This window comes from Myotis yumanensis, unplaced genomic scaffold (genome assembly GCF_028538775.1).
Source record: "Myotis yumanensis isolate MYYU_CA2020_CCGP unplaced genomic scaffold, mMyoYum1.0.hap1 SCAF_7, whole genome shotgun sequence".
In the NCBI taxonomy this organism is placed as follows: Eukaryota; Metazoa; Chordata; class Mammalia; order Chiroptera; family Vespertilionidae; genus Myotis; species Myotis yumanensis.
Genome location: NW_027223758.1, coordinates 13,420,517 through 13,492,156, shown reverse-complemented (window position 1 = coordinate 13,492,156; position 71,640 = coordinate 13,420,517). Strand labels below are relative to the sequence as shown.

At 46.6% G+C, this 71,640-nt stretch overlaps 2 protein-coding genes and 1 non-coding gene across 3 annotated transcripts; 2 read left to right on the top strand and 1 right to left on the bottom strand.

Moving 5' to 3' along the window:
- The first annotated feature begins 12,260 nt into the window (after positions 1-12,260).
- CST7 (cystatin F) lies at positions 12,261-21,593 on the top strand. Its single transcript, XM_070421408.1, has 4 exons — positions 12,261-12,344; positions 18,057-18,229; positions 20,203-20,319; positions 20,902-21,593. Exons 1-4 carry the CDS (start codon positions 12,275-12,277, stop codon positions 20,977-20,979), a joined length of 438 nt encoding a protein of 145 aa, XP_070277509.1. The 5' UTR covers positions 12,261-12,274; the 3' UTR covers positions 20,980-21,593.
- Positions 21,594-26,126: 4,533 nt separating this feature from the next.
- On the bottom strand, positions 26,127-63,201 carry APMAP (adipocyte plasma membrane associated protein). The gene is made up of 9 exons (XM_070419805.1): positions 63,040-63,201; positions 50,766-50,882; positions 45,469-45,584; positions 37,507-37,599; positions 35,706-35,822; positions 33,943-34,117; positions 33,216-33,350; positions 32,573-32,765; positions 26,127-27,250 (listed from the first exon to the last, which is right to left on the bottom strand). The coding sequence occupies exons 1-9, from the start codon at positions 63,129-63,131 to the stop codon at positions 27,041-27,043; spliced, it is 1,248 nt and encodes a 415-aa protein (XP_070275906.1). The 5' UTR covers positions 63,132-63,201; the 3' UTR covers positions 26,127-27,040.
- Positions 38,035-38,137, top strand: LOC139014729 (U6 spliceosomal RNA). The gene has a single exon (XR_011472288.1). It is a non-coding gene; the product is annotated as a U6 spliceosomal RNA (small nuclear RNA).
- Positions 63,202-71,640: the final 8,439 nt, after the last annotated feature.

Below are 71,640 nucleotides of genomic sequence, written 5' to 3'. Positions count from 1 at the left end.
CCAATGCCCTCACACTGCCCCTGCCTTCCAGTTCAGACATGGCGATCTCTCTCTAGCTCTCCACACCCTAAAATGTCTTCTCAAAGACATTCAGATCTGCATCATTCTCACTGGGATGTAAATGACTGCCAGGCTCCACTCCTTAAGGAGACCACTCTGACCCCCCACTGTGAATCTTCTTTATGCTTGAGAATTATTTCCTCAATTATGCTTCCAAATGTTAACACATTCAAATTCCAGAATTTAAACACAACCACATTAGGCATTTCCATGAAAAACAGAGCTTTTAGTAGGATTCATGATGGCTATTTGACATTTCCCTCTTGCTGAAGACCTAGGGAATGGCTATATAACCTGTAAGCAATATATCTGCAAGAGTAAAGCAATATGGTGTAAACAGCTCAAAACCAAAAACCAAAAAATAAAGGGAATAAACCTGTTACCGAAAAAAGAATTAGAAGCAGGCCATCAGCAAGCTGGCACAAGTTTTCAATTTCTGGCAGACAGAAAACAGATGGAAATACGTTGGTGGATGAAACAGAGGGTAGGGATCTGCATCCCAAAATACAAGCAGACAGGGATGAGTATGCCTGGATGGATCCAGAGAGGCCTCTGCTCAGAAACACGGATGGGGGTAAATCTGAGAGTCATCTAGAAAGATTATCACAGACACGCCCAATAGGTGAGGACCTGGCTTCTGCCCCTTAACCAGAAAAATCCACAGTAACAGCTCCCATCAGGCAAACAGGCCATGACAGGATGTATTCTCTCCCCCTAAGACAAGCTCCTGGGCTGTGCAGCACCTGGGATAACAGAGCAGAATGAAGCTTTTCCAAGCCAAGGCAACCACTCTCACCTTCCACGCCTAGCTCTCCCTTCCTTGTGAGCACTGACCAGCAAAATGAGTTACACTAAAATGAACGCAGCACGGATACCCAGAAACAGCCCCACCTAACCAGGATCATAGGGCTGAGCCTCTAAGGGCTGGCAGATAGGGCTGCAGCCATCAGAAGGCCCAGGAAAGATGAGCCAACCCAGCCCAACCACCTCCTCGGGCCAACGTGCCCAGGACATGAGAGATGTCTTGGGAGACAGAGCATCCACCAAAACGGGTCTTAGTACTGCAGTGTGACATGGACAAATAAAGCCACTGACAACAGGGTACTTTACAGGGACCAGAAGCTTCTAGCCCTTCAGCTCCTCCTTCCCTCATTCCCACATAATCCCTTGGGGTCTGGAGATGCCTGTGATAATAGCCATCTCTGACATGGAACTCTCTACACACCAACCCATCCCCCAAGCTTTGTGTGGCTGAACTCAGTCAATGCTCATTCCAAACCCTATACATGACCCTTCTTTTACAGAAAAAAAAATCTGAAATATGCAGTCCTTGCCAAGATCTCAGGCTGGAAAGTGGGGGGAGCCTAGACTTGAAACCAGGTGGTTTGCCTCCAGAGGGCGCTCTCACTCAAAGTTCTGTTGCCTCAAAACAGCACATGGTTCACTTACTGATTTCTGTTTTAAATTAACATATAGTAAGAGTCATTTTTTGAGTTACAATTCTGTGAGTTTTGACAACTGTATACAGTCATGTAACCAGCACCACAATCAAGATTCAGAGCAGTCTCACTGTCCCCAAAACTCCTCATTTTGCCCCTTTGGAGTCATCCCCACCTCTAGCCTCAGCACCAGCCTCTGGCAACCACTGACTTCTCTCCTGCATTCCTTCCTCAACAACACATTTTTAAGGGGAAGTGTATTGTGCCCAGGGCTTCACCCTACCTCACAGCCATGGGCCCTGGAGCCTGGGGTAACATGAATTGAGACAGAAAACATGAGTGACAAAACCTTGGAGTAGTTTTTGACATGTGACTCCACGTAACTGGAAGCAAATAAGGTGCTGGACAAGCTCAGCTTGAATAGGGAAGCCTCACAAAGATTCACTGAGTCCAGAGCATACACTGCCACATCTTCTCTCTCCTGTCTGCCAAAGTAACAGTGATCACCACTTGACACAGTATCACATGCAAGAGAATACTAGTAATGTGGGACCCCTACCTCACACCATCTACAAAAATTAATTCACAATGGATCCATGACCTCACTGTAAGACCTGAAACAGTAAAACTCTTAGAAGAAAATATGACATTGAAGATTTCTTAGATATGACACCAGAAGCACGGGAAACAATAACAACAACAAAAATAGCTAAATTATACTTCATTAAAAGTAAAACCTTTTGTGCACCAAAGAACACTATCAACCAAGTAAAAACAAACAATTCACAGACTGAATAAAATATTTCTAAATCACATCAATAATAATAATAATTGGGTAATATGCTAATTAGATTGACGTCCTTCTGGACATCATTCCAGACATCCTTCCAAATGAAGCTGGGGCTGGGAGGAAGCCCAGGTCCCATCTGCCTGCAGGCAGCCAGAGGGAAGCAAGCCCCTGTCCTGGGTTCTAGAGGGAAGCCAATGCTGGCAGCTGGGGGAAGGAAGGCCTACTCTTGAATGAATTTCATGCATTGGGCCTCTAGTAGCTGATAAGGGAGTATCAAGCACATGTAAAGAACTCTTACAACTCGGAGGATCCCAAGATGGCTGCAGAGTAGATAGAAGCTACACTCACCTGCTCCCAGCCCCAAACTGGATTTATAGCTAAATTATAGAGCAAACAACCTGCATAACCAACTTAAGGCTAGCAGAACTGAAATATTATAACCAATGATTTACAGAAGAAGCCACATAGAGACTGGTGAGAATAGAAAAAACTTGGAAATGGGTGCACCCCTCCCCCGCATGTGGTAGCTGAGAAGCCAGGGGGATATCTTGGCTGAAAAATTCCCCTGCTCCAGAGCAACAGAGATGGTAAGATGCCACCTTCCCAGTGTTGAGCACTCCTGTTGTTCCAGCACCAGTCTGGGGAGTGCACTGACTTGTGCCCTGACTATAACCGAACCAAGGTTCAACTGCCTGCCAGCACGAAACCCAAACTCATGAGACAGATGCTGGTGGAAAAGGAAAGGGGTTTATTCAAGTGCTTAGCATCTCAGTGCAGGCAGGGTTTTTTATAGGGAGGGAGAGGGAAAACAGAACAAAGATCAGAAGGAGGGACATGCAGGCAGTGTCAGAATTCCAGAACTGGTCAATGCCAGCCAAATTCCTGCAGTTGGGCGATCTGTGTCAACTGAAGTCAGGGTCTAGGCTGATTCTTTTTTTTTTTTTCTTAGAAGAAGGTTACGGTTGGATTCCCGTTCAGGGCGCATGCCTGGATTTCGGGCTCAATCCCCAGTAGGGGGTTGTGCAGGAGGCAGCCAATCAATGATTCTCTCTCATCATTGATGTTTCTATCTCTCTCTCCTTCTCCCTTCCTTTCTGAAATCAATAAAAAATATTTTTAAATGACATAGAAACCATAAAAAAGAAACAGTCAGAAATGAAGAATACAATATCTGAAATGAGAAATATACTAGAAGTAATCTAAATCAGGTTAGATGAAGCAGAGGATAAAATCAGTGACTTGGAGGACAAGATCAAAGTAAGCACCCAAGCAGAACATCAAAAAGAAAAGAAATTTTTTAAAAATGAGGAAAGTCTAAGGGACCTCTAGGACAATATCAAGCATAAAAACATCACTTCATAAGGAGAAGAGAGTGAGCAAGGTATAGAGAGCCTGTTTGAAGAGATAATGGCTGAAATTTTCCCTAACCTGGTGAAGGAAAATGTCACACAAGTTCAGGAAGCACAGAGAGCCCCAGTTGAGATGAATCCAAAGAGACCCACACCAAGACACATCACAATTTGGGGTTTGTACCACTTGGGTATTAGTTGGCAGGATATAAGATGCTAGGACTTGCCTGTGAGCATCTGTTTGGAATAATGGAATTATGGATTCAAGTTTTGTCTATATGTTCCCATTTTGCCTGGGGTATTGCTGTAGTTATGGCTTTGGATTTGTACTTTCATGACATCAGGCGTTATTATGTTTCCACTCCTAAAGGGAGTCCACTTGGCCAAATTTTAGCAGATTGGTCCATGTTCAGCCATAGGAATTGGTTTTCTATTACAATATTGCTTGGCCTATGTATACTTTAGAGTGACTATGAGGGAAAATGGCCCTTGAATGGTTCCTCAAATTACTACACTGTTCAAATTACTAAACTGGAATTGTTTTTCCAGGGAAATGGGACAAAAATCCCTTATGTCTAGACATTTATGTCTTTACATAATAAGGATTTGGCAAGAGGGGGGGGGGAATAAATTAATGATGCAAACAAGCAAACTTGCTTCAAAACCTCTTCCTGATAATAAGACACAGGAAGAAAAGGAAAACTAGGAGATGAGTTGCTTTAATGCCCTGAAACAGGGAAACCAGAATTAGCAGCAGGAAAAATTCCCTTGCCAACACCCCTGGTGCTAGGTACCCCTGAAGTAGGGCCTAGAGGGGGACAGCCCCACCCCGGTATGAGGAAGGAATGGTCTCCCCATTGAAGACTCTACAGGGCACCCAATTTGGTCAGGGAGCATCCCTACCCAGAGTAGGGCAAATCCCTTGGAGGCGATGGCCTACAGGTGAATAAACCTGGAAGGCCAGCCTGCTGGCTACTATCGGGCCCATATTCCATTTTCCACTTCAGATTTACTGAATTGAAATAATTCCAACCCCTCATATAGGGAGGATTTCCAGAGAAGGGCAGATCTTATCACCTCCATTTTGCCACTCACCATTGGACTGGACAGGTGGAGACCTGGGCTTCCTGGAGCATTGCAGAGGGTGCGTATCGGAGGGGCTTGGGTGCCTAAGGAAAGGAGCCCAAATGTGGTACAAGCCATTCAGCAGAAACCAAATGCAGATCCTTCTGAACTCTTAGAAAGGATCTATTGGGCCTATTGAAGGCATACTGATGCTGACCCACAGGCACGAGAAAATGTCCAGATGGTAAACCTGACTTTCCCTGGGCAGAGCACCCCAGATATCAGAGGGAAGCTTCAGCATTTGGACAGAGCATTGGCAATGAGTCCCTCACAGCTGATGGATATAGTCTTTAATGTTTATCATGCCCAGGAAGCAAGGAAATCAAAGCAGGCCACCATTTTCTTAAAAAGTGTGGGGAGGCCAGAAGGAGAGGTGGGAGCTGCAAAGAAGGGGAAGACTCACTAGGCATCAATCAATGCACCTGTTGCAAGGAGGAAGGCCACTGGAGGAAGGACTGCCTGGAACTCAAAAAAACAAGAAAAAGAAAAAGGATAGACACCGAGAAATGTTAGAAAGAAATGGCAAATCTGATGATGAGTGAAGAGGCTCACGGATCTCCCTAGACACCTCCCACAGGTTACTAGCTCCCCACAGGAACCCTGGGTACAAAATGACAGCGGGAAACAGGCTGACTGGCTTCCTTGTAGAGCAGCCCTCCGTTATCCTCTCTGATGGAGAGGAACCCGCTCCATGTGGGCACCGAGCCCCTGCCTTCATCACAGCCGAGAGCCTCTGAATAAATGAGTCAGGAGGAAGGCTGCGGGCTTCGAAAGGCAATAAAACACACCGACACTGGCAAACGTTAATTAAAGCTTGTACACGAGTTTACTCGGAGGGCCTTTGCGTTCAAGCCAAACCACAAAAGCTTGGGGAAATTCATGAAATTCACACTTGTCCCAGCTTGGCCCTCCTCAGAGATACTAATAAGCCATCAACAATTAATGCAAATTTACTCTTTCTTTAATGACTTAATTTGCAAAAGCAGAACATTTCCCAGCCTGCAGAAAGAGGCCAAAGACTGCTGAAATCCCACTGCTGTTATGGAGGAGGCCTGAAGCTGGAGCAGGTTCAAGAACAGGGCGTGTGTGTGGGTGTGTGGGGGGGGGGGGGGGGGGGCGGGGGGCGCTATGGCTGGCACCTAAGGAGGAAGTCCCAGAGTCCTAAGGAACAAGTTGGGAGACATCAGTTCTCAGGCAAGGCGATGCTCATTTCTTAGATCACAGCGCCACCAAGTAGACAGTATTCTCCTCACACGTGCTACTGCTCTGGAGAAATGTGCGGACTTTATTCTTCACAGAGAAATATAAAGACAAAAAAAGGTCTTCTAGCCTCACCACTCAGATAACTACCGTTGACTTTAAAAAATAAAATACAGACAAACCATAAAGGTCTCAGAAGCTTGTCAGATAATCCTCTCCTGGACCACGGGTTTTGCTTCTTCTACACATCGCTTTAAGTCCCTGCGACTCCTTCTGAAGCTCAGCCGTGCAAAGCTTTGTGACTTTTGCTCTCGGTCGTTCCGGGTGGTATGTCAGTGCCACTACCTCTGCTTCTCCCAGCAGCTCAGGCCACCAGCAGGGACCCCCCATTGCCATCCTGGCATCTGCAGGTTGTCCAGAGCTCATGAGTCCCTCTCACCCGATCCCAGTCTGGCCAGGAGCCCTCTAATGGAATGCCTCCTCGCTGAACTCAAAACCCCAGGGCAGGCTGCAGCAGGTCACTCCTCAGCGCCCTGCAGGGTCTTGCCCTTCACTCCTCAGCCCTGCCGTTCCCTCACTAGAACCCTCAATCCCGAGCCCCATAAGGAGGTCAGAGACCCTCTGGGCAGAGGTGGCTCCATGTTGCCATTGGGCATTTGCACACTAGACCTGCTTTCTAAAGGCTCTGAGAAGTCCTACATACCTTGTGCATATCTGTGCAAGGAAATTTGTTGGTGCACTGGCACCTGGTGTCTGAGAGTTTGGGAAGCACGACTCCAGCTATGAGCATGTCATTGGGCAATCAGGGTCATAACTCTGTTCTCCACATCACCTAAACTGCAAAAGACATCTAAGAGGTAAGCACCTCTCTTTTTCTTTCCTTCTTTTTTTTCTTGTTTTGTAACAGACAAGGACACTGAATCTGGAGAAGCCCAATGACCCACCCAGTGTCCACAGCTGGACCAGGAAATCCATGCTACGGCTTTTCAGGAACATGATGTTCTGCAGGTGAGGGAGGGCTGCAGCTCCCACTACACAGAAGCGTCTTGCCACTGGCTCTCCTTCCTGGGCTTTGTGGGGTAGGAAGGGCACTTTCTGCAGCAGGGTTGTGAAGCAGGGACCAGTAGCTGGGAGAAGGGCCCCACCATTGGCACGGCCCTCAGAGGATGGGGAGGAAGTATCATCATCACTATAATCATTGTATCACTATAAACTCACCATGTATGACTAGTTGGTGTGTTTCAACCTCCTGTTGTATTCTTACTGGTGCTAAGTTGTCCCTTTGGACCAGTGGGAGCCTCTTCAAGTTGACTTTCATGTTCTTTTACCCTCTAGGTCAGTGATGGCGAACCTATGACACGCGTGTCAGAGGTGACACACGAACTCATTTTTTTGGTTGGTTTTTCTTTGTTAAATTTTTCTTTGTTAAATATATAAAATAAATATCAAAAATATAAATCTTTGTTTTACTATGGTTTCAAATATCAAAAAATTTCTATATGTGACACAGCACCAGAGTTAAGTTAGGGTTTTTCAAAATACTGACATGCCGAGCTCAAAAGGTTCGACATCACTGCTCTAGGTCCATCCATGCTGTCACAGATGGTAAGATTTCACTCTTTTTATTGCCGAGTAACATTTCATTGTATATATGGACCACAGTTTTCTTTATCCACTTGTCTATTGACGGGCACTTGGGTTGCTTCCATATCTTGACTACTGTAAATAATGCCGCAATGGCACTTTTTCATTTTTTATTTCAAGGGTTGGGTTTGTTTTTTGTTTTTGTTTTATGGTTGGTTGGTTTAAGGTTAGTGATTCTCTGCTGCTATTTCCTTGTATATGGTAAGTTTTCAACTACAATTTTGAGATGATTGAGATGTACTTGAGGTGCATGTGTTTTTTTGAATTAGTGTTTTGGGTTCTTCGGATACATACCCAGAAGTGAATTTGCTGGGTCATTTTTAATTTTTTTAGGGTTGTCCATAATGTTTTCCATAATGACTGCACCAATCTGCATTCTCACCAACAGTGCATGAGGGTTACCTTTTCTCCACATCTTCAGGAACACTTGTTGTTTGTTGAGAGTTCTTTTGACATGACCTTGATGATCTTCAATGGCTTCGCTGATCTCTGGGTAGACCAGGTATTCCAGGCTCACCTTGTACATTTCCTGCCCTGGCCTGGAACCACTGTTTCTCCAAGTCGCCTTGGCTCCTTCTAGCGAGAAGGTGCATCTAAAGGTGCTCACTGCCACCTCATGGGTTATTTTTTGCAGGCATCTTCAGTGGAGAGAGTTAATGTGTATTTGTATTAGTGTTGGTTACCCTTATAATGCCTGCCCCTTTATATGCAGGCCTATGGCACTGTCCTTTTGCTGGCTTTAAGGACGCACATGATCATACTGGTGGCTTTCAACAGACACTTGAACGTGAAAAGGGATCATTTCCCAGTTTATCCCTCAAATGCACCTGGATTGCAGTGTGGTGAGGCCTGAAGCAAAGAACCCAGCTCAGCTGTGCCCAGATCCTGACCAACAGTTATTGTGAGCTAATAGATGTGTGCTGTTTAAGCTGCTAAATTTGTGGTCGTTTGTTATGCAGCAATTGATAACTCATCCAATAACTATACACGTCATTGGGTTTTCCTTTCAAATTGCAAAAGAGATCCATGATGGAAGCAACAAGACAAGTACCCTGAGAGCAGGGCCTGCCTGGAAGTTCACACAGCAGCGTGTCTATGCCGAGATGTGCCCTCTGAAGTGAAATTTAACTTGTTGAATCAACTGTGTGGCCTCCAGCTATATCCCATGAGTTAAAAAAAAAAAAAATGAGATGGCAGGAAGGAGAAGCGTCCGAGGAGACTCAAAGAGAGGAGGTGCCCAGGATCCCTGCCACCTAAACTGCACCTGCCTCCTTTTCACCCCCAGAGGAGACAAGGAAGAGCTCCCAGGCGACCCAGCCTGGGGAAGAGGGGACCCAAACCCCCTCTCACCACCAAGGTCTATAATTCTGTTAACAGCTCAAATTAGACAGATAGCACTTCCTGCTCACCCAGCCAGAGACAAGAGGCTCCCAGCTGCGTGGGTCGGTCCTTAGAAGTCCTGGCTCTGGAAGTTCTGGCAAAAACACAGTCTATGGTTTCCCAACCAGCAAAGGGATGGGTCTGGGATGTGCTCACATCCACTGGGGAAGAAGAGCATGCCCACTCCTTGACTTCACTCAGCCACAGGCTTCCCTCACCCACCTTGTGTCCCTTCCGCATCCATTCACACCCCTGGGGACTAGGAATCTCCTGTAGGAGCCCTGCTGTATGACCAGTTAGTGGGCAAAGCCATGTTCTTCACATGGTAGGATGACAACTGGCCAAAGCCAGCAGTGGGCACAGCATGGAGGTCAGGGGGACATTATGCATATCCACAAGAAAGGAGGACAGCAGGGTCAATAACATGGGTTCAATCAGTGCCTCCTAAACCTTAGAGGCCAAAAATTCTCCTGGAGAGCTTGTGAACAGATTCCTGGGCCCCACTCACAGAGAGTCTGATTCATAAGATGTGGTGAGGCCTGAGAATCTGCATTTTCATCAAGTTCCCAAGAAATGCTGGCTCCACTGGTCCAGGGACCACACTTCCAGTAGGAAGGGGTTAAAGGATAGATGAGGAATGAATGAATGAGACTCAGTACTGAGCCCATCACTTCCGCAGCACTTCAGGCATGTCTTGGATAGAATAGAAATAGTGCATATAGCATACATACACACAATCACACACCTGCACATGTGTGCACACACATGCTCACATGCAGAGGCACAAATGTAATGCTTTTCAACCAGATTCACAGGAATACACAGACACATGAACGTACAACATGCAAGCAAAGAGACACAGATACACAAACAATATATACTTACATACGTAGACATCCATATAGGCAGAGATACATGTGCACAAATGTATCAGTCAGGATTCTCAGAGAAACAGAACCAATTGGGTATGTGTGGGTGTGTGAAGAGATTTACTGTAAGGAACTGCCTCCCACAACTGTAGAGGCTAAACGGTCTGACCAGGAAAGCCAATAGCATAGCTCCAGCTTGAGTCCCAAGGCCTGAGAAGTGGAGCCCATTCCAATCTGGTGTCAGTTCCAATCTGAGTCTGAGTCTGAAAGCAGAAAACGGATGTCCTGGCTTAAAGACATCAGACAGAGAATTCTTTCTTGTGTGGCCTTTAATTCTACTCAGCTGATTGGGTGAATCCCACCCACAATGGGAGGGCAATCGCTTTGCTCAGCGCACAGATTCCAATGTCAGTCTCCTCCAGGAACATGCTCGCAGGCACACCCAGAATCACGTTTAACCAAACACCTGAGCACCTCGTGGCCCAGTCAAGCTGACATACAGAATTAACCATTACAACATGCTTACACAACTACACACTCATGCACATAAGCACATACACGCTCATTTTTACACACTCAGGAAAACACACACATTCACTTTCAAACCATATCAAGACTGAAACAAAGATAGTCTCCTGGACACACAGACATACATACACACAGACACACACATCTACATATATGACACTCTACACACACACACACACACACACGCACGCACACTTTCCCTGGAGGACCCTCTAACCATGCCGGTGTGACATCAGCTCCTTCCTGCCACGCATTCTGTGACGGAATGAGGGCCTCCCTGTACCGTTGTTTCCCCACAAGCTTGAGAGGGGCAGGGCTGGAGACGTGGAGAACTGTTCCCCACACGCACAGACCAAAGGGCCAAAGCCGGGAAGACAGTGGCTCAGTGGCCGAGGAAAGTCCCAAACCACCCTGAGCCTTGCCCAATGCTTCTGAAAGCAGAAACAGCCCACAGCACCAACAGCGAGCACTCAGGCCAAACTGCCACCCACGTTGGGCAAACACCGAGTTGTGTTGCACTTTCCTCCAGCCCAGTCCCCGGCCGGGAACGAATCCCAGACATGGCACATGTGATCAGGGCACAGAGCTTGGCAAGGAGACACCACCCTGGAGTCCTCACAGCTGCTGACAGCCAGAGGGTGAGAGGTCAGCACTGGCAGAGCCGGCCCAGCAGAGCACACCGGCTGCCTCAGCCCCCACGGTTTACCAAATGTCACCGCACACCACGTACTGTGCTAATCACGCTTTGCTGATAACAGTCCTTGGGGCAGCCAGGAACCTGGGGACTCCAACAAGTTAGATGGCTTGCCCGAGTCACACAAACCCAGAATCCATCTGGACCCATCTAGACCCATCAGGCGCAGAGCTTCCCCTGGATGGTGTTAACATGCAAGCTCTGGTTCAGAGAGTCTGCCCGTCCAACCACCCGTCCCCTGGGGATGTGTTACACGCACTGTCCAAGTGGCACTGGGAGCACGGAGGCTCGGGCATCTCCTGCATTGCCCATGAACCGCTCATACAGCTGGCTCCATCCAGGCCTAAGCATTAGCATTGAGAAAGTCCTAAATCCTCACCACAACCCTCTCAGAGGGAACTGAAGCATAGAGCTGCCCCACACCTAAGGTCACCTGGGTTTAACATTCAGAGCTGGATTTAAACAAACTGGGGCCAGTTGGCTCCAGAGCCTCAGTCCTAGTTGCCGAGCTGGCAGGTAAACGGGCACTCTGCCGGGGCTAGAACCTGTGGGCCACACTGTTCTTTCTCCTCCTTCACCAGCTCTGAGCCAAAGCCAGGCCGCGATCCATCCGTCAGCACACACTGCTCCTCTCCCGCTTCCAGGGCAGAAATCACCAGAGGCAGCCTGTGCCCGACCACATCCATCCTCTGAGACTGCACTCAGCAGCTGCTTCCCGCACGCAGGCCTGCCCACTTCCGGGCAGGGGGTGTCCACTCAGCCAGCAGGCGGGCAGTCTGCAGGGGCCACTCAGGCCTCAGAAAGGGGACCTGAGAAGTTGGTTTGCAGAAGGAAATCCACGTGATTCTGCTTCTGAAAATCCCTGCTAATTTTTTTTTAATGCAATGTCTCTTCTGAGTGTTTCTAGGGTAGAAGACAGAGGTGGTTTGTTCACAGGTCTTATTCTCTTCCCCCTCCCCTTGCAGAAAAAAAAGAATCATCACGCTTTGGAAACTTGAATAAAGGAAGTGGTTGACAGTGTAGCCGATAGAAGTGGAGATGAACAGCTTCTGGTCAAATGATTTAGCAAGAAACTACCACCCCTGCCAGTAACAAAGCAGGCAGCCCCCTCTGGGCGGGGCAGTTAGCAGGGTCCCCCAATATGTGCCCCAGCACCTCCCCCAGGGCTCACAGCCAGCACTGCCTTCCCCGAAGCTATGCGGCCGGCCTGCGCGCTGCTTGCCTTGGGCAGCCTGGTCTTAACCACCACGGGGGACCTGTCCCCAGGTAAGTGGAGGGTGTCCCCTGGGTTCTGCCTCCCTCGGACACAATGCCCAGACTGCTGTAGGAGCCAGGTGCCATGAGCTCCTCCTCCCATGCCCAGGCCCCGAAGCACAGTCCTGTTTGGGCAGCCCTAGCAGGTATGGCTGTGAGGCCGGGGCCCCAAGGCTGGCAGCAGCTGCCTTCCAGAGGTCCCAGGGGTTCCTGCCTTCCAGGGGTCCCAGGGGTTTGGGAATAGGGTTTGAGTGCCACCTGGAGATAAGGGAAGACTTCTGTTCTCGGCTGCTCCCTGATCCAGGGGAGGCTCCGCACGCCCCTCCATGGGGACACAGGAATGGGTGTGGGCAGGCAGTTTCTACCTGATGGCCAGCCGTTCCTGCCTGCTGGCTGCTGCCCTGTGACTTGGCTCTAGGGACCTGATGATCAGACACTGTCACCCTTCCTGCCTGGCCAGTGCTGGGGAGAGGGGAGGAAGAGAGGGGTAGCCTTTGCTCCTGGAAACTGAGGCACAGCTAGGGTTGGCAACTTGCCCCCAGTTCAAATGGCCATGGAGCCCCTGCCTACACACACACACACACACACACACACACAGAGTTGGAGATGCCTTCCCAGCACCAGAAGCATAGGCCATAGGTCAGCGGTTCTCAACCTGTGGGTCGCGACCCCTTTGGAGGTCGAACAACCCTTTCACAGGGGTCGCCTAAGACCATCGGAAAACACATGTATAATTACATATTGTTTTTGTGATTAATCACTATGCTTTATGTTCAATTTGTAACAATGAAAATACATCCTGCATATCAGATACTTATATTATGATTCATAACAGTAGTAAAATTACAGTTATGAAGTAGCAACGAAAACAATTTTATGATTGGGGGTCACCACAACATGAGGAGCTGTATTAAAGGGTCGCGGCATTGGGAAGGTTGAGAACCACTGCCATAGATGATGGCGAAGACCTAGAGGGCTCCTGTCTCACCTCCTTTAACCACCGAGGAAGCTGGTGCTGGAGGCCGAGATGACCTGCTCCAGTCATAGCCGTGGCTTGGGGAGCAGGGGCAATGCCCAGGCGGAGGCTGGTTCCTGCCCTCCGTGTTCTTCAGGGGGGGCTGGAGCGTGGCCAAGGACACCAAGTGGAGGGTGTTCAGGCAGGACCAGTACAAGGGGCCAGCCCCAGCGCCTCTCAATCTGTGGAGGGGTCACCCCCCTCCTGGTGACCCTGTCTCAGGGGCTATGGGAACAGGTTCCCCTGCCTCCTCCCTCGCTCCCAGAGCTTCATTCTTAGCTCACACAGTGAAGCCCTGCCCCCCCCCCCTCCGCCCCTCCCCTGGTTTCCAGCCTGTCCTGATTGGGTGCCACTGTCTTCCTGTGCCCGCCTAGTGCCATAGGAGGGGACAAGCCAGGGGGAGGAAGGGGGTGCTCAGACCAGAGAAGCACACTCCTCAAACCTTAGTGAGGGAGCCTGTGGAGGGATGTGGTACCTGCCTTTCAGCTGTACTGGATGCAGTTATTCAGACTACATGTAAGTTCCTTCTGCTTGCCTCAGCTTCGTCCCCTAACAGAGCAGGGACAGGTCCAGGATGCATGAAGAATCCTTAGCCTACTCTTAGCGCCCTATCATCAGAGTTGCCCCCTCTGCTGGTGTTTCCTACTAAACAGAGCCCTCTCCATACACTCCCCTCCCCACCCCGGCTGTGCCTACACCTCCCTGCTGAAGCCCTGCTCAGCCAGCCCGGCCAGCCCCTTAGACCTGCTCTCTGCCACCAAGCCCCAGGCAGAGTGTTTAGAGTCCACACTCACATGCAGGCCTTGGGACACGCAGACTCCCTGAGCCTGGTAGCTGTGGAGCCTGGAGCCTCCCTAAGTGTCAGTCTCTTGACCCATGAAATGGGTCAATAACCCAGCCCCTTGGGCCCTAGTGAGGCTTGACTGGCATGGACACGGAAGGCACACTCACTGAGCCTGGGGTGCTTGCAGCCGCCCACACCAGCGCTGCTCCTGAGTCTCTCCGGTCCTGGCAGCCCCAGGCTGTCCCACCCCACTCACCCTACCCCAGCTTCGATCCTCTCAAGTACATCCTTCATTTGACAGATGAGGGCCTCGGAACCAGGGGCTTGAAGGCCGCTCTGTCTGGTGGTGGAACAGAGATGGGAACTCAATCCCAGACCTGGTTCTCTCGCCCCCTCACCCCCACCCTGTATCCAAGGCCCCTACAGCCTCCCCTCAACTTCTGAGAACAAATCCCAGGGTCTTCCCGTGGGAAGGGGGAGTGACAGTTACCCTAACCCTAACCCTAACCCCCCTAGGGTGGAGGCACCATCTGGTCAGCTGGCTTCTCCCTAAGCCTAAGCACTAAGCTGCGCTCACCTAAATGCAGAGCCCCCAGCAGCTCACACCACCACCCCTCCCCTTGCCCCCCCCCCCCCCCCCCCCGCCCTGCCCCGCCCCAGCCCTGCAGAATTTAGGGAAAATGAACCTGTTAGCGCTCCTGGAAAGCTGCACTCGGCCACCATGTCACACTCTGCTCTCCCCTCCTCATCTAGGTCATCTCCTACTGGTCTCCCCACCCCTAGCTCCCTCGCTCAGCGTTCTCCTTCACGGCAGGTTACAGTCACCTTCCTGGATGGGCCCAGCCTGGGGCCTGCATCCTGCCTTCCTTCTTGTATTGTGGACTCCCTAGTCTCAGAGTCACCTCGGCATTGCCCATAGCAGCTGCCAAATTATACTTCTTGAGTGAGGAAAGGGAGAGCATGGTCTCTAGAACTAAGTGTGCCCTGCACTCCTCTGAGGCCTCAGTTTCCTCGCCTGTAGAATGGGCACCCAAGCTGCTGCAGAGCAGGCTTCCCTGCTCCCCACGCCCCCCCTCCCCGCAGCACAGAGGACAGCAGGCAGGCAGGTGGGGCTGACTCCAGGTTGGGGTCCAGGGACCTGTTTGTTTTCTTCCCTGAAGGGGAGTTGCCTCTTTGGGGTCTTTTCATGATCAGCCCTTCCCCGTTCATTTCTCTTGAGTCATCCTAAAACTGGTGTGACTTTTCAACTTTTTGTAAAATTAAAAAAGGAGCTTTTATTGTTCGTTTGGACCCCTATGATGACTTGAAACTGACATTTTAGGAAACATGTAGCTAACTAAAAATAAAGCAACTTCAATATTTTTCATAACTTTTTTGTAACTTTACCAAAATCACTTAGAAACTAACATTACATATTCATCTGAGGGTTCAGCCTCACCTGATTTCACTTCATTGCTTTAATTCTGCTAAATTCAAGCAAAATTAATTGTAATACATTTTCTTTTTTTTTTAAAAAAAACACACAGTTAAAGTGGTTACCTTGGAGAGTTTGAGATATATTTTTGTTAAACTGTTCTGTATTTTTCAAATTTCCTACCCAAAATAGGTAAGCTTATAATCAGAAAAAGCAATGGCTGCATAAGTCCACAGTGGGGGGCTGGGGGCCATGTAGTAACTGGAAACTGCTGTGTAGACTTCAGTGACGAGCAGAAACCAAGCTCCTTCCCCAAACAGTTCTTGTTAAAACCGTGAGTCAGTAAGCACAGCCCCCAGGAGCAGCCTCCCCACCTTGTTAGCATCGGCGTGCCTGGGCGTGGGAGCCACGTGGGGAGCCACATGGGGAGCCGGGAAATGAAGGCTCCGGGCCTGACGCAGCCTGAGCGACCCAGCTCCTGGAGCCCAAGGGACAGAAACAGTTTTCATGCTTCAGTCTTCAGCCCCTCAAGTGAGGGCTTCGGCTTCTGTGAGGATGTCATTCGAAGGCTGGGCTATTGCAAGGCAGAATCTCAGGGACGCTGTGTGGAACGAGTGGGGGAGCTCACGGCAGCAGAATCTCTAAGCCGGGAGCTTGTGGGGTTGGTGCTGCTGCTGCCCTCACACCCCCTCTCCACTTCCTGTTGCTTGGGCACCCCTGCCACACGCTAAACCTACCTACCTCGGCAGGACCCAAGGCCCTGCAGGCCCAGATGGCAGTCACCAGCACGTGTAGCTACAGAGCACCTGACACCAGCTGGGCCACCGAAAAGCTGAACTTGACACCATTTAATTTAGCGAATGAAATAAAATGTATGCCTGGGCCATTGCCAGCCTGTGGTGTGGCATGCTAATTTTTCAGGAACATCTGGGGAAAGTCTTAGTAAAGAGAAGCAGTTCACAGACCTAAAAAGCTCCTTCCCACACTCCCTCCCTCCTGGTTTAGTTAGATTTTCCCCTAAAACTTTTAACTTTTTAATATACAAGCAGCACATGACCACTGTAGTGAAACTGACAAATTCACCAGGAGCCAGCAACCAGAAAAGGCCATGTTCACGTTGCAATTCACACAGCCTGTGGGTTTTTTACATTCCCATGTTCTTTATAATAAAAGCTAATGTTCATAACCTGGATTAGCACCCCCCCCACCGGGCCAGCCTGGCCTCTGAGCATTTCTCCCCACGCCCTCCTCGCTTTGGAGCGAGCCCTGGAACACCTCCGCCCCGTGGCCCACGCTCAGGCCCTCCATCCAGATCCGTGTAAATGGCTCAGCCCGACCTGCTCTCTGCGGACAAATCCCTGCACAGCTCCTGCCTCTCCTCACTCGCTGCTCTGATGTTTTTCTTGCCTGTTTATTTGCGGAACATGAGCTCCAGCGAACATAAGCTTCTGCACCCCCTGCACATGTGGGATGAAGAGGGCTCAGCCCGTGGGGACTGAACCAAGGAGTGAAATTAGGTTCTTCTTCAGGGAGGAGCCTCGGGTCCGCCTGGGCCTGCTGCTGTGGGGGCTGGGAGAGGAGGATGTGGGGAGCCGAGGAGGGTGCCGGGGTCCCTGGTTCTGCCTGGCTGTCAGAGGCTGCGGTGTGGTGGTAGGGGAAGCCCCTCAGGTTGCTCTCCCCACCTTTTATCCAAACATGGGCCTCCTCGGGACAGGAAGTCCAGGCCTCCCCCCGTCCCTCCACCACTGCCAGCTCCATAAAGGAGCCATGGGCGATGAAGTCACCCAGGCCTGGCCCTGTCCTCAGACTTGTATGCGAAACAGTGCAGAAAGAGGCAGCACAGGTGAGGAGCACCAGGTGCTATGGTGCTGCCTGGGGAACAGGGCCTCTAGGAGAGAGGCCTGGAAGCTGGGGAGATGCTAACAAGAGCCCCGAGGTGAAGGAAAGCAGCAGCCTCCTTGTCAGTGAGAAGGCGGGACCAGCCTTGGGCACTTCCCAGTGGTCCACTTGCTGGAGACAAGCTGAGGGGTCGGGGCCAGATGTTGGCCTTGAAGCACAGCTGGAGCGACTTCTCCTGACACACTGAGGCTACATCCTGTCCCGAGGCTCTGCCACCTCCAGACATGTTCAGGGTTTCTTTAAGACGCATTGGAAATAACCCTGGGTTCTGAAGGGGCCTGTGTGGGCAGGACAGGAACTGTATCTAACCCATCATTGTAACACCCACCTCGCCTGGTCCTCAGGGCAACCATGGGGATTCACAAGAATTGCACTGGCGGGGGGGGGGGGTGGGGGGGGTGGGCTGGATGGGCCAGGGAGGGTGGACAGGAGAGCAAAGGGTAGGTGGTGAGGGGAGGATGGATCGGTGAGGGGAGGGCAGATAAGTGACGAGCTAGACAGGCTGGGGACCACACTGGGAGCAGAGAGAACTGAGCACCAAGGTGTGAAGACCCTGGACCAAGGGCCCCACTAACAACAATGTTCTTGCCTGGTTCTGTGTTTCTCTTTCAGATGTTTGTTCCCAGACCTTTAACTCAGGTGTGAAGCCAGGATTTCCCAAAACAATCAAGACCAACAACCCAGGAGTCCTCAAAGCAGCCAGATACAGCGTTGAAAGGTTCAACAACTGCACGAATGACATCTTCTTGTTCAAGGAGTCCCATGTCAGCAGAGCCCTGGTCCAGGTGAGGGTCTAAGCGCTGGTGGCCAGCATCTCTGGGGCCAGGCTGCAGAGGCTCCTACCCCACAGGGGCCCACCGTCCAGCACCCTGGTCATCTAGAACACAAAACAGGCCAGGAGGCTGGCAGTGGCAGCCACAGAGAGCCTACAACCAGGCCACCAGTGTCACCAGACTTGAACAAAAAGTCCGGGACCGTCTCTTATGGAAACCAACTTCTTCAGGGTGGAGCCACTGGGAGTAGCACAGAGGTGGGCTGGGGTGGAACAGGGACTAGACGTGAGCCTGCTGAAGGCTTTGGGTGGGGAGAAACCAGAAGCTGGGCATCAGGAACCAAACTGATGAAGATGCTGCCCCTTGGAGGGGCCTACTGCACCACCTGCCACAGTTGCCCCGGCCTAGGGCCCCACCCCTGCCTCACCCCCATAGGACCTTTTGACGTTCTCCACTCCACCTGGGACTTATTTCACATAAGAGCTTTGCCCAAAATGCACCCCCTCCCCTCCCACACAAACCCGTCCTCCACCAGCCTTGCCTCAATGTCACACCCTGTGAAGTTGTCACAGGATGGCTCAGCCACCTCCCACCTAGAGGGGACTCTACAGGACAGAGCCAGGTCTTGCTCATCTGTGTCCTGAGGACACAGGGTCAGCTTGGGATAAGGGATGCAGAATAGTGATGAGCCACAATGACGACGTGGCTGCCCATGTCTCTGCCTTTCCGGAAACCAGGGATACTGTACAGCCACTCAAAAGGAAGTTCCCGGTTGTGGGAAGCTGGCTTTTGGACAAAACCCACACATTCCCATGGGTGTGGTGGTGCGTGAAGGAGGAAAGATGCTTCCAGTTTGTACATAACTATTAATGGTTGGTTACCTTTGGGTCACATAATTATAGGTGATTTTTACAACCGTGTTTATTCTTTTGGACAATTGCAAACTTTTTAAGAGCAGTGTATTTTTTTTTAAGATTTTAAAAATTGATTTTCAGAGAGAGAAGAAGGGAGAGGAAGAAAGGGAAAAACATCAATGCAAGAGTGAAACCAATCAGCTGCCTCCTGTACACCCCCTACCAGGCGTGTGCTCTGACCGGGAATGGAACCGGCAACCTTTGCCTGGGATCACGCCCAACCAACTGAGCCACGCTGGCCAGGGCGAGCAGTGCCTTTTTATACTTAGAAAAGTATTTTCTAGAAGGCAGTCTGGTGTGGGAAGGGTTTTTAATAACGTTTCCATGGAAATAGTCCGAGTGTCATCACTCCAAGGACACAGCTCGGGAGACGGTGTGAGGCCTCCTGCAGGACCACTGCAAGTGCAAGATGCCCAGAGCCGAGTGCCCAAGAGCCTTTGGGGGAAGGGGTGCATTATCCCTCCGTGACGTTGGGGACTGGATTTCACTTGGTACGTGGTGGGGCGAGACCAGGTTGCTGCCACATCCAAGTGAAGAAAGGCTGTAACTTAAAAGAGAATGCCCACTCTGTTGCCAGGAATGGTGAGGAGCCAGCAGACACACTGCTTGCCCTCACCCCATGTAAAGGCCACACAGGGCAGGTGATTGTGGGTGACTAGGGCACGGGAGAGGGGCCAGGGGCAGGACTTCACCACGGCCCTGAGGCCAGGGCAGCCCCACGGCCCCCCGCCTCTGCCGCCCTCCTGATGCCCAGCGGAGAGACCTGGGGAGGAAGGAGCTGTCCTAAGACAGGACACAGAGCCCACGTTTCACCCTGGAACCAAGAGCTAAGGCCCTGAGCAGGAATGAGAGGAGTGAAGAAAGGAGAGGACCGGGAGGGGTCTGGGTCCAGTCACAGGCTTTCTTCCCACTGTGGTTCGAGTATGTTCCACATTCCCTCTCCACCACTCACTCCCTTTCCAGAGGGCAGCGAGGGACCAGTCCCATCAGGGCACCCTCACCACCTGTCCTAAAGCCCCCTCCTGCTGGGTTGAACAATGTAACCCAGGCCCTGCCCTCTGCTCTCTTTAGATAGTGAAAGGCCTGAAATACATGCTGGACATGGAAATTGGCAGAACTACTTGCAAGAAAACCAAGCACCCCAATCTGGACAACTGTGACTTCCAGACCAACCACACCTTGAAGATGGTAAACAAAGGGGCCTCGCTCCTCAGACCCCTCCCCGCTTCCCTAGCCCCACCCCCTCGCCATGGCTCTGGGAAACACTCCTTCATCCTTTCTCAACCCGCACAGTTCCAGATTTCACTCTTGAATCCAGGTCTCCCAGTGTCCAACAGGGTCCTACAGACACGGCAGACATAGAGGGGAGACCCCTCCTCAGAGACACGTCCACATTCGGGGGCAGGTTAGAGCAAAAAAAGACCTTTCAAATAATTCAAAATGTATATACACAAGCAGGGGGAAACCAAATGCGACAACAGTTAAGAATTTGTAACTATAGGCAAAAGTATATGTTCTTGAATTATTCTTTCAATGTCTGTAGGTTTGACATTTTTTCACAAGGACCCTCAGGGCAAGGAGAGAGCTCTTCAGTAAGGAGAACGCACAAGCGTGCGCACACACATGCACACACACATGTGCACACACACACGTTCACGCACACTCAGGCAGCAGCACTGGAAACTGCAGAGCTGCGAGTGGCAGCCTCGGCGAGGCGGGTGGCCCCTGTGGCAGGCAGCGCGATTCTTAAGGTTCCCTTCTTTGTTTCAGATCCTCAGTTGTTACTCTGAAGTCTGGGTCATTCCCTGGCTCCAGAGGTTCGAGGTGCCCGTTCTCCACTGTCACTGACTGCCTCTCGGCAATACTACAGCTGCTGGCACCTTTGAAGTCGTATCTCCCGGGAAGCAGAATGGAAGTGCCCAAGGGCTCATTACAGAGTAACTGGGATGGAAGAGTGACCGCCCCACAGTTAAAATAAATACTTCGAATTCTCTCCTAAGCTAATTCTGCTGATGCTGTGTGCCTGGATTCAGAGTCTGAACATACAGGACTGAATCCTCCAATGGAAATGTTTGGGGCTCTCAACTCCTGAAGGAGCCCCTCCCACCCAGCCCCTGGGTCCCCGATGCAAGCCCGAGATCTATCCTTTCGTCTGAATACTTGCACACTGGACGAAGGGGGTAAGCTGCTATTGAGCACCTTGACCTTGCATGGATGAAGTTATAAATAAACATGAATAAGAACTGACCATCTCAAAGCAATGGCTGCTGCTTTACCTGTTACAGGGGCCTCAGGAAGGTGAGGTGGGCGGTGAGGGGCCCCCTCACTGAGGGCCTGACCGGCCCAGGTGACTTCCACAAAGCGCCCAGGGCTTTCCAGCCTTTAGTCCATAAACACAACATACTGGAGATCAAAGAGCCAGAACCAGGCCAGCCTAGGTCCATACCATGAACCGGCAGGGTAGGGGCACCCCGAGGGCATCCACCTGCCAGCTGTGCTTCCTTCTGACGGGGGATGTCCACTCAATCCTCTCAGCTGCCTTAGAGACTCAGCAAATGCACAGCTGTGTCTGGACAAGTGGGTACAACAGGGTGCTGGGATAACATCCCACACATCCCCACTCAGGAGGAGCATCGCCCACAGATTCACCTAAGAGAGGGGGCACCCGCACCCACAGACCCACCCAGAAGGGAGAGCACCCCCACATACAGACCCACCAGGACAGGGAGCACCCCCACACACAGACCTACCAGGAGAGAGAGGACCCACACACACAGACCCACCAGGACAGGGAGCACCCCCACACATAGCCCTACCCAGGAGAGGGAGCACCCCCACACAGACCCAGCAGGAGAGGGAGACCCCCCCACAAAGACTCACCCAGCAGAGGAAGCACCTACACACACAGACCCACCCCTGGGGGCACAGAAGGAGACCAACCAGGGCCCGTGTAAGGCAGGCCTCGCACTCACACTGGAAGGGTGTAAGACTGGACCACAGAGTAGAAGCCCAGGACATGCCAAAGGCTGAGAGCCCCGAGGCCTCACTCAGAGAAGATGCCCCCAGACACCCCGCGCGAGTAAGCCTGGTGCAGATGCAGGCCCCCCCTTTGGAATTCTTCCTCCCAACGCCTTCTTCAAACTATGGGATGGTACAAAATATGTTGTCGCCTTTAAAAAAATATGTGGACCTGATCATTCATAGGAAAAAGGAAATCCACATTAAATATGTATGGCAATTGGCACATGTCATGAACTTGATCAATGTGAATAACCAAAAGGAATGACCCACAGCTTCCTTCAGTGATGACAGAAAACTATGATTCCAAATCCTCAATGTTTTTTGCTGCCTTGATTCACCTCCTTCTGGTCATTTAATTCAGGGACAGGGGTAGCAACTATGTCACAAGACATTTAATTTATCCTATGATTCCAAAGGCCCCTGAAGGCAATCCTTTCATAAAGAAAAGTGAGTTCACTCAGTGCTGTTGGCCCCCTACATCAGTGGTTCTCAACCTTCCTAATGCCGCGACCCTTTAATACAGTTCTCATGTTGTGGTGACCCCCAACCATAAGATTATTTTCGTTGCTACTTCATAACTGTAATGTTGCTACTGCTATGAATCGTAATGTAAATATCTGATATGCAGGATGTATTTTCATTGTTACAAATTGAACATAATTAAAGCATAGTGATTAATCACAAAAACAATATGTAATTTTATATGTGTTTTCCGATGGTCTTAGGTGACCCCTATGAAAGGGTCTTTGACCCCGAAAGAGGTCGCAACCCACAGGTTGGCGACCCATAGGTTGAGAACCTCTGCCCTACATGAACAAGATGGCAGGAGCACCAACCCCAGGAGCATAAGCCAGGTGGGCTTCAGAACACAGCTCAGGGGGGCCTTTGTGACTTGTGCAAGATAATGCAGCAAATGAGGAGGACCCCAGATCCTGAGCTCCCAGCCAGTCCTCACTTACACTTAAGTACAGACCAGAGCTCATCAAGGCCAGGCCTGTCCTAAAATTACTCAGACCTCGAGACAGCCCCACCCCACTGGTTTAACAGGCAGGTCAGAAATGAGAACTCACGCGAAGGAAGCTGTTGGGGAGAGCTGCCTCGCAGCCTCACAGCACACCTGCTAGGAGCTGCATGTGAACCCTCTTTCCCCGCCTCTCCTCCCCACCACTGCCCCTGCCCAGCCAGAAAACATACGGGTTAACCTTCCCTCCTGGCAGGGAAGAGAAAGCCTCAAACCCCATCTCAAAACTGTCTTTGAACCCTAACCTATACTCATGCTATCCACACTACCACTTGGGTCCAGGAATTGACTGCCTCCTGTAAGTTGACAAAGTCTTAGAACTATGGGAAACCAGCCAAGACAGAAGCCAGTGGACTATGTACCCCAACCTCGGGCTTCTGCAAACCCTCCCTCCCTGAGGTCCTCAGGGCCCGAATTCCAGGTAGAAAGGGGCTCTACTTTATAATGCACCCACAGTTCTATCACCCCCAACACTGTGTTATATACAGTGTCCCTCACAGAAGTAATTGCTTGTCTTCAAATACTCTTAAACCTCCTATGGTGACACCAGAAGGAAAGGGGCCGGGTGGCAAGCCAGGGTGAAGCTGCCTTGTAAGTTGGAAATCAGCAGCTGGCGTACCTTTGTCCCCCCCAGAGATGTGTCTACTAAACAAACCCCCGGAGACATTTTGCCCCAGCTTCCTGGAGAGCAGGCACTGCGTGCACTGACTGTGTGGGCTCCGCCCAATGTTCCCATCCTCCTAACTCTGACCACGGTGAGAGACTGTTCTCTCGGGACTCAGCACACCAAAGCGCCACCGGGAAGGAGCCAGAGAGCCCTGCAGTGGGTTCAAACAGAGGAAACCAAGCCCCACATGGAGACAGTGTACTGACTGCAGGTGGCGGATGTCAACCAGTGACCTCAAGTCCTGAATTGTAAACCCAACTCTACCTGTTTTTAAAAACTCATCAGCTTTACTCTGCCTCAGAGGAAAGCTGTACCATCATCTGATGGTATTGCCATGGAGAACATGCAAAGTTAAGTGCCCAGTATTCTAAGACACACTAGAACTATGACCAAAAAGAAGCACTTTCTCAAAACCACCAAAATTCTGTCAGTCCTGTCCTAAGTGACCTAGCTTTCCCTGGCCACGGCCCTCCACCCTCCTCCCCAGGTGCCCCTTGCTCCAGACATTCACGCAGCCTGGGCCTCTTGAGGTTGCAGATAAGCTCAGACTGTGATGAAAGTCTCACCAGTACCCATGGAGACCACCTCTGGAAGTTTAAACCACAATAATGCCCAGTCCACCCCAGAGAGCTGGGCAGCCCAGGGAACTCTGCCCTGCAGCCAGGATCTGACCCTCAGGCTGGGTGGTGTCCACCGCAGAGCCAGGCCCTCACGCCACCCAGCCTCGTCTCCCAGCTTCCCCAGCAGATTCCACAGTCACAGAACAGATCCTGGCTCGGTTGTGTGCTGGCTGTGACTCTGGGCAAGTCATTTACGCACCAGCCTCAGCTCCTACCTGTAAAATGAGGCCCTATCTCCTTGCATCGTTAAAAGGTCCAAGTACATGAAAACACTTTCTAAACTGTAGACCATTCTGCAATTGTATAGTCATAATAAAAATATCAAAATGGGTCTTCTGTCCTATAAAAAGCAGTAATGAGTCGTAATGGGGTTTTTATGATAGATAATAAAGAAGCACACAGTGAATGAACAACTTGATTTAATTTTAAAACCATGTTAGTAATTCACATTAGAGCAAATCCATTTTGTTTACAATAAAAGCGTATCACATATTCAAACCTAATAAGGTTATATTTTGCACCTCACCATGGCAAACTACCGAATAAAATACAGGAAATGACACTTTGAGACAAAAAATCAACATCTAAATCAAATCAAGACTCCTTTGCTGAAAACTGTGAAAAGCAATTTACCAGCTTCTTTGTAACATTAAAAATTAAGCACTAAAAGCAAAGCCCTTTCTTCTCATTCAAGAAGTCTTCTTAACACCCAGCTGGTGTGGCCCAGTGGTTAAGTACCAACCCATGAACCAAGAGTTCCCTGGTTTGATTCCCAGTGGGGGGTATGCTGGAGGCAGCTGATCGATGTGTCTCTCTTTGATGTTTCTCTCTCTCTATCCCTCCCCTTTCCTCTTTCTCTAAAATCAATTAAAAAATATTTTTTAAAAAAGACATCTACTTATTTAGGCCCCAAACATTTAAATTGATTTTTGTGGCAGAACGACGAGGTTTTACCCCATTATTCTTATATACTTGCTATATGGGGTACAACATTATCTATTTAAAATATTTACTTATCACTACTCAATTTCCTTTCCTATAAAGTTACATAAATAGTAAGTCATTCATCTGAGACAATACGGGTTGCACCACCTAGACTGAAGCCAGTCTTTGACTCGGTTCTACTGTTGCTGCATAAAGCCGGCCGGAGGAGGGTGACAGAGATGAGGCCACCACTAGACTCCGGACTTCTTTCCCCCGAAATCAGGCTGACCAGGGCATGGGTGGAGCTGCCTACACTGGAAAAGCGAGGGAGGGGTTGGAGGCCAGCCAGTGTGACAAGACACAAAGGTTCAGATTTCACCACAGCTCTCAATCCCCTTTGAACTGTATCGTTACCTATTAAAATACTGTCCAGTCAAGTTCTTAAAAACTATCCCAGAAGCCCAAACTGTCCTTCAGGACATTTCTTCAGAAACAGGTATCAGCCCCACTCTGTAGGTTGGAAAACAGGGAGAAGTGTGCTATCAACTTACCCAAGAATGAATCAAGGCCGGAGGCAATGGCCTGAGGCCACTGCTGCCCTCTGAGGGGTCCCCAGAGGAACTGCTTGACCCTAAAACAAGATCCCAGCTAAAACGATCCTCACATCATACGGGTTGGAGTCAGATTTCAGTCACTGATAATTATATTTAAAGAAAAGAAACTCCTAGGCAACACCATCACAAACGGTTAATCAGCATAAACGTTTATTTAATTATCATCACTACAGAGGTCTCCCTGACAAAACTATGACCAGTGTGTAGACATAGAGCAACTTTGGGCTTTTGACACTGAAGCAAATATGACATTAACACCCGTACTATTCACACCTGTGGGTCTAGAGGTGAGGAACAAAGGTGTATAAATAGGACTGCCCTAAACTCACCCAGCTGCTGGGTCATTCATTCGTGTGGTAGGTTGTTCAGAGAGTAACCCTGGTAGTCTTCTTGGAGCTTTTGAAATCAACATGCTTCTCCTATGCACTTACTCAGATCCCTGCCTATATATGACAGGACTCAGGAGTTTTTTTAAAACCCTGTTATGAGCTGGAGGAGGTTGGCGGTGGAAGCAATGGGAGGAAAAGGCCAGGGGTGGAGGCCGTGCCCTGCTCAGCTCTGGAGAAGTCGTGCTGAGGTCAGCGCTTGCACAGGCACTTTTGCACTGAGCACTCCATGCCCTTCCTTTGCTCCTCCCCATAAGCAGGCATTACCCTGTTTTATAATGAAGATACTGAGGCTGGCAGGACAGAGCCAGATGCCTGGACAACTCATCTACTGCTCTATCCATCAAAACTCTGAGGCCTGCTAAAAGTGCATGATGTCCCCCAAGTCCTAGAGAACTACCGTACTTAGAATTTTTTAAGAGAAAATGGCTTTACATGAACATATCTTCCAATGGCATATGCTATGCTTCCCTCTAAGTGCAAAGTCAAACCCAGGTGAGTCTGTCCTGCAGGGGCACATACCTCCCCAGGGTCACACCACACTTCCAAGGAGCAGTGCTACAAGTGAAAAGGGCTGTGTCCATGGTGCCTCCTAGACCAGGTGGTGCCATGTGCCAACTCCTGGCACAGCCACAATCAGGGCTGCCATCGGGTGGCTAAAGAGACTGAAGGCTGAGTCTGCAGAGGAAGGGGGACCTGAAGGAGCCCAGGTAGAGGTACCCGTCATGCTCGTGCGCTTCGCTGATGTAGGTGGCCACCTGCCCATCAGGATCGTGCAGACTTCTCTGGATGGTGCCACTGCTGCTGAGTTCTAGGGCGAGGCTATACCGTGGCACAAACTTCATCACCGTCTCCTGACTAAACAGCTGGAAGGGAAGCACAGTGTGAGAAGCTGACCTACTGACTAAAGAATGTGAGCAGATCGGACCTTTTAAAAACAAAACAGGCCCCCAATAGAATCGCTGATAGTAAGCCCATGTCGCCAAACCAAGACTTCATTTATTTACAGTTTAGGCTCCCCCAGAAATGGAATCTTAAGCCAGTCAATCAGGAATCAGTCCCTGATGAGCACTAGTTAGGTCATCTGCCTGACAGCCCTGCGCCCCCTACAGGAAAGTGACCTTGCAGCCACCAACATGATTTTTGCTCAGTGTGACGTCCTTGTTCCTATTCCCTTCTGCCTATAAAAGTCTCTCATTTTGTACAGCTTCTTGGAGCTGCTTTTTATCTGTTAGAGTGCGTGCTGCCCAATTCATGAATCATTGAAAAAAGCCAATAAGCTCTTTAAATTTATTCTGTTGAATTTTATTGTTTAACAGACCCCACAGCCCCTCACCATCTAGAAAGGGCCCAGCTCCTACAGTAACGAGGAAGCCATATAAGGCAGAGCCAGGTCAAACCAGTTCCCTACTCCCAGCACAGGGCCTGTCCCACAGCAGGTCTCCCCCAGCCTTGCCCCTTGCCTGGGGCAGATCAGGCCTAGGCACCTCCTGTTACTTGCATACAAGAGGCAAGGCTAACCCAGCACGAGGACAGTGGCTATCCAACAGCCTTATGCGATACCCCCCAATCCTGCAATGTAGGTACCTCTGGATGCCCTGGCTGAACACAAAAGCACAAATCACATATGAGGAAGACACAGCGTGACATCAACCCCAGAATGCCGGGTTAAAACCAGCACAGCCCGACTGGAATAAATGCCAAGCCCTCTGATTATATTTAAGATATTTCAACTGTGCAAGGTGCAAATGATGGAGATCTGAAAGCAGTTCACGTTAAAGACAAAAACCTCAGCAGGTCACATCAACAGTTCCTGCCCTATGAGACACAAAGCAGCTCTAGGCCCTCCTGCAGCTAGTGCAGACCAAAGACGCCCACGCTGAGCAGGCACCTCCAGGAGCCTAGCCCCTGGCTTGGCCGGGCCAAGAGGCTCCTGGAGCTATTGAAAGGTTTTAGCAAAGAAAAACATGGTGAGATACATAAATTTCTGGCAGAGCAGAAGGATAACATGTAGAAAATGATGACAAAGGACACCACTGCATAAGAACAGCAAATGAAAATCAATAGGCAAAGTTCAGCCTTCTAATATAAGGGGAAATAGCCACACAATTACAAATGTCCAATGAATAATGTCTCCTAGTCACTGGAAATGTTCAAATAGACATACAAGTCAACTGTGGTCTAGAAGGTTCTATAGTGATGGATCAAAGTTGCATTACAGCTCAAAATATTCCATAAGGCTTTCCAGGACCCATGAAATCCCACCTCCCTTCAGCCATAGGTCCTCCTCTCTCCATTTTGTACCTAAGAGATCTCATCCCTTCTCCTTAGTTTAACTAGTCACTTTCCCAGGAAGCTCTCAAATCTCTGCCTCTATTTCCGATGCCCAGAGCTAAATCCCTCAATACCTGGGAATTTCCACCTGGAATTTCTAACAGCTCTTCAAACTCAACAGACTCCCCAGCTCAGGAGATGGGACTCCTGACACCAGCTGCTGAAGCCAGGAATTCAGCCCTCACACTTAATCCCTCTCTCTCCAGCTTACAAGCCAGCACCCAGGGGTATTGTCATCTGTTGTGCATTACCAACCCCTCCCTGGGCTCTAACCACCTCCACACGGGCTCCCCGAGCAGTGGAACCCTCCTACAAGCTGTTCTCCACAGGACAGCTAGTTATCTTTTTACAACCTTCTTTGTAACACATTACTCCCCTCTCAAACAGTTCCGTCAAGAAGCAGCGTGCGGGGCAAGTGAGGCAGGTGTGTGCAGACATACAGCAACTTTTGCACTGAGCAAAAGGGGAACCCCAGTGGCCTAGGCCAGAGAGTCAGCCTGAACAGGGTGAGGGAGAGTCCACACTGAGGGAAGGGAAAGGAGTAGGGGGTCAGCGCTTAAGCAGGATGAGGAGGGTGTTTACCTGGGGAAGCTGTGCAAGTATCAGAGCCCCTCAGAAGAAAGGCTGGCCCTACAACATGGCCACGAGGAGGGAGAAGGCCCAGGCTGGTGCTAGAGCCCTAGCAGAGACCATGTGACAGGGGACAATGGCTACAAATTAGTGACATTTGGGGAATCTGATCAAATAGGTATGAAGGGTAAGGGGATCTAGGTTTCTCGCTAATAGAAAAAGGAAGTACAAATACAAAAGGAAGAAAACTAGAATAGACCCTGTGGTATTAAGCTGGATGTAAGGATACCAGCTTTACTTATGGTTTTCAATTTAAATAAACAGATGATAAATAAATGTAGGTGTAAATGTGTGTATGTACATTGTATATACGTATATGTGTATACATGTATGACTACACATGCAAAATACATTCCCTGCTTTGTCCATGAGGGGGCCTGGGAGCAGTTATGTGGCACTTAGCCCCAGATCTCCTCTAGAAGGAACCAGGCTCCTTGAGGAAGTGGCTGATTCCAGAGCTGGGGTGGGGAAAAGATGAGATGAGCCAGAAAGTGAGGAACCACCCAAGAATAATAGGTGCATGCCCAAAGGCCACGGAGCCACACTGAAGGGCTCTCAGTGGCCACAGCTGGACAACCTAAGTATCAAAGTAAATAATGATAGCCCTGCCGGTGTGGCTCAGTGGCTGAGCACCAACCCATGAACCAGGATGGTTCAATTCCTGGTCAGGGCACATGATGGGGTTGTGGGCTCAATCCTCAGTAGGGGGCATGCAGGAGGCAGCCGATCAATGATTCTCTCTCATCACTGATGTTTCTCTCTCTCTCTCTCTCTCTCTCTCTCTCTCTCCCTCTCCCTCTCCCTCTCCCTCTCCCTCTCCCTCTCCCTTCCTCGCTCTGAAATAACAAATAATGATAGTAACAGATTGTATAACCCACTGAGTAAAATAGGTAACCATAAGATAATACTGATATTTACTTAGTTATAAAGTGCCTCCCCATAATAAATAAATTAAATAATATTAATTAATTAATTAAAATAAAATTTAAAAAAGTAAAGTGCCTCCCCACAAAATACTCATTAATTACAAAGGAAAAAAGGGTGGCTTCACAGGGGAGAAGCCTGGCATTCACCACCGAATCAGATGAACTACCAGCACGGGACATGTTGGCATCAGCCCCCTCCTGCAGGACACACTGAAAACCCAGCTGCACTCTGGGTCTCTGCCAGAGATGCATACCCTGACTCTAACCACGAGAAACACCTGCACCCAAACGGACAGGCTTCCTGAAATATAACTGACCCGCAACCTTCCAACAGGTCAAAACTGGGGAGCTGCTCCAGACCGCAGGAGAATGAGGAGGTGTGTTGGCTGGGGGCCATGTCTGATCCTGGGCTGAATAACTAAGGACTTCACTGGGGCAACCCGAGCAACCTGAATGGGCTGCGCGGTTGGACAGCGGCAGGTGTTCACGTAACTTTCCTGTCTGGGCAGGTGGTCTTGAGGGAGAGTGTCCTTGTTGTAGGAAATACACTAAGTATTTGAGGGGCATCAGGCAACAACTTACTTGCAAACAGTTCTTGAAAAAAGTTCTTTGTGCCTTTCTTGCTACTTTTCTATGTCTAATATTGCATCAAAAATAAAAAATAAAAAATCCCCAATGACTTTGATCCCATTTTGAATAAAATCTAACCTCCTACAAGGCCGGGATCCTCACCCGCTTCTCCCACCTGCTATCGTCTGTCATGTCTCAGGTTACACACAGATGCTGAGCTCTCCTGCCCCAGGGACCCTAACTATGTTCTCCGTCACCAGGAACACATCCCACTGCTCCAGCTCTCTCTCATATTTATGGTCTCAGCTCGCGAATCACTCATTTATTCAACAGAAACTTCTGAGTGCCTACTATGTGCCAGACACTGTTCTCAGTGCTGAGGATAAAGGAGTAAACTAAACAGAAAAGTACCTACTCTGATGAAACACACATTCTATGAGGGAGAGACAGCATGTACCACCGAGGGGCCACATCCTGGCTGAAGAAAAGCTAAGAGGGCCAAAAACTGAACACTTACTACACTCAGCTAAGGGCATTATGTGCATATTCACATTATATGTTTTCAGCATGTAATGAAATGCTATTATTCTTCCCACTTGACAGATGGAGCAACTGAAGCAGAGGGACCACATCTGGTCAGCTGGTGTGATCTTCGAAACTCTTCTTCTTGCCACTCTACCCTTCTGCCTCCTCCTAGATTCCAACGGAAACAGATGTTGGCTCTGAAGTCAGCCATACATAGAGGAGGATGTGTTCTTTCTGAACTAATCAGGATTTGCTACATTGACCGCTAAACTCAGAACAACACTGAAGGCCATGGGACAGCCTGACCGAGCAGGTGTATGCAGCCCCTCACTGGGGCCCAAACACAGGGCCTGGCACCACATGGCCTCAGTAATTGCTGCCTGCTACCTTTCAGGACTTTAAGTTATAAATATTTTAATATCTATGCAAATATTCAATATCAATTTCAGATACTATTCAGCCTGTAAAAAGAAGCTTTTCAGAAAATAAAATTTCTGTATGAAGGAAGTACCTGTATCAACAAGTGACTCATCCCCACTGTAAAATGTGTTTTACATTCGGGGCATTTCATGGAAGCCACTGGAAGAAAGGGTAGGATGCTCAACATTTAAAGGCTGTGTTGAATGGTCTGCTGGCCGTTGGCAAGGGTGAATGATTTGTTTTAAATGGGGAAGAATCAGTGTGCTAAGATGTCAAAGGGCAAAATCCTACGGAGAGGGGTGACTGGCAGGAGGTTCCAAGAAGGGAGGAGGGAGCAAGGCAGCATGGGTCCAAGGTGAGTGAGTTACACATATGGCCACAGGAAGAGGCACCTGGGAACCCTTTGAGGAGAAGCAGTGTCAACTGCTGACAGGGAGGGGAAGGCCAGGATCCAGGGTTTGGAGGAGAAGAGAAACCTTAAAAAGCCATCTCAGAGCAGGAAGAGGGAGGCTGACAGGCAGGGTAGAGACACCAAAAAGTCATGATGGTGAGGGTGATGATACAAATGCCTAGACCAGAAAACCAGAAAAAAAAAAAACCAAAGGGTCCAAATGTTTAAGTTTCATGTCATGCTGAAGAATAAAAGGTGTTTAAAGAAATCACTAAAAGTACTAAATATTACAAGTAGAACTAAAATTTTTAGAGCTATACATCAAACTAGATCATAATTAGATGCATCTTCTAATTATAGTTTTGAATCTTAGAATTATAGTTTTCAGTTACCTTAAAAATCATTCTTTTAATATAAGGTCTCTCGGATAAGAAATCCAACATTGAAAACCCAGGGTTGGGGCGAATGCTCGACATGCAGACCCAGTAACCCCCAGAGCTGCTGGGCCGGATGTTGTCTGGGAATCCAGGCAGGTTCTCCACGAACAGGTCGACCCCTCCCTTCATCAGGCCAGACACGTAGACTCTGAAAAAGTCACCCAAGTAGGTATGAGCAGCAGCCCCTCAATTTAAGGAAATTTTAGCCAACCACAAAATTAGTCTTGGTTCCAATAAGTTTATGAAAATAACTATAAGTATGTCCATTATGAACAAAAGTGCAGCTGCTGAAAGAGGCACTCGAGCACTGGGCCCAGCTAGATGCGGTTTAGGGAAAATGCGGTGCGCCAAGACCCACCAATAGGGAAGGCACATGGGATGTGCATCAGCATTAAATTAAGACTCTCCCAGATGGTGACACTCAAGTAGGTGAGACATGGGGAAAGAAAACACACCCTTGAGTGTGATGTTTGACATCATTACACAAAGGAGAAGGTGCCCTGTCAATTCTCGAATTCTCTCAACTGACACCTCCACACCCACCCCGGGCACAAGGCTCTCTGGTGAACACGGGCCGCTCAGCAGATGCCACACGCACCTCCTTATCCTGGCCATGGTCAACTCTGCCACCAGGACGAAGTCCTCGTCAGGAGAAAGCTGCACTCCATTAGCGAACCGCAACTGGTCCAGTAAAACCTTTACTTCTTTGGTCTCAGTGTCGTACTCCAGCAGGCTGTGGGTGCCAACAGCAAAGGGTCACACCGAGTGTCCACAACCCACCTGCTGGGTTGGAGCCTGGCTCACCTCTGGGCAGGGACCTGCGGGAAGGGACTCAGCCTCACACTGGAGTGACAAGGCCCCTGGAGGCCCCCTGCTCAGACCTGGTCCCAGGCTGGCCCCTAGGAGCCCTTCCCCGCCCACGGCAGCCCCAGGCATCCTCTTCCAGACATCCCCCAGTCATTCTCTCACTGACCGGGAGCAGGCTCAACACCACAGGGCCACCACGGCTCCAGCCTCACCAGAGTTCCCTTTAGAGAGACAACCTAAAACCCAGGCCTGCTTGAAGGTCTCTCCCAGACTGCCCAGACCACATCCTCACACGAACAGGCCTATTTTTATTCATCGCATCAAAGAGAAAGTAAGGTCCCCTTGCTCTGTTCTGTTGCACCCATCACCCATTTCCAGAAGCCATTAAGGTCCTATCTGAAATGCTGAAATACTATGCTCAGAAACACTCCAGAGATTCCTAGAAGCAATCCGCTCTGCTAAAGCTCCCCTGCCTGACTGATGATCTCACTGAGCAAAGATGTGAACTACACACTCACCGCCCATCATCCGTTCCCTCCATAACCAGAAGCAGAAAATCTCGTCTTTGCCATTTGCTGCTGGAATCTGTAAAATAAATCTTCCTCCCATCCCGAGTTATGGTAAGGTCGTTCACAAAGGACATTTTCCGCCCCTCGATGGGTATGTCGGAGGACAGCAACAATTTCACTTCACCTGAAGTGCAAAGAAGAAAAGGAGAAAAGGAAAGGAATGAAGAAAGGAAGGAAAGAAGAGAGTGACGTGCTTTTGTTCTAAGAACTCATATCACAATAATTTTGAAATATTAATTAGCCTGATTTATAAAGAAAAACTAAAATGAGCCTCTCTATGCCATATGTCAAAAAACGCATTGCTTCTTACAATAAAGTGTTTTTCCGTTCTTTCATCAGTTAGCTGATGAATACTTTTAGACTACATTAAAGCAAAACCCTTCCTCTGAGGATGAGGAACTTTCTTTTATCCAGATCAACTGACTTAAAAGTTTATGCAAAAGTCAACACTCGATTTGTTTGTTTGAGAGAAATATAAAATGTTCTATTCATCTGCTTTTAAATAAAGAAATAAGAGTAGCTCAGCCAGTGAGGCTTGGTGGATTGAGTGTCATCCTATACACCAAGAGGCTGCCGGTTTGATTCCCAGTCGGGGCACATGCCCGGGTTGCGGGCTTGATCCCCAATAGGGGTGTGCAGAAGGCAGCTGATCAATATTTCTCTCGCTAATGTTTCTCTCTCTCTCTCTCTCTCCCTCTCCCTACTTCTCTAAAATCAATAAAAAACTATTTTTTTAAAGAAAGTAGTAGATTTTTTAAATAGTAGAACATTTATTGAGTGTTAAACTTTCCATGTATATCATTGAAATCCTCACAACAATCCCACGAGGAAGGCTACTACATTATCCCTATCATGGATGAGGACAGTGTTCACAGAGAGACTAAGTAACCTGCATAGTCACACAGCCAGCCAATGGCATGGCAAACCCATGAAGTTGGTCTGCAGTGCCTGGACCCAGGGCCCCACGCACCTTCCATGATAACAAACTCCTCCATGGTACGACCCTCCCCTGCCAAAGCACATTCAGCGAATGTTATGCCACTGGTCAAGATGACATCATGACCAGACAGGGGAAAGGAACGGGAGGAGAAGCTAGAGAAAGAAAATGAAAAGACATAGGCGAAGGATAAGGATAAGAAAAGACTGAGAGGCAGAAAACAAACAGGAAGACAAGACGTCAAGAGAAACACAGGAAGCCCAGCCAGCATGGCTCAGTGGTTGAGGGTCGACCTATAAACCAGGAGGTCATGGCTCAATTCCTAGTCAGGGCACATGCCTAGGTTGTAGGCTCGATCCCCAGTGTGGGGTGTGCAGGAGGCAGCCGATCAATGATTCTCTCTCATCACTGATGTTTCTACCTTTCTCTCCCTCTCACTTCCTCTCCGAAATCAATAAAAATATTTTTTTTAGAGAGAGAGACAGAAAAATAAAGATGGATGGAGGAGGTCTAATAACCTCCTCTTGAGATTTGTGGCTAAAACACAAACGCCAGAAGAAAATAGGGTGCTGACGAAATGCACACAAGTAAGGATCTATATGGTGCTTATGCTAGCTGATATTTGTAAGGCGATGCTTGCAGTACTATTCAATGAGTAAGAAATATCAGAGTCTCTAGCTGACGGTATTGAACAAATTCTCTTAAGTTCACTTATGCACATATTGTTTAAAAAATCTGAAATCATCACAGAAGGAAATAAGATATTGTCACATACGTGTCCAGGGATTCACTTCAAATAGTCCCTTGTATGCGTCAACCACAAAAAGGGTCCCATTGGGCCCCACCCGGATGCCCAGGGGTCTTCCACAAGTAGGCTCGTCGTCTCGGGTTTCTAGGGAAACAAACGGACAGGAATCAGTGGCTGGTCTAAGAGTCTGCCTGTGCCCCCACTAGTGTGTAAGCATCTCATCCCACCATCCCTTCCTAAATTTATGCATAGTTCTATATACCATGTAATGGGATACAGACCCGCACCCCAGTATTCTAGCACCTAGGATTTAGGACAATTGTCCAGCATGTCCAGAGGGACCACCTGAGAATCCAGGTCTGGACATTTACACAGCAACTGGTACCCAAGAATCATGTTCACATCAGCATCCCAAGACTTGAACAGTTAACACAGGGATGTCATCAGGACCCAGGCCTCAATTCCAGAATCCCCACAGAACCTCAGGAGCTGGGAGGTTCATCCCAACGGCCTGATCTAAATACTCTGCCCATCTAGTAGCATAGTTTTCTCTCCCCCTGAGAGTTCTATTTTATTCCTTAGGTTAACTCTCTTGCTCTACTACCTACACTCTTTTAAAACCCCTAGGACCCTATCTGGTGTTGCTCAGTTGGTTGAGTGCGGTCCCTTGCACCAATAAGGTTGCAGGTTCCATTCCTGGTCAGGGCACATGCCTAGGTTGCGGGTTTGATCCCCGGTCCGGGTGTATGCGGGAGGCAGCTGATCAGTGTCTCTCTCTCACATGAATGTTTCTCTTCCTCTCACCCCCAGCCCTCTCTCTCTAAAATCAGTAAAACATATCATCAGGTGAGGATTTTAAAAAACTGTGGCAATGCATATTTCCTGCGGGGTGCCCACTGTGGGGTGCTTGCAATGGAGTGCTGAAAGCAGATGTTCACTGCAGGAGTGCTTACAACAGGATGCTTCCTACAAGGTGCTTACTGCAGAGTGTTCACTGCAGACGCAGTAACAGCAGAAGGAGGGTGCTTGCTGCAGGATGCTTACCAAAGGACACTTACAGCCAAAATATGGAGTGGAAAAGGGCAGGTTAAAGAACCAAATGTAAAGTATGAGTCCACCCCATATAACCATGGTTGGCTGTGAGTATCCATGAACAGAAAGATATCTGAAAAGTTATTCACTAAAATGTTAATAATAATTACATCTGAGAAGACTCTGGGGTGATTTTTACTTTCTTCTTCGTACTTTTGTGTTGTTTGCATTTCACAATGAAAAGGCATCACTTAAAAAAAAATTTTCAGCTATTAAAAAATGATAATAAGAAGAAGAAGTCAGGACTACCAGTGTTTAAACAATAAGATTTTTCTACTCTAGTTTTCTAAAATTCGAGTGATTTCAGGGTATTTTCACTTTGAATGACACTGCTGAAATTCCTAAGAAGCTAATGTAGGAATCACATTTAAGTATCCAAGTAATGACAAAGCTGTCTGCTTTGCTATGGTAGCACTTCAACAAACCTATTAATTTTCAAGTTACCTTAAAAGTGAGCATGGGCCTCTGCAGAATAGAGAGGGGTGGAGCTAAGAGTAAGCGGCAGGTGCCATGGCCACTGCCTAGCTGGGAAATTGCAATGAAGGGTGACAACCAGGCACCGTGAGGTCCAAGGACCACCAGCAAATGAAGAGCATGTGGTAACACCCAAATCAGCCTATCACCAGATGATCATGGCTCTTTTTCTCCAAGGGTGAACCTGACTTACACAAGGCTATTTGGCACCTTTCTGAATGACGAGACAAGACATACATGGGGAGGACTGTGACTGACTTACTGCATGGGCCCGACCCAAACCGGGCGATGGTATCTACTTCACCGTTTTCAATTTTTATGACCCGGCCATCTGCAGTACCAGTAAATATCACATCTGTTTAAAAAAATAAAAAGAATAGGAGTGTTACTGAGTTGGCCTAAAACTGTGATCATATTACCTTCTTCTAAAACATAGGTGGCTTATTGGCCATTTTCATCTCCAGAGAATAAAAGGCATTTCTGAAGATGAAGGAGAAGTGATGTCTGGGAACAAAAAGTCCTTAAAATGTGCAGCAGTAAAATTGTGGGGTTTTGAGGCATCTGCCTGTGAGTTTGAACCTAACACTGAAGCAAGGGTGCAGCAGACACCAGGCAGTGATAAAACCATGAGGATTTTCTACTTTCAGAAGAGTACAGGCTCGTGGGCTAGCACTCAGGGGCACATGCTCATGTCTGCCTCACATCAGTGTCTGCTGTTGAGGCTGATCAGATCCAACTAAAAGAGAAGAATTGCTAGGAGGCCCCTCAGGATAAGATTAAAGCACAATAGGTGCTCACTTCAGCAGCACATACACTAAAATTAGAAAAATACAGAAATTAGCACTGCCGCACACAAGGATGACATGCAAATTCATAAAACATTACATCGTTTTAAATATTTATTATAAACTCTAGGGCAACCACTAAACAAACTATAACAGTAACTAATATGCTAAGAAAAAAACAGAAAATAGAATGAACCACAAAAACTACAAAAGGTAGAGAGTAGAAGACAAACTTAGGAACAAAAAATAAGGTCAATGAATAGAAAGCAGTAACAAATATGGTAGCTACTAATTCAACTGCACCAATTTGTACTTTAAACATCAATGGTCTCAACATGCCAAGTAAAAGACAGACTTTTAAGTCAGAGTAGATTTTTTTAAAAAGTACTCAACTATACTCTGTCTATAAGAAACTCACTTTAGCCGAAACCGGTTTGGCTCAGTGGATAGAGCATCGGCCTGCGGACTGAAAGGTCCCAGGTTCGATTCCGGTCAAGGGCATGTACCTGGGTTGCGGGCACATCCCCAGTAGGAGATGTGCAGGAGGCAGCTGATCAATGTTTCTAACTCTCTATCTCTCTCCCTTCCTCTCTGTAAAAAATCAATAAAATATATTTAAAAAAAAAAAAAAGAAACTCACTTTAAATATAAAGACACATATAAGTTAAAAACAGAGGACTAGATAAAGATGTATCACTAACACTAAACAAACAAACAAAATCTAGAATAACTATATTAATTTCAGACAGTCAACTTCAGAGCAAGGAAGTTGTCAAGGGGAAAAAAATGGCATTATAATGATAAAGGGTCAATTCTCCATGAAGATATCTTTAATGTGTATGTGCCTAATAACAAACTGTCAAAATACATGAGGTAAAACTGATAGGACAACAAGGAGAAATAGATTAATCCACTATTAGAGTCGGAGACTTTAGCATCCCTCTATCAGAAATGGAGAGGTCCAGCACACAGAAAATCAGTAAAGATATAGTTGAACTAAACAGCACCATTGATCAACTGGATATAATGAATACCTATCAGCTAGGTAATCCAAGCATACCAGAATATACATTCCTGTCAAGCTCACATGAAACATTCACCAAATTAGAACACATTTTGGGGAATAACAAAAACACCTTAACAAATTTAAAAAGCTAGAAATTACATAATGCCTACTCTCAGATCACAATGGAATTAAACTAGAACAGAAAGATATCTAGAAAAATCCCAAAATACTTAGAAATTAAATAACACATGGGTCAAAAAAGAAATCTCAAGAGAAATTTTAAAATTTTTGAACTAAATAAAATAAAAAGCAATTTATCAAAATGTGTAGAATGCAATAAAAGCAGTAATTTGAAATTTTCAGTACCAAATGCATATATTAGAAGAGAAATCTAAAATCAACCATCTAAACTTCCATCTTAGCAAACCAAAAAACAAAATAAAATTAAATCTAATATAAGCAGAAGAAACAATAAAAATTAAAGCAGATATCAATAAAATTGAAAACAGAAAATAGAGAAAAATCAACAAAACTAAAAAGTAGTTCTTTAAAAAGACCAACATTGATAATCTTCTAGCCAAAATAAGAACAAAAAAGAGCAAATGCAAATTATCAATCTCAGAAATGAAAGAGGGAACATCGCTACAGACCCCAAAGACATTAAAAAGATAATAAAGCAATATTATGAACAACTCTATGCCCCAAAATTTGGCCATCTAGATAAAATGACCCAATTCCTTGACAGACACAATCTGCCAAAACTCATACAAGAAGAAATAAGATAATTTGATTAAGCCTATATCTATTAGAGAAAACAACCAATAATTAATAACATTCCAAAACAGAGAACACCAGACTAAGATGGGTTAACCAGTGAATACTACTGCCAAACATTTAAGGAAGAAATGGTACAAATTCTCTATAATCTCTTCCAGAAGACAGAAACAGAGGGAATACTTCCTAATTCATTCTTTGAAGCCAACATTGCCCTAATACCCAAACCAAAGTCATTATAAGAAAACTATAAACCAATATTTCTCATGAACAAAGATACAAAAATTCTCAACAAAATATTAGGAAATCTAATCCAACAATGTGTAAAAAGAATTATTCACCCAGCCCTAGCTGATTTGGCTCAGTGGATAGAGCGTCAGCCTGCTGACTGAAGAGTCCCAGGTTCGATTCCAGTCAAGGGCCACATGCCTGGGTTGTGGGCGCAATCCCCAGGAGGGGATGTGCAGGAAGCAGTCATCAATGACTCTCTCATCATTGATATTTCTGTCTCTTTCTCCCTCTCCTTTCCTCTCTGAAATCAATAAAAATAAAAAAATAAAACAAGAATTATACAACCAAACAACTGGGACTTATCCAGGGTGTTTGAGCCTAGTTCAGCATTTGAAAATCAATTAAGTAATCCACAACATTAACAGGCTAAAGAAAAATCACATATCAGTAGATGCAGAAAAATCATCTGACAAAATCCAACCGCTATTCATGATAAAACTTTCAACAAATTAGGAAGAGAGGGGAATTTCGTTAACTTGATAAAGAGCATCTATTTAAAAAAACAACAACTATAGCGAATATCCTTAATTGTGTCAAACTAGAAGCTTTCCCACTGAGATAAGGAATAAAACAAGGATGTCCCCTCTCACCTTCATTTACAATATTGTATTAGAAGTCTTAGCTCATGCAATAAGACAAGAAAAAAAAAGAAAATCAATACTAATTGGGAAGGAAAAAATAAAATTGTCTTTGTTCACAGATAACAAAATTCTCTATGTAGAAAATCCAAAAGAATCAACAACAAAACCTCCTATAACTAATAAGCAATTATAGCACAGTTGTAGGATATAAGGATAATATACAAGTCAATCACTTTCTTATATATACCAGCAGTGAATAAGTAAAATTTGAAATTAAAAACAGGATACCATTTACATTAGCATCCAAAAGAAGGAAATATGGAGGTCTAAATATAATAAAATATATAGAAGATCTATATGAGAAAAACTATAAAACTCTAATGAAAGACCAAAAAAATACATAAATGGAGAGATATTACATGTTTATGGATATGAAGATTCAATATTCTCAACATGTCAGTTCTTCCTAACTTGATTTATATATTCAAAATAATTCCAATAGAAATCCCAGCAAGTTCTTTTAATATACATATCTGCAAACTGATAATAAAGTTTAAATATAGAAAAGCAAAAGATCCAAAATAGCCAACACTATACTGAAGAACATCAGAGGACTGTCACTACTTGACTTCAAGACAGCCACTTTGGAAGACAGTTTGGTGGTTTCTTACAAAATGAAATATATTCCTACCACAAGATCCAGCAACTGTGATCTTTGGCATTTACCCAAATGAGTTGAAAACATGTCCACACAAACATCTACATGCAGATATTTATAACAGCTTTATTAATAACTAGAGGCCCGGTGCATGAAATTTGTGCATGGAGGGGGAGGTTCCCTCAGCCCAGCCTGCACCCACTCCAATCGGGTACCCCTCGAGGGATGTCCGACACCAGCGGTCAGACACCCCTGTCACAATCTGGGACTGCTGGCTCCTAACCACTCGCCTGCCTGCCTGCCTGCCTGATCGCCCCTAACCTCTCTGCCTGCCTGCCTGATCGCCCCTACCTCCCTCCCCTGCCAGCCTGATCAAGCTCCCAACTGTTCTCCCCTGCCATCCTGATCTCACCCCCAACTGCCTCTGCTTGCCTGATCACCACTAACTGCCCTCCCCTGCCAACCTGGTTGCCCCCAACTGTCCTCCCCTGCTGGCCTGATCTCACCCCCAATGGCCCTCCCTTGCTGGCCTGATCTCGCCCCTAACTGCTCTCCCCTGCTGGCCTAATCGCCCCTGACTGCCTCTGCCTGCCTGATGGCCCCTAGCTGCCCTCCCCTGCCGATCTGATCTTGCCCCCAACTGCCCTCTTCTGCCAGCCAATTTGATTATGATTGGTCAGTTTCTATGCCAGTCAGCGTCAAAAGCTCCACCTCCTAGGCAGTCATTGGCTCCTCACAGTTGACCCAGATTTGGTTCTGATTGGTCAGTTTCTATGCCAGTCAGCATCTCTGGGCCTATCAACGGGGCCTGATCAGAAAGGTGGGGCTGATCAGCAGCCTCAGTGGAGGCCTAGAGAGAAATGAAGGCGCGGCTGTTGGCCAGGTGGGGAGAGAAAGAGAGGCAAGTTCTGATCAACGGCTGCCACAGAGGCTACGGATCAGACCCTGCCTCTCTCTCCACAGGCCTCTCTCTGGGCCTGATCTGCAGCCCCCTAGGCAGTCAGTGCTGGATCCGGGCGCCTGCAGTGGCCCAGTCAGTGCTGGGTCGCCACGGCAACCCAGCACTAACTTCCAGTGTGGGCAAGCCTTCGGTTGTTATGACCCTGGCTCTTTATTATATAGACTAGAGGCCCGGTGCAGAAATTCATGCACCAGTGGGTTTCCTGGGCCTGGCTCTCCAACAACCCCCAAGGGGTCCCGGATTGTGAGAGGGCACAGGCCAGGCCAAGTGACCCCACCCATGCACGATCAGGGCAGGGAGAGACATGGGAGGTTGGCTAGCCAGGGAGGAACCGCAGGAGGGCTCCAGGGTGTGTCTGGCCCGTCTTGCTCAGTCCTGACCAGCCGGACCCCAGCAGCAAGCCAACCTACCAGTTGGAGCATCTGGCCTCTGGTGGTCAGTGGACATCATAGCGAGCAGTTGAGCAGCCTTAGCATATCACTAGCATATTATGCTTTGATTGGTTGAACAGGCAACCAGACACTTAGCATATTAGGCTTTTATTATATAGGATTGCCAAAACTTGGAAGCAACCAAGATGTCCTTCAGTCAGTGAAGAGATAAATAAACTGTAATATGTCTAGGAAATGGAATATTATTCAGGAATAAAAAGGAAAGAGCTATGAAGGCATGAAAAGACATAAAGGAACCTTAAATGCATATGACTAAGTGAAAGAGGCCAATCTGAAAAGCTGCATGCTGCATGATTCCAACTATATAAAATTCTGGAAGACAAAAACTATAACAGCAGTAAAAAGATCAGTGGTTGCCAGGACACGTCGAGGGGAGGGAGGGATCAATAGGCAGAGCACAGAGGATTTCTTAGGACAGTGAAACTGCTCTGTATGATACTAAAATAATGAATGCATGTCATTATACATTTGTCCAAACCCACAGAATATTCTACACTAAGAGTGAACCCCAATGTAAACTATGAACTTTGGGTGATAATGTGTTAACTGTAACAAATATACCATCTGGTATGAAATGCTAATAATGGGGGAAGCTGTGCATATGTGCGGGGAGGGAGTATACGGAATATTTCTGTACTTCCTCTTCATTTTACTATGAGCCTAAAACTGCTCTAAAAAATAAATATTGATTTAAAATTAAAACACGTTAATTGGTGATTGATTACTCAAGTACCTCCTGGGGCTGATGCCTCCCTCCAATGTCAGCAACACGCCAGCCATCCCTCAGGATAACTTCCAAGTGAGGCAGCAGCAACGAGTCCCTGGGGGTCTCCCTGGGGTTCACACCTGCAGGAGGCTAACTAGATAGGCCCCTCTGTACCTAACCAGAAATGTCACCAAGAAGATAACCAGCTCCTTTATCTGGTGACAGAATACAATGAGATGTTAGCCCAAGTGAAAAGGGGAAAAGCAAGAAAAGCATTCTCTTTGAAAGTTTTTAAAAAATCACTTTAACTCCTCCCAGTTCCAGATTTGATTTCTAATATTTGACTTTTCTCCCCCCAAAAAACCCACAAAACTTGTAAAATGTATTAATAATAAACAACAATGTCTTTTTAGAGGAAATATAAAGTTCTATCATGAAGTACCTATCACTCTTAAAACAATTTTGACTTTGCAAGTCAAACAAACAATTGCAAAAAGACACCAGTCTTGCCTGGCCAGCATGGCTCAGTGGTTGAGTGTCGACCTATGAACCAGGAGATCATGGTGCGATTCCCAGTCAGGGCACATGCCCAGGTTGCAGGCTCGATCTCCAGTGTGGGGCGTGCAGGAGGCAGCCAATCAATGATTCTCACTCATCATTGATGTTTCTCTCTCTCCTTCTCCCTTCCTCTCTGAAATCAATGAAAATATACTGAGAAAAAAAAATGCACCAGTCTTGGGCTCCTGCATCAAACAGCAGGTCTGGGAAAGGCAAGCGGTCAATGTCATGTGAGAAGCGGCTCTGACCTGCCTTCAAAACAAAACAGAGGAGCACCCCCAATGCAATGTCCACCACTACTCCTCAGAAAACATATTGGACTTTGGAATGAGGAGCAGAGTGCTTAGTTCAGCTGCTCAGAAATCCTCACACCATTTTAAGTATAGCATCTTTTCCTTTATTTTTTTGAATTTTATTTTATTGTTTAAAGTGTTACAAATACGCCCTGGCTGGTTTGGCTCAGTGGATAGAGCATCGGCCTGCAGACTGAAGGGTCCCAGGTTCGATTCCGGTCAAGGACATGTACCTTGGTTGCCGGCACATCCCAAGTGGGAGGTGTGCAGGAGGCAGCTGATCGATGTTTCTCTCTCATCGATGTTTCTAACTCTCTATCCCTCTCCCTTCCTCTCTGTAAAAAACCAATAAAATATATTTTTTAAAAAAAATAATAATAATAAAGTGTTACAAATAGTAGTACATATGTCTCCTTTTTTTCTCCGTTGACCTCCCTCTGGCCTCCCTTACCCCCTGGCACATACCTTCACCACCCCCTTTCTCCCCCAGTGTCTTGTATCCATTGGTTATGCTTATACGAATGCATACAAGTCCTTCGGTTGATCTCTTACTCCTCCCCCCAAACCTCCCCTGCCTTCCCACTGTAGTTTGACAGTCTATTCGATGCTTCTTTGCCTCTGTATCTATTTTTGTTCATCAGTTTATAATGTTCTTTACATTCCACAAATGAGTGAGATCATGAGGTATTTATCTTTCACTGACTGATTCCAAAGCTTAGTACTCAAGTATTAGAACTAGACCCTATTCTAGTTCTTAGGTTTGGTGGAAATATTGAGAATTGTCCATATTCTTTTCAAAAATGAAACTGATACAAAGAGAAACCGAGCTAAGAAACAATGTCCTATCAAGAAACACCTACCAACTTTGATAAATGAACTAAACATCAGTGTCTGCCTTTTCCATTTTTCCGTCCATGTTAATGGGTCACACACTTTGAGTAGAACAAAGTATTCCATAGACATGAACTCACATCACCCAGGACTAAAATGGCCCACAACTCCGAGAGCCGAGATGCTCTCTGCACATGCACATCCCACATCCACAGCTAACCATGTCGAAAGCTCCTCCAGGGTGGCTGCTCCTACAAAGCCCCCATTCAAGCAACAGACAGCCTCGAAGGCACCCAGTCAGACTCCACAGTTCTAGGGGTTTACTTACCCCCAATATTTGTTATGGACTCTGGCCCAACAAGTTGATTTTCAAATAGTCTTTCCGCCTGTCGTAACTTCGTATTTGGTTGCAGAACACCATGCAAGAGAGGGGGTTCTTTGAAGCTGCAAAATAGTGCAATTATAGGGATCTGTCTACAGAAAATACATTTAGAAAGTATTTACTGAGGACCTACGACATGCATAATTCCATTTGATAAAGAGGGTTCATTCCAATAATATCCTTATTTGCCAGAAACACAAAGGTTAAGAAAAAAACTGTCCTAGGATATTAGAAACGGTCATAGTATTAAATAAAAATGAAAATATAAATACAGCTAATGCAAGAACTTTTGCAATCACCTGCCATTAAGAGCACCCAGGGCCTCCACTCACCTGAACTTCTCATCACCGATCCAATAACTCACAGCAGGTTAGACCTTCTCACACGCTCTGATTCACACACCCTGGCATTTACACTCCCAGCGGTTGCCCTCCCACTAAAGTCCAATGGAGATGGAGGGAGCCCTGTCGACCTTTCACAATTTATGACCTTGCTTCATGGAGAAGACAGAGAAACGAGAGGAAGCAGTCCAGAAACTGGCTCCGCCTCCCCATCGTCCAATATAAGCCCCTCTTAGGACCCACCTGACTTCTCTGAAGACAGCCTCCCCTGGGCCCTGCCTCCCTCCCTTCACTCAGACTGGGCTTTGGGAACTCTGCCCTCTTCCCAGATCCTTCCAACCCACATGCAAATATGCTTTCTCCCAATCCTCCAGGAAATCATGCTGATGCCACCCCAAAAGACAGACATCATTGAACACCTTCACCCATGGCCATTGCTTCCACCCTGGTACAGGCCACCATCTTCTCTTCCCTGCTTCCTCCCTGTCCCCTACAGTCTATTCTCAACCCTGCAGCTCATGTGAGCACAATAGTCAGATAATAGCATTTATCTGTTTAAAGCCCTGTGACGGCCCCATCTCACCTGGACCCTAAGTCTTTGCTGTGGCTCTTAGCTCTACATCATCTAGGCCAGGGATGGTGAACCTATGACACGTGTGTCAGAGGTGACACGCGAACTCATTTTTTTGGTTGATTTTTCTTTGTTAAATGGCATTTAAATATATAAAATAAATATCAAAAATATAAATCTTTGTTTTACTATGGTTGTAAATATCAAAAAATTTCTATATGTGACACAGCACCAGAGTTAAGTTAGGGTTTTTCAAAATGCTGACATGCCGAGCTCAAAAGGTTTGCCATCACTGGTCTAGCCTGTCACCTCTCTCTCCTCCTCTCCCAGTAGTTCACTCTGCCCCTCCACACCAGCCATTCCCTGCTGGTTTTGGACTGTACCAGGCATCTTCCATCCTAAGTCCTTCGCACTGGCTGTTCCTTCCACCCTCATCTTCTCAGTGAGGCCTGCTCTGACCATCCAATTTAATATTCAACACCTCCCCCAAAAGCACAGCTCCCTCCTCTCTAGCCCTTTTCAGCTTCTCACTTCTCTTGTTTATTGTCTGTCTATCCCCACCCGAGCACATGAGATCAGGGGTTTGTTCTGTGTTTTTCACTGCTGTGTCCCAAGCACCTGGCACACAGGAGGCTCCCAATGAACACTACAGGAGTGAGGGTGGGGAGTGTGGGCAGGGGTGGTTATCTCCCAATTCCCTCTCCACCCTGCCCTCCACCAAGGCAGTTTCCTAGCCAGCCCACCAGAGTGGGAGAACCAAGGGGGAGTGGTAGCTGAGGATGTGGAATGATGGACAAGCTCTCTACCTTGCTGGCAAAGTACTTCACCTTTGCCACCCCTTCTGAGGCACCTCTGCAGGCCACAGCACAACTTCCCCAAATTAAATTGCCCCACCGCCCCCCAATGTGACTTTCAACCTGCTTAAAAAAAACATTCTTGACTTTACTAGTTTTAGTTCCAAAGGAAGAATAGGATTGCAACCTGCATATTTGGTGAAAAAAACCTGGGCTATAGAATTGGGCACATCTGCTTACAAATTCTGACCTTGAAGATCATACTTCCCAACGGTATATGTGAAGACTGAACAATACAGATACACACACATAAAGCCCAGGGATAGAGGAGGGTACACCTGACATCAGCCCCTCTCACCCAGTCCTTGGACCATGCCTAATTCCCTATACACAGGAAGTCCTCAGGAAAGATTTGCAGAATCAAACTAATTAGCAAATCACACACTGACCCTGCCCACAATGAGTCTGAGTATTATCTCAATAAGGAGACAAGAAGAACACTTATGTGAGGAAATGCAAACGATAGACAAGAGAGGGTCCCCACTCCTGCAGCCGGGCAACAGAAGTACCAAGGAAGAGTGGCCCCAGAAAGCCCAAATCAACGCCCACAGCCAGCCAAGCTACATGGACTCTGATCAGGGCCACTGAGCTTCTGTTAACTCATTAACTCCTGTTAACTCATATTAATTCCCGCTAACTCCTGCTAACTCCGTGTGTCAAATGTATGCTGAAAGACACTGGTCAACATCCTCCAGAAATCAGGATGTCACATTGTTGTGTTTGTAATAGGCCTCCAATCTTCCAAAAAGGAAAAGAAAGTGGTTTTGCATGGCAGGTGTCTGCCAAAGCCCTGCAGCTTTCCAGGCGACTTGACTCCCTAGAACTGAAATCAACTGCCTAACAACCTGCCCTGGAAGGGTTCCACCCTTCTTGTCCCTGGTCTGTCCTCAGATTTCTCAGAGATTTCTAACTGTTGTCTAAGCTCACACAGAGGTCATTTGGCACCCTAACATGATACCGTTGGAATTGACCTAGTTATTAATAACAGGAAAGGAGCAAAGGGGGAAGCCAGTCCTTATAGGCATGTCATTTGGACAGCTTCACCAGGAAACTACAACTTAACACTCCTCCAGGGGACTGGACAAGGAAGTTAGACCTGTGCCCAATAAAGTTGGGGTGACAAAGGGAAGGTGCATGCTGTCAATCACATCTGGAGACAGAGGTGGTAGGCCAGTCTGGGCGTGACCGCTGCAAGGGATCGAAGATTTGGGATATTTAACCCCCGAACCACGGAATTTGCTCTCTTGTGCTTTTAGGATCTTTGGGACTCTCCTGCATTCTCCCATGTGGCCCACACCATGAGGACCCCCACACATCATGGACCAATGGACTGCAGCCAGCCCAATGCTCTACTGGACCCAGCTGCAACATGGAATGGAAACTCTGGACACTGGCTTTGTTTCTAGCTTTACTGAAACCCAGGCTACACATCTCCTATGACTGGACTAAGGGAAATGAAACTTTGGAAACCCAGGAATTTAACTCTACACAAATAAAAATCACTTGTTCTCCTGTGTGAGTCTCAGAAAATTCTTTTTCTTGTGGTATCATAAGGACTCCACCTCCAGCAGCACCAGTGGGGAAGAGGACCGCCCCCACACTTCATCTGATAACAAAAGCAGACTCCCCAGGCGCTGCTATTGCTGGCCTCCCACCTGCCAGTTGGCCTGATCCCACTGACCATGGCGCCCCCCCGTGGCTGGGAGATGACTATTCTCACTCAGAGAGTGGGTCTCTCCCTTCCTGGCTCTTTTTGCTCTGAAGATAGTTTAAAAAAGGCTTTTTTGCTGTTGTCATTAGCATTTTCCCCAAACCTCAGTTTATTTCTGTTCTTACAATCTCTGCCACTCTTCTGCTTTTGTTCTGCACTTTGGGGCCCATGCTTCCAATTTTTGAGTAAGTCATTCCCAAATCTGAGTCTGTGGGAGAGACCCTGTCCGCCACACCGATGGCATTAGTTTCTCCTCCTTCCTCATCAGGCCCATCTACTCCGCAGGCAGGACTCACTTGCACAATTTCAAATCCTTATTGGGCCACGTTTCCTTTCAGTTTCTGGGCATGAATACACACCAGTCCTCTGAATTTCTTCACCACTCTTTCCACACATAAATTCACCTTTATTGAGATTAAAGGTCTTCAGTCACTTAAGCTCCATCCCTCCCACTCCAACTCAGAAACTCCATCTTTACCTGCTCTCTCCACTTTCCTCCTCTTTCCCAAGACTAGCTCCCCAGCCCAGACTTTGATGCCCACTGTGGACACAATTCATTTCCTCACCTTGCCAATCAAATAAAGTCAGGTCAGTTTCTATTTGGGATGGGCTGAGCCATATCCTTCCACATGTTGAGAGGGGTTAGCAAGAAAGAGGTCCCTCCCCTCAAAGTGTCCTAGAACCCCCTCAGAGAGAACTCCCAGCATGCCCTTGGGAGGAAAGGCATGTGCAAGGAAACACTGGCACACCAGGAATTACAGAGCAAACATACTTATGGGTCTATAGTGCCCAGCCTCCCCGCTTTCTCAATCTTACGCAAGCTAATTGTGTTTTCACAATACCATGTACCTTTACCAATTCTAAATCCAACAACAAAAAGTTGACTCTTCTACACATATATCAATCTAAGGTCAAAACTGTGTCCTCTTTGAATCTGATACCCGCCTCTAGCATACTAGTGCTAAATATGTTTTTAGTGACCTGAATTCAAAATAAAACCTTAAGTTTTATTTACAAAACACCAACACATTATAGTTATAGATGTTATATTTACTCTATAGTAAGATGTGGTTCTTTCTGAAGTTTTTAAAATCTTACATGGCCTAGCTCAGTTAAAATAAACTCCAGAAAGCTCTACCCTCTGGGCAGTTGCAAGGGAAAAAAAGAAACTTATTGAACCAGACTGCACAACCCTCTTACACCACCTTGACATCAACATCATCAATCACATCAATAGGAGCCTGGCTCAGTGTTACTATAATTAAAAATGTGGATACATTTCATGGGACTCCCAGGTGTATACTATTTTTTCAAGTTATAATGGACTGCATTATTCACAGATCCCCAAAGATGAAAGGGAACTTAGGAAAAAGAGGTGACTAATTACAAGTTGTTTTTTTAAGTAAGTTATTTATAAAACTTACACAAGGTAACTTAAATTTAACCTTTGTTTGTGTGTGTCTTTGCCACTTCATATGAATTCAGACTAACTGTGTCTAAGACTTAAGCTTCTCTCATTTGGGGTTTTTCTGATTTTTGCTTTTGGTTTGTACAGTTTTATTTTTGAAACAATAACATGGACAATACCATGCATATATTCTGTGAAACATAATTCAACATAAAATGGAGGCCAAAAAACATCACAAATTTCTATTTCTCGTAATAACTTACCTTTCGGGTCAGACTGGTTTAGTTACTCTAGGAATCATCCCAGCCTATTATATTTTGCTGAGCAATCCCTCCCAAAAATTGCTGGGGCAGCTCACCTGAGAGGCTGTGGATCTATGGGGGAATCCAGCAGCATCATGGCTCCGAGCAGGGGAACGGTGAAGGAAACAGCCAGCATCAAAAAGGTCACTCGGAAAACTCTGCCGCTAAAGGAGCTGCCAGAAATGAGATATATACAAAGGCAATCAGCTCGGCTGGTTTTAAAGTCCTTTCAGCAGGGGCGAGCCTCTCACCCAGTGTCCCCACCACGAGGCCCTTGACTTCTGTGGCATGTGATGAAACTTCAGTGCTGTTTACCAGGATTGGCAAACGTGCTTTTGCTGTTTCTTCTGCCCGCCCCGCCCCGATGTGTGAGGCACTCTTATCAGTTATTTTCCAGATAGTAAGATAGGCTATATCTTGAATCCTCTAGGAGTTGTAAAGAAGGAAAACACGCAGCATTGATGAACACAAAAAGTAATGGGAATAAAAAGTTGCAATAAAGGAAGGGAGACACACTCATCTACAGAGAAGACAAGTGTTTCCCAAAAGCCATTACTTCCTGGTGCATGGGTTCAAAGCAGCAACACTAGGTACGGTGTCCCTAAGATTCTCATGTTCTGTGAGTAAAAGAAACAGAAACAAATTCATGAAGAAGAAGGAAAACAATTTCCTGAGCACCAATTCCCCAGTCATTTGCTGATCACGTTTTTAAGAACTGAAAAGGTAATCCCAGCTCTTCCACCCTAAAGAGTCTGACAGATACTGACAGTTGTTTACAAAGAATCTATAAAATTGCAAGTCCAAGGACGCACTCCTAAAGCCCTGGGAAGAGCTGAAAGTTGCCTTGGGAATCTTGCATTACGTTTTTGGACAAATGACCAACAGTGATTAAAATTTCTCTCAAACGATCCTCACATACATCATTATTCATTTGGTAAAAAAGTGAGCACATTTAGCCTCTTGCTACTAAATAAACTTTATAAAATCATTACTTGCTTAAGTGCATCCAAATTTACTGAACACTTGATGTTAAGATTAACTTAAAGCAAATAAAATCATGAGCTCCTAAGATGGAGAATCTTTTTCTATTAAAAAAAAAGTGAGTTAACGAAAAAAAATCAAGACTCACACCTAACAAATGATTTAAGGGGAGTGTTTTGCTTTATTTTGACAGGATAATCTTCTGCTTCATAAACCTGTAGAAATGTGGGTGCCTGGATGCCAGTCCCAACTCCCCAACAACCAGCAAAGCCATTATACATGGGTTTCTTCACCCAAAGCCCATAGGTTCCCCTCTGTGTAATGGGGGTATTAGGGCGGGGAACCTCAAAGTCTTGCCCAGTTCTGAACATGCATGATTTTATTAAATGCAGAAAATAAAATAAGCCATTCTGTTTCTATAGGGGTAGGTGGAAATAAAAAGCAAAGGGAATAAAAGAAAAAGGAGTGAAGGAAAGGCTTTCATGTCACCTTACAGACATTTGGAACAACAGGACTGTAAAGTGTTTGAATTCTGCCAACAATCTGAGTGGGCAGGAAACAGGTTATCCCCTAATGCAGTGGTTCTCAACCTTCTGGCCCTTTAAATACAGTTCCTCATGTTGTGACCCAACCATAAAATTATTTTTGTTGCTACATCATAACTGTAATGTTGCTACTGTTATGAATCGTAATGTAAATATCTGATATGCAGGATGGTCTTAGGCGACCCCTGTGAAAGGGTCGTTCGACCGCCAAAGGGGTCGCAACCCACAGGTTGAGAACCGCTGCCCTAGAGCCTCCACAAAGGAGAACGGCCCTGAAGCACTTGGATTTCAGCCAGGTGGCCTGCCCAGGACTTGTGACCTCCAGAACTATAAGATAACAATGTGTTGTTTAAGTTACTAAGTATGTGGTCATTTGTCACCCGAGCCATAGAAAACTAATACATTTTTCTCATTAAACTAACTTTATTATCTGGAAATGAGACGCTGCTATAACAAATACCTAAAATAGGGAAGTAGCTTTGGAATTGGGCTATGGGTAGAAAATAGAAGAATTCTGAGAAGCAGGATGGGAAAAGTCTAGATTTTCTTAAAGACACTGTTAGTAGAAACATGGATGCCAAAGACCCGGCTAGCAAGTGCTCAGAAAGAAGTGAGTGAGGAGCATGGTAGAGAAACAGACATCACAGGAGAGAACACCTCAATTGTCAGTAATAGACTGTGGGCAGAAATACGGACATTGGAGGCACTGCTGGTGGTGGCTCCAAAGGATGTCAGAAATAGGTTGGAAACTGGAGGGAAGCAGGTCCTTGTTAATGGTGGCAGGCGCTTGGTTGGTTTGTTTCCTGCAGGGATGTGAAAAGCAGAGCTTGTAAATGATGAACCAGGACATTCAGCTGAGAACATTTCCAAGCAGACTTGAAGGTGCAGCCTGTTTCTTCTTCCTACTTTCTCCCCCAGAGCAGAACAGCTTAGGGGACAGTGCTAACCAGTTCTTTTTTCCTTTTGCCATTTTCCGTCTAAGGAAAAACAAATTTTGCTCCTAACTTCCTTCTCTTCAGTCATACAGGATTCAGAACTGCCCCTGGCCAGGTAAGATGCCATGTTGTTGGCCTTTACCCCTTTTGCTAGCTGGGAAAGAAGGTGGTCCAGTCCTACCGACCCCGTAGGAAGAGGCTGAAAGAACCCAGACTCCTGGAAGAGGACAGGTAGCCAGGAAGGACAAAAAGCAACCCCTCTCTCCCAGCCTGTCTCCAAACCCCAGGGCCACACAACCTTCTTCTAAGGTGACTGATGCCAATCAAGGGTACAAGATTACAGTGTGTGAACATGCATGTCTGGCACAGATCAGCTATGAACCCACACAACAGCAGGCTAATGCAACCTGAGAGTCCTCGGCAGGAAAGGAGTAAGGACCACGACAAAAGTAACGATACATGACAATAAGGACGTGCCATGCAATGTGCTTTACCTGGGTAACTAGCGGGATTGTGTCTCTCTCCACTTTACAAACAAGAGAAGTGGACAGAGAAGCACGAGGAGCTTGCCCACAGACCACTGTCAGAACTGGAAGAACACGACTGAGTGCCAGGTCTGCTGCTAAGCCATTAGCAACGCAGCCTGTCAAGGACAGGAAGGCAGGGAGAGGATACCCGCACCTGGAGCCCTCAGAGTCAAGGTCTGAAACACGCTCTGCAAAAGTTAGTGGCGATTTGCCTATTCTGAACATTTCATATGATGGGATCAAATGGGGTCATACAATATTCGACCTTCCATGACTGGTTTCTTTCTCTCAGAACGCTACAATGTCCACCCAAGCTGCAGTATATATCAGAACTTCATTCCTTCTTATGACTCAACAATATTCCACCTGCTGATGGACATTCTGGTGGGAAGGGGAAATGGGGTGTAAGATGTTCTTATGGGGTGATGGAAAGGTTTTGAAACTAGAGAGCTGGTGATTGTCCAACACTAAACATCACTGAACTGTACACTCTGAGGGTAACTTTACATTACGTAAATTTCACCTCAATTTTTTTAAAAAGTTAACAGTGATGAAAATGTTCTAAACTTAGATTGCAATGATTATTACAAAACTCTGTGAATGTACTAAAAACCATTAAACAATTTAAATGGGTAGATTTTATGGTATGTGATTATATCTCAGAGAGGTTTAAAAACAACAGCCTAGCCAGTGTGGCTCAGTGGTTGAGCGTCAACCCATGAACCAAGAGGTCCTGGTTCGATTCCTGGTCAGGGTGCATGCCCTGATTGTGAGCTTTACCAATGATTCTCTCTCATCATTAATGTTTCCATCTCTTTCTCTCCTCTCCCTTCCTCTCTGAAATCAATAAAAATATATATATTTTTAAAAGTCAATGACTCAACTATGCAAACTGCCACTACAGAGGCTGGGACAATCTGTAACTCAAGTGATTTTCTCCTTTTTTTTTTTTTTTTAAGTTTTCACCCAAGGATATGTTATTTATTTGAGAGATAGAGAGGAAGGGAGGGAGGAAGGGAGGAAAGGAGAGAGAGAGAGAGAGAGAGAGAGAGAGAGAGAGAGAAAAGGAAGGAAGGAAGGAAGGAAGGAAGGAAGGAAGGAAGGAAGGAAGGAAGAAAGAAAGAAAGAAAGAAAGAAAGAAAGAAAGAAAGAAAGAAAGAAAGAAAGAAAGAGGAAAACATCGATCGGTTGACTCCTGTACACATCTTGACCAATGATCAAACTTGCACTGTGAGTATGTGTCCCGACCAGGAACTGAATCCACAGCCTTTTAGTGTATGGAAAATGCTCCAACCAACTGAGTCACCCAGCCAGGGTTCAAGTGATTTTCTTTAAGTGGCCTAAAGTCTTTCAACACAATGGAAATAACTACTCATAAGTAAAAATTACAGCAAAGACTTTGTGTGGTTCTTTTAAAAGCAGAATCCCTGCCTGGCCAATGGTTGAGCATCGATCTATGAACCAGGAAGTCACAGTTTGATTCTTGGTCAAGGCCAGGTTGCGGGCTGGTTCCCCAGAAGGCAGCCAATCAATGATTCTCTCTCATCGTTGATGTTTCTTTCTCTCTCTCCCTTTCCCTTCCTCTCTCAAATCAATAAAAATATTTTTTTCTAAAAAAAGCAGACTCCCAAAAGAGAGACAAATGGTAAAGATAGGTGCCTGTCAGAGGCGAGTGCTGGCCACATGGCATTCTGGTAGGTTCCCTGTCCGTAAAGGAGGCTGATGTAATCACCCTTCCCCATCCTAGCAGAGGTACAGTCCCTTGGGGGAACTGTTCAATGTCACCATAGGGCTACTTTACCTTTTCCTCGGCTAATATGATTCTACATAAAACAGAATCCTGCTATTTGTCTTAGACTCCTGTAGTTAACTGTCCTTTAACACACTGTAGTTTACATCTTTTTCATCTAAATTTAGTAGTAATCTAATTTAAAGCCTGTGACACCCTGCTTAAATATTTGGTTGCCCCTTCTTCACACAATGGTAAAAGGCTCACTATCTCCAAAAATAAAATAAAAAAGTCAAGCCAGAACTGAAAGCAACAGTGCTTATAATTAGAAAGGCCACCAGAGGTCTGGGACGATGACCTGTGTCCCACATGGCCCATCCTTGCCAGAGATCTAGGTAATACCCTCTTAATGGTGCAACTAACTGGTCGCCACCAACCTTATCTAACTTCCTCCCCAGTGAGAGAAGTCTATCAACACCCCACTGGCTAACCATCTGCTAGCCTCTATTGAAAAGTTCTGGAAAATGGCTGCAGAGTAGCTGGAAGCTTCATCCACTTGCTCCAAACACCGGACCAGACTTGTAGCTAAATTGCAGAGTGTTCATCCAGAAAAAGCAGATGACGTATAGCTGATCTGAAACACTGAAAGCAGGGAACTCAGAGAAAAGGTAGAAGGAGATGAGGAGAGGGTGAGCCAACCTGCACAGGTACACAGCTGGGAAGCAAAAGGGATATTGCAGCAGTGTAGCCTTATCCCCTGGAAGTGTGGGGTCTCAGTCAGAGTGACAAGAGAAGAGGGGGGGAGCCTGTGTAGTGTTGAAAGTGGAAATCAGTGGGGATTCAGTACACCTACGAGACCCAGACCACACCATACCAGGCAAATAATGATTTCTTTGTTACACACCAGCCTGAAATGTTCACTCCAATTGAGGACTACTAGAGCCAGGCAGCAGAGCTTGGGGCCAGCAGAGGGATCTGATTGGTGCACCCAAAAGTAACAATGAGGGGCCCTCTATTCTCTGGAAGAACTTTGGGCAGAGAGCCAGACAGGGGCTAGTCTCTGTGGCTTAGGAAAGAGGATTGGTTTTGCCCAATGAGAAAGCATGGTGACACTCCACCCACCGTGTGCAGAGCTCTTCAGTCTGCCCCATCCTGTGATCCATGGCAAAGGGGAGCAGTGCTGGGCTGGAAATCTGAGCCCATACTGTTCAGTATGACAGTGCAGAGGTCTTGGATATTTGGCCCAGTTGGAGCCTGGCTAGAGGCTTTGCCCAGCACCAGGCTGGCCATGCAAGAGAATGAAGTGCCAAGCAGAGCTGATTTTTTTTTTATCTCCTACTACTTGGTGTGGCAGCAAGGGGGTGCCAGGGAGCCAGAGCTGAGGTATTGAGACTGTGTCAGATGGGCTTCTATCTGGAGATAGACGGACGTGTGCGGCTACGGCTGCATTGTGGGGAAGCAGGTACATCCAATCTCCCCAGGGAGTTCAGCCAGCTCAGCCCTGGAAAGGAGAGGAAACACCCACCACCCCGTCTATAGGTTAAGGGTACTATCCCCAACCTCAGCCTGATTAAACTGCCTCCACAGAGTGCAGTTCTGTGGGAGAAGGGAGAGCAACTCAGAGCAGGGACAGTCAAGGGGCGTAACCTCAAGTAGACCCAGCCCTTGGGCTCCAGAGGCCCCACCTGCCAGAGGGCTTGGGGCTTCGACCTGTAAGCTTCATGTTACCAAAGGCCAGGCAGGGACAGCAACTGACAATAGCTTGCACCAGAGGACCTCCTAGGAGGCCCCAGCCTGGCATAACAAGTGCCCAGCTTCAGGCACCACTAGAGCAAAATCCAGTGACCTCCAAAAATAGCAGATCCAAAGGGCAAACACAGTAGGCATTAAAATCTGCAAAGAGGAACTCCATTTTTGTGGGTGGTGTCTATGTTTGTATATGTGTGTTATTTTTAATTTCCTTTCTTTCCTTAGTTCATATTTTAATTTTTCTTTTCACATCTCTTATTTCTCTCTTTCCTTCTCTTATTGTTTTCTTTTTTATTTTGTTTCCCATTTTTCTTTTCCTATTTTATATTTTATTTTATTCATTATTATTACTTTTTTAAATTTATTACTAGTTCATTTCTTTTTTTTCTTTACTTTTTTATTCTTATTTTTTTCTTTTCTTATCTTCCTTTCTTTGATATGCTATTTTTCGTGGGTTTTTTCCTTCTCTAATTCTTTTGGTCTCTTGTCATTTAGTATTATTTTTGTTCTGTTTGTTTGTCGTTTGTTTCCTTATTCTTTTGTATTGTTTTTGGTGGTGGTTTGTTATTTTCTCATGTTGTTTTTGGGTTAGTCTTGTTTTGTGTTATTTTGTTCTGTCAGCACCTGTATAACAGTTGGCATGATGTGTCAAGGTTAAGCCTCACAGTCAACCAGACCAAGGGCTGAGCACACATGAACGGGACAACAACAATTAATACCTAATTACAACAGGAGGGCCCACGTAACCTGCGCAAGGGACATTTCTAGAGCTCAGAAGACCAAGGAGATTACACCTCTGCATCCCACAAGACACCCAGGATAGAGAACCAAACCACCAAGATTGGGGGCCATAGCTATACAATGCATATAAACAAATCCAAAGAAAAAGCAAAAATGGGGAAACAAAGAAACAGGCCTGAAATGACAGAAGGAATCCCTTGAAAAAGAGCTAAATGAAATGGAGGCAAACAATTCATCAGAAACAGAGTATAAAGTAATGGTTTTAAGAATGCTCAACAGCATGAGGTTCCACAGTATCTGGGACAAAGCAATGCAAGCAGAGGAAACACAGTAGCACTCAACAAGCACTTGGCATATGAGTAAAGCATACATGCTTTAGGCATTAACTTAAAGTCTCCATTCCCAAGCCTTGACCCCAATAACCAAAACAGGGAGTTCGAGGCACAGTGAGTGAGGGGAAGCTGCTCGAACAGGTCAGGCCCACTGCCAGGGGCAGATCCCACAGAACCCTGCAGACCAGAGAAGTACCTGCCAGCACGCATGGTCAATGTCCAAAGGCAGAAAAGAGAGCACTTCCCTAATCCTTTGGCTCAAGGACCTTCACTGCTCATGTCATCTCATGCAACATGTTCTGAGAAACACACTTTCCCCTTGCTTACACTGGTTGGTCACAGTTCTACTCTGGGAAGCAACAAACCCTTGCCCACCTAGACAGCCCTCCCGAGAACTGATATCTGAAGTCACACCATCCTCAGTTCTCTCGTCTCCAAGCAAAGCATCCCCAGTCCTACTGGAGCTCCTCAGATGGTGGGGCTTACAGAGCATTCTCTTTTCTGGTTGTTTCAGAGTTTGTCAATGTCTCCCACAAAATGTGGTGCCCACAACTCAAGGAAAGCTCTAATTTAACCAAAAATGATCACTCCACAAAATGGCTTTAGCTGACAAAACTAAAAAGTAAAGGATTTCACAGAAAAATATGGTTTCCAGCTTCTCTTGAAAAGGTGGCAGATCTGGCCCTACGAAACCCAAAGTTGCAGGGTGGCCGCACAGGGTTTCCAATCTCCAGACAAGCACACACTCTGCTCTCCCCAGCCTCACACTTGCTGCAGACAGTACCACGTCCGGTTGGTACAAAAACCATTGTGACTGATGCTAAGACCAAGGCTTGGAACACAAAAAGCTCTCAGAGAATGGTAGGTACCAGGACTGCAGCTCCCTGGAGGCATCTGAGCCCCTGACTGGTGCAGAGTTCCTTGCAGTGGTTTCTGTACCGATGCTCTAGGCACGCTTATTTTATCCCCAGGTTCATTAACTTTTTGCCAGATCCATCTCACTGGTTCCTGCAAACTCACAGTCAACTTCAATTCTGCCTTTCCTCCAGGTGTGCCCCTTGCCTCTGCACTCCTTCATTATGGTAACTTAAATAAAGGATGCCCCACTTATCCCTATCCATTTCTACTAACAAAACCCATCATACTCCCCTTCCCTGTCTGTGCTGACACATTCAGGAGAGCTGACAATTTCCTTCCCAGGTACAGTTTGGGAAATCAACTTGTTTGCCCCAATCTCTTGAGCCTGAAATTTCCTACAGTCTTTAAGTGCCAGAGAACGATTACAGCAATGCAATTACTGTTGGCTCAACCACAATTTACACAATCCTGTACTTTCACCAGCCAAATATGAAAGGCGTTTTCTAACCCCTTCCGCACACAGGACATCAGAGCCTCGAGTAATGGACTGAAGTCCTGACCCACTGACCCTGTGAGAATAAAAAAACCCGTGATTTTTGTGGGAAACCTGTGAGCTCCACATCTATGTGGGACCAGAACCCCAGGTGTCAAGTGATCTCTGGAAACTGAGAAAGTCAACCAGCAACAAAGTCTGTCTGTTTGAGTGACTGAACCTTAAATTTGTTTATTTTTCACATTCCTTTATACTAGGGCTCCTAGACTGTAAATGTCTTCATATTAGCATTGAAAATAACAAAGAAGTTAAAAGAGCCCCTTGACAACACTTATCGACACAGGGGAAGGGCTGAGAAGAAAACTCGAGATTCCTAAATCCTCATGGCTTCATGACTTTATGACAGCCCTATCTGTTTCTCCACACTGCCTCTCTCACTCTTCAGTCATTTTTTTAAAAAAAATATGCTTTTATTGATTTGAGAGAGAGAGAAAGGGAGAGGATTAGAGAGATAGAAACATCAATGAGAAAGAAATATCAATCGCTGCCTCCTGAACGCTCCCTACTGGGGATTGAGCCTGCAACCCGGGCATGTACCCTGATCAGGAATCAAACCAGTGACCTCTTGGTGCATGGGTCGACGCTCAACCACTTAGCCCCACGGGCCAAGCTCACTCTTCAGTCTTAAAAAGGAAAAAGGAAAATTGACCAAGTAGAGATATGTAATTAGTTTTAAAACCATTTAGGAAAAGCCATTGAGCCCTAGCTGGTTTGGCTCAGTGGATAGAGCATCAGCCAGAGGACTGAAGGGTCCTGGGTTCGATTCCAATCAAGGGCACATGCCCAGGTTGTGGGCTTGATCCTCAGTGGGAGGCATGCAGGAGGCAAGCAATCAATGATTCTCTCTCATCATTGATGTTTTCATCTCTCTCTCCCTCTCCCTTCCTCTCTGAAATCAATAAAAATATATTCTAAAAAAAGAAGAAGAAAAAGCTATAAGAAATAGCTATTAAATCTTCAGTGTATTCACTCTTGAGTCCTAAACAGTTATTTTTGGACATAAGGCAGCTATTCTCTCTTCCCAGACAAAAATATGTTTCAAAAGGGACGGAATATGTTTCAAAAGGGAAGGAATATTTTCAGTGTTACAATCATTCTAACAATAAAGTTTCTGAAGCACCTGGGGAAATTGATGCCAAATAATGCTAATTATAAGCTTGCAATGGTATTTTAAGTGCTTAGCAATGGTATTTTAAAGTGCTATGTTCCACACTGAATAAATGGATTTAATGACTGTATTCCTCATCATAGTTCAAACACAGAATATGCTTATCAATCATTGCCCAGTTGCCAATTCTACCCTTCTTCATTCATTTTCATTTCTTTTGACTCTAATACTCTGTAACTTCGTGTAAACCACTTCACTCACACAGACCTCAATGACCTCGTCAGTGAAAGAGCTAACATCACTTTTCATGCCAAGAATCAGGAGTTAGCCAAGGTATTGCTAGATGTCCCATCCACTAAAATCTATTGTCCTGCTTCTGTTAATTGAATAATGTATCTTCCAAGCTTTCTTTATCCTGTTTAGCACATATAAAGTTTATTTTATAGCTGTCACATTTCTACTTCCTTCAGATCCCTTTACTTCACCCATTATACTCAATGCCTTTTTTGTCTTGTGATGAATAGTCAACTTTTAAGGTAATCAAGAAGACAATTAGATGAGCTATTTAAAAATGACCACAAAAGAAACGAAAACAGAGAATCACATGACAAAATAATTTTTAAAAAACAACTATAGTATCCTATATAATAAAAGGGCAATATGCAAATTGACCGAACAGTGGAACGACTGGTCGCTATGATGTACACTGACCACCAGGGGGCAGATGCTCAATACAGGAGCTGCCCCCTGGTGGTCAGTGCACTCTTACAGGGGCAGTGCCACTCAGCCACAAGCCTGGCTGATGGCTGGTGAGTGCAGTGGCTCCTAAACTGATAAAGGGCACAGGCCGGGCTAAGCCCCCCCACCACCCTCAAGTGCACGAATGTCATGCACCAGGCCTCTAGTTATGATAATAAATGTAGAAAGGAAGATGGCTGACAAAAACTCACTATGAAAGAGACCATTACAGGTATATATGGTTTCCCAGTCCTTGCATGAACATTCTAAAAGGCTCCTCGGTCATCAGCAGAGGATGGCTTCACTATGTCCACAGCCAGTATGGTGACCACCGTGTCCTGGTCTGCCAAGGTTAGCACTGAAAGTCCTGCGTCCTTGGAAGTCTCTGAGTCCGGGGAAAACCAGGATGGTTAGTGAACCTACGGTCAGAACTGTTATATCCCCCGCCTTCCACTGAGCCCAGAAGTCAGATATCACCAGAAAGTCTTCTCATCGAATCGCCTTTCTAGAGCCCAAGCAGTCCCCTCTGCTATTGCGCTCCTTCCAAGGTGTTCCTCTTATCCTCATCAGTGAGTAAATTCAGTCTGTCCCGGCCAAACCTGTCCCTCGTTCAGTATATACCACACCCCTTGGCACACACCAATAAATATCTCCATTATTTCTCTCGACCTACAAGTCAATCCGTTCCACGACTTTCAGCTTGGTCTATCTAGAGCCGCTTGAATACAAAATATTCAAAGCTGTGAGACTCGGGACACAAAATTAAAAAAAAAAAAACACATAAGTTTATTTTATATTAAAATAGATAGATGTCTGAGGATCATGCTTCTGTTGGTGGTTAACAAAACACAGCATGCTTAAATTCTAGAAGGTTGAGAGAAGAAGCAAAGGCCAAAAATCTGATATTTCTTCCATCGGGCATCAACCGCTACCGTTTCCTATGCTTTTCCGTCCGTATCGGGGAAAATCTGCACAGCTGAATTCTCACAAAATAATTGCCGATCCAAGTCACTTCTGAGCTCTGCCCTCTCCGGAAAGCCTCGGTGAGGACGGGTCGCCAGCGAGGAGGGCCCGGTGCAGAGGACAGCCCGCGCGAGCTGGACCTCCGGGGGCGACAGGACGTCTTCTCGGGACCCCCCTGCGGGACGGTGCGAGCGCGGGGCCGGGAGGACGCAGGGCAGGGGCCGGGCGGCTCTCCCCGGGGACCGGGTGAGCCAACGGGAAGGACAGCGCGCGGAGGAAGGGGAGCGAGGGGAAGGCGAGGACACCACCGCTCTGGAAGCGGGGACGGGCGGGGCAGGTGCGGTGCGTGGCGGCCTCGAACCCGGAGCCTGGGACACCGCAGTGACAGAGCGCAGAGGGGGCCCAAAGCCTCCAGGACCCGGCAGGGGCATCCGCTTGGACGGAGCCTGTTTCCTCCCCGAAAGGCGAGTGTTGCCACAGGGACTACCCGACACGGGCGCGTGCCGCGCGTTGGCACCGCGTTTACCCGGCTGCTGTCACGGCCATCCTCACGCTTGGGGGCCGGGCCTACCTGCCATCCTGGGCCTCCGGGGTCTGGCTGTCGTCCGTGACGACCGGCGGCCGCGGGGGCCGGCGCTGCCGGAGCCCAGCCGCCTCGCTCATTTTGGAACTGTCACCGCCGCCTGACCGCCGGCACAGAAACGGAAAAACGCCAGAACTCGGGCTCCGAGCGCGGCCGCGCCCCGCCCCTTCCTGGTCCGCCCCGCCCCTTCCTGGCCCGCGCGCCTCAGCTACTCACTCTGACCCCGCCCCTTCCTGCCTCCTGGCTGTCACTCAGTGGGCCTTCCAGGCGCTTTCCAGCGGCCGGGGTGCTGGTTCCCCGCCTCCCGGGGTGGGGGGGCGGCCTTCAGTCCTTGTCCTTGGGCTTCGGGAGCCCAAACGCGCTCCGCCTGGTGCAGCCCCTGCGCTGCCTGCTTTCATTTCATTTCATTTCATTTTATTTCATTTCTGATGGTGAATGACAACAATTGTTATGCACATGGGCAGTGAGGTGTTGGTGGTTTGTGTTGGTAAAGAGGCTAGTGCAGCTTATTGGGTTCCTACAGGCAGCGTAAAAAGTAAGTTCATATTCTTGGAGATGTTAGAGGCACCTCTCACAGACATCTGGGCCACTGGGAGAGGGCTGTCCCCAATCTCAATTCTTGTCTTCTCACATAAATGAATTTAAATGAGAAAGCTCCAGATGATTGCGCTGTGATAGAGCCAGTTTTATTAAAGCAAGCAAGTTTATTACAGAAGCAAGCAATTCTAGACCTCGGGCTTCTAAAGCGCAGGTGGGCTCCCAGCTCATCTGAAGAGCGAGTTGGGTGGGGGTCCGAAGCGTTATATACCTTCCTGTCTACAGGTTTCAGAATGCCTCGGCTGAATATTTTGTTACACATTAATTCTCACGGTCCCGTTTTACTTTGTTACAGCCTTCCCAGAATTCATGGGAAGCACCTGGCAATTTTATCTTGCCATATCTTGAGACTGCTGGCTTTTCTGCTTGCAGAGGTTCTCAACCTTTCTAATGCCGCGACCCTTTAATACAGTTCCTCATGTTGTGATGACCCCCAATTTCATTGTTACAAATTGAACATAATTAAAGCATAGCGATGAATCACAAAAACAATATGTAATTATATATGTGTTTTCCGATGATCTTAGGCAACCCCTGTGAAAAGGTCATTCGACCCCCAAAAGGGTCGTGACCCACAGGTTGAGAACCACTGGCTTAGGGAATAAAACTGCCCTTATTTCTTTCATCTTTCCCCCTCCTTTTCTGCATTCTCTGGGTAGGGAGGCTTTTAACCATTAGCTCTCAAGTGTCCTTGGTTTGGGGAAGATAATGGCTTGTTATTTACAAGCCAGCTGCAAATTGCCCACACTGGTTGGCCTTGTTTTAACTTTCCTGTCTCGCTTTCCCTATTCTTCTTGCCCTGAGATTTCCCTAGCTTTTCACTGCCCTGTAACAGAGATACAGCAGGGCAACAACCCTCCCTTTGTCTGAACAGATCTGGTTAAGGGGAAAATAGGCTGGAAATTGTCCATATGGTTAAAGCCAGATGTTGAGCGTTAAAATCTTTTTGTGATGATTACAACAGACATTTGATAAAGGTTATGAAAGTGATAAGAAAATAATTCTAAATTAAATGACAGCAGGAGAGTGAAAGAGACAGAACTGCTAGTCTGTTAATGGATGCTGACCAGTTAGCAAAACACTTCTCACATTCCTGTTTTGCCTGTTGGAATTGCAGATTAATTTCCAGGTGGATATTTCCACAGGTTATTTTATCCAGGCACCAATGTCAACATAAGAAACGTTCAAATGTATAGAGATTTTTATGAGTTTATTTGAGCCAAACTGAGGATAATTGCTGGGAAGCAAAAACTCAACAGATTGAGAAAATGCTCCAGAAAAAAATGGTAGTTTTGCACCTTATTTTATACATTACAATCAAAAGAAAAGATGTAAGTGGGTTACATGAAATCCATTGGTGATGGATTAGGGAGAATGGGTGGGAGGACCTCTGGGATTGGATAAAAAGTAAAATGATAGGCACATACTTCTTTTACATAGGTGAGTACAGGATAGATAACAGTCAACTGTTAGCATGATAACCATACAATGAGGGGATTTCTGGTCTCCACTCTGCAGGTTCAATGCCTGTGCTTTGAGGGGTCCAGCAAAAGGAAAATTACTTTGTTATTTCGAAGGCATATTTATCAGGTATGTTATCCTAGATACAAAAACACAATAGGCAGGCTTAGTTAAGGTGAGGATTGACCTTTGTTAGGGAAAAATATTGCCTTAGGTCAAGACTACCACCATGAACCTCTTTAAGTTAAAAAGTTTTCGTTTCAGCCCTAATTGGTTTGGCTCAGTGAATAGAGCATTAGCCTGCAAACTAAAGGGTCCCAGGTTCAATTCCAGTCAAGGGCATGTACTTTGGTTGCAGGGTGTGCAGGAGGCAGCTGATTGATGTTTCTAACTCTCTATCCCTCTCCCTTCCTCTCTGTAAAATTAATAAAATATACTTTTTAAAAAAAGTTTTCCTTTCAGACCATCCTGTGTGGTTACTGTAGGTCTCTGAGTTTGTAAAGGCTGCCACACAGGCCTCCCCTGAGCTTGTCAGGTTTAGTATTTGGTCCCTTTTTTTCATTCATACATCTAACTCCAGGAGTCCCACCTGTTTACAGGAGGGCTTTTCAGACTGCTACCCTCAGCCAATCTACAAGAGCAGACATTTCTTTATTCCAACTCTGCAACTATCCCAGGGCTGTCCCGTTTCACCTTCCCCAACTTCATTGCCTATAACTCATGTAAATTCTTTCATATTACCACTTACTTCTCCCTTCCCCTGCTTGATGTATAAAATGCTTACAAAACTCTGGGACCATCGAGATGCTGTCTTTTCTACCTAGCCATGCTGCTGGCAATTAACCTAGTTATTAATAACAGGAAAGGAGCAAAGAGAAGATAGATGCATGCCCAATAAAGTTCAGGGGACTAGCGAAGGTGCTTACTGCCAATCACACCTGGGAACAGAGGTCATTGTGTTATTGGAGAAATTGGGGTAAACTCTTCCTCACTAGGTGCTGGGGGTGGGGTCCTTATGATATCCTCAGAAAAAGAATTTTCTGAGACTAGCCCGGGAGGATGAGTGATCTTTGCTTGCATAGAATTAAATCTGCATTTCTAATGCCCCATTTCCCTTAGTCCAGTTATAGAGGAAGTGCAGCTGTAGAGCCAGAAGCAAAGCCAGTGTCCAGTTTCCATTCCATTCCAAGTGGCAGCCAGGTCCCGTTCAGCATCAAGTTGGTTGTAGTCCATTAGCCCAATGTATGTGTGTATGTTGGGGGGTGGGGAGGGCCCACATGGCCCATGGCCACATGGGAGAATGCCAGGAAGCGGGGGCAAGAGAACCCTACAAGCCAGGAGTCAAGCACAACACACCAAGAGAGTAAGAGAAAGCAGGAGGGCAAACTCCTTGGTTTAGGGGATTCAATATCCCAAATTTCACACCCTTGCAGTGACCACTCTGGCCAATGACCTGTTCCTAGGTGGGACTGACAGGCAGGTACCTTCCCACGGTCACCCCAACTTTACTGGGCATGTGTCTATTCTTCTCCCTGTCCAGGCCCTTCCCCCTGGGACCTGTGGGGAATGTACTGATGATTCCTGGGGAGTGTAAAGCTTTAGCTTCCTGGTGAAGCTGCCTAAATAACATGCCTATAATATTTGGCCTCCCCTTTCCTATTATTAATAACCTAAATAGGTTAATTACAACAGTATCAATCGGCCAAAATGGGCGTGGCCACTGCAAACACAAGAAGATTTGGGATATTTCAACCCCTGAACAAAGAAACTCACTCTGTTATGCTTTTGTGCTCCCGTGCTTTCAGGACCTTTGGTACCCTCGTGGCTTGGGGCACACCCTCCTGTATTCTCCTGTGTGGCCTATGGCCATGTGGCCCCCCACACACAATGGACTAATGGACTACAACCAGCTTGATGTTGTCCAGTACTGGACCCAGCTTCAACATGGAAAGGAAACTAGACTCTGACTTTGCTGCTAGCTTTCCTGAAGGGATGTAATTCCACGGAAATAAAGCTTTCTACCGTATCTCATCCTCCCACAGGGGCCTCCACAAATGCTTATTCCAGCAGTATCCCAAGAACTCCACTTCCACTGCTAACCCTGTTGGTTTAGATTAGTTGATTCTCAACCTTGGCTGCACATTAGAATCACCTGGGAATCTTTTTAAAATCCTGATTTCTGGGCCTCATCCTCCGGAAATTCTGTTTCTTTGTTATGGGGTGAGGCCACAACATTAGTAACAAAGAAACAATTTTATTTTAAAGAAATCAGGATTTTAAAAAGATTCCCAGGTGATTCTAATCTGCAGCCAAGGTTGAGAACCACTGGTTTAGATTCTATGCCCCAAGACCCATCTTTTGGCTAGCGCTTTTGGCTCAATGAAACCTTAATTACAAAAAGACTTTCAGCTGTGGTATAACACGGTATAGAATATTTAAAAAAACAACAACTCACATTTAATTAACTAACTAGCCAAAAATTAAAAATAAGAATATACTAACAAAAAACGTATAGCCTTAAAATATTAATAGTTCCATATGCAAGCATGTTACAGGCAACAGGAATTCCAGGAGTCCCCTTTTCACTGGCCTCAACCACAGGAGTGTAGCAGATGCTGATGGCTGGCCAGGCCTGCAACATCCTATCCCCAGAAATAAAAACTGCCGAGAGAAAAACAAAACAAAACACACCAGACACTGACACACATGAAAGAGAGTACCAAAAGCAACCAAGAGCTGGGATGTGAAACTGCACATCACCAAAATTCTTTAATTCCCCTCTTTCCAGGATCTCTCTATAAAAGGCCTTTGCCTATTGAAATGTTAAGATGGTTGTTAAGGCATGAGCTTGCCATCTACTCGGGAGATCGGTACCTGAATAAATCACTTTTCCTCCTAGGAGTATCTGTGTCTTGTGTTTGGGCCAATTTCAGTAGATGTTAAAAAATTTTAGTTAGCATATCGAAAGGTTACCCTTGGAATTATAAAGGCAGGGTATAAATAACAATAAAGTGCAAAAAGCATGACATAATCATCAGTTTGTTCATTAATGATATTTTAATGAGCCAGTGCTGAGTGCTGGAAGATAATGGTGAGCAAACCACAGACAAACTTGCTCACTTATGGATATTTAACTCAGGAGAGAGACAACTTTAATCAGCTCACCATAATAAATGTAAATTTTAAAATATATTTTTATTGATTTCGGAGAGGAAGGAAGAGGGAGAGAAACATCAATGATGAAAGAATCATTGCCCTAGCTGGTTTGGCTTAGCGGATAGAGCAATCGGCCTGTGGACTAAAAGGTCCCAGGTTCGATTCCGGTCAAGGGCATGTACCTGGGTTGCAGGCACATCCCCAGTAGGGGGCGTGCAAGAGGCAGCTGAATCGATGTTTCTCTCTCATCGATGTTTCTAACTCTCTATCTCTCTCCCTTCCTCTCTGTAAAAAATCAATAAAATATACATTTTAAGAATCATTGATTGGCTGCCTCCTGCACACCTCAAACTAGGGTTCAAGCCCACAACCTAGGCATTTACCCTAACCTGGAATCAAACTGTGACCTCCTGGTTCATAGGTCGACACTCAACCACTGAGCCATGCCAGCTGGGCTAAATTTTTAACTGCAATAATTGCATTAAAGTGGAATAGGATGATCTTGTGAGAACATTTGACAGATAAAAATGCTGAAAGGTTAATAGGATTTGGTGAAGGGAAAGAGAAGAGGATTTCTACGCAGAGGAAACCAAGTCCTGTTACTATATAGCATCACTAGAAAAGGCAAAATTAAATATTAAGAATTAATTTCCCCATTGCACTCAAAGGCTTTCCTGATGGAAATGTGCCTTTACCTTTCTTAGTGCTAGATGGCACTAGAATCCCACATGACTGTTCCATAAGGAAAGAGATAAAGAACCAGCATGAAGGAAGTAAAAAGTTCTATAAATCCAGGTCTGCAGAGACCCCAGGTTATAATTCAGGCATTGCCACATTTTACTACATGCCCTGTTAAATACAACCAGTGTAGCTGTTATGTCAGGGACACCTTTAACAGTACTGCGTGATCGGGCCCTTCCTGCCTGTCTAGATTATTCTTCCTGCCCTGAATCCCATGTTTCAGACACTCAGAATTGCTTGCTAATTCTAATTCTATGCATCCCTGCCTTTGTCCATATTACTCCTTCTCCCTGTGATAAAGCTTTCCTTCGCCTCCACTTCGCCAAAACCATTTTTATTAGTCAGGACCTACTTCAAGTATTATTACTGAAAATCATTCCTCTAATTTCTCAAGCAGAACAATTCTTTGTTTCTAAGACACTTTGAACATGCCTGAATTAAAGGACTTAGTCCCCTGCATTGGAATTATTTATATTCCATGCCCAGTGTTAAAGCCCTCCAACCAAAAGCAACCAGGAACATATCTGAAAAAATATATAATAATACTACTGCCCCAGTGCACGGATTCGTGCACATTGAAAGGAAATTAATTAGAAGGTGTCTGATGGGGCAGGACTGGGCAAGATGGGCCAGACACACCCTGGAGCCAACCTCCCACGGTACCTCCCCAGCCGGCTGCACCTGGGGTGGTGCCGTGGCTCAAGGGGCATCTTCGGAGTGGGCAGGGTCCCTCCAGCAGGTGGGGTCCCTCAGCCTGGCCTGCGGGAATCGGGCTGAAACCAGCTCTCCGACATCCCCCAAGGAATCCCAGATTTCGAGAGGGTGGTTCTTGGGTGACACAACCCTGAATTGGGCTCCCTCCTCTCTGGTTCCGAGATGTGTCACCCAAGAACCACCGCTGCCAAGTCACCACAGCTCGGCAGCTCCTGCATTGAGCATCTGCCCCCTGGTGGTCATTGCGCATCATAGCTGACGGTCGGACAGTCACTTAGTCTTTTATATATACTGTACTGATTAGTGTACTGCATACTGACTAGTTAATAATACTGTATTGCATATTTGAAAGTTGCTAAGATAATAAATCTTAGTCCTTATCACAAAAAATAATCTGTAACTATGTATGGTGATGGTTGTTAACTGGATTTGTGATCCTCTCACAATATATACAAATGTTGAACAATTATGTTGTATACCTAAAACTAATGTAATGTTAGATATCAATTATTCCTCAGTTTAAGAAAATAACAAGTTAGTTTTATTGAACTTGCTACAACAAAGGAATTCACCAGAGGCCCCGTGAGGCTCCTCAAAATAGTGGAGTTATGGAAGGGTCCTCTTGGAATTTGAGAGCTGATGTAGTCACAGATGGCCTTGTCAGGGATAGGTCAGAATTTGTAAACTAGCAGAGTCACTGGAAGGAGTCAGTGGTCTTCTCTTGGAGTAGATGGTCTGAATGAGCTAAATGAGTTAAATGTTCTGAGCTTAGATCCCTGTACTTTGTTTATATCATTTTTTTGTTTGTGAGTCATGGTGAGGTACACTTTTGATAGCTGTGCTGTGTTTCTCAACACTATTGACATTTGGGGCCAGATGATTTTTTGGGGGGGTTGGGAGTGGGAAAGAAGCTGTCATGTGCATTGTAAGATGTATCCCACACTAATTAGCAGTCTCTGTGCAACATCCAGATTCCTGATCTGAGAATCTGATGTTCCCAGCTTCAGTGAAGTGCTGAAGCCTGGCTGATTATCTGTGTTAGAGGATAGGATGCCATGACCCACCATTCCGTGGGAACCAGACTAGACCAGTGATCACCAACCTTTCAGACCTCACGGACCACCATCGGTCCTCGGACCACCGGTTGGCGACTGCTGGACTAGACAGTGTCAGCATGAGTAGGGTAGAACTGTCACATGGAATTATGTTGGTCCCAGTGAAAAGAAAGCAGGCAGGGGTAGAGGTAAGGATTATAAAGAGACTAACAGGAGAAAAAGGCTTCAATAGCCCTAATGAGGAAGATTCTGAAGCTCAACACAGACTTGAAAGGAAAAGATGTTCAGTAGGAAAGACGTTCAGCAGTCGTCTGCCATGGGCATGATGTTCATGTTTGCTATCTCTGCTGAAAAGTGAACTCAGCTGTCCCTTGTTCCCATGGGACGCTTAAACTGGCATTTCACGGTTGGCATGAGTCACTCATTACAGCCAGAAACCATTTCTTGAAAGCAATTAATCATTGCCCTTTGTCCTGTTTCTGCTCTGCCTTTTGAAAAAGCATATGCATACCTGTAAGCATTAAAGGTTTCCTTGATTCTCAGGAATAACGAGATGTGTGATTGGGTGAAGCAATGTCCTTTAGGAAAGGAATTGGCCACTGGTGTGTCTGTTCATTCAGAAGGCTGCCTAGCAGAAGTTTGGATCTGCAGGAGCAGGAAGGCTTAGACAACTCAGGATTACCCAGTTAATGGCTCTTACCCAGAAAATTTTACCCTGTTGCAAGAGAAGTTGGCAAACTGGTTATTCCAATATGTTTTCTGAACTTCTTATTAAGGCTTAGTACTTACTGGTTTATTAATACTGTACTGGAACAGCCAAAATCTGCCTTTCTTCCCTTTTCTACTTCTGGCTTTATTCAGAGTA

Bases quoted from the DNA above. Each gene is read 5' to 3' on its own strand.
- CST7 (XM_070421408.1), top strand. From the start codon at position 12,275: ATGCGGCCGGCCTGCGCGCTGCTTGCCTTGGGCAGCCTGGTCTTAACC. The intron at 12,345-18,056 runs GTAAGTGGAGGG...TTTCTCTTTCAG, and splicing joins CACGGGGGACCTGTCCCCAG to ATGTTTGTTCCCAGACCTTT. The intron at 20,320-20,901 runs GTAAACAAAGGG...TCTTTGTTTCAG, and splicing joins CCAACCACACCTTGAAGATG to ATCCTCAGTTGTTACTCTGA.
- APMAP (XM_070419805.1), bottom strand. From the start codon at position 63,131: ATGAGCGAGGCGGCTGGGCTCCGGCAGCGCCGGCCCCCGCGGCCGCCG. The intron at 50,883-63,039 runs GTAGGCCCGGCC...CATTTCTGGCAG, and splicing joins CCGGAGGCCCAGGATGGCAG to CTCCTTTAGCGGCAGAGTTT. The intron at 27,251-32,572 runs GTAACTGAAAAC...CTTCCCTTCCAG, and splicing joins TTAAAAGAATGATTTTTAAG to CTGTTTAGTCAGGAGACGGT.